General features: G+C 36.2%; 8 protein-coding genes across 16 annotated transcripts in view; 6 read left to right on the top strand and 2 right to left on the bottom strand.

Annotated features, from left to right (window-relative positions):
* Positions 1–74, top strand: part of LOC116289300 (uncharacterized) — a 15,701-nt gene extending 15,627 nt beyond the window's left edge. The window contains 1 exon segment of the mRNA XM_031696193.2: positions 1–74. This exon segment is cut by the window's left edge and continues 8,710 nt beyond it. The gene's annotated coding sequence lies outside the window, so the exon portion shown is untranslated.
* A 15,014-nt stretch (positions 75–15,088) lies between these two features.
* On the top strand, positions 15,089–33,253 carry LOC116306681 (uncharacterized). 3 transcript variants are annotated; one of them, XM_031716765.2, is made up of 2 exons: positions 15,089–15,164; positions 30,251–33,253. In XM_031716765.2, the coding sequence occupies exon 2, from the start codon at positions 30,342–30,344 to the stop codon at positions 31,521–31,523; it is 1,182 nt and encodes a 393-aa protein (XP_031572625.2). In that variant the 5' UTR covers positions 15,089–15,164; positions 30,251–30,341; the 3' UTR covers positions 31,524–33,253. The 3 variants fall into 3 exon arrangements, with proteins under 3 accessions (XP_031572625.2, XP_031572626.2, XP_031572623.2); XM_031716766.2 differs by lacking the exon at positions 15,089–15,164 and adding an exon at positions 17,637–17,772; XM_031716763.2 differs by lacking the exon at positions 15,089–15,164 and adding an exon at positions 22,715–22,833.
* A 497-nt stretch (positions 33,254–33,750) lies between these two features.
* On the top strand, positions 33,751–37,947 carry LOC116306680 (acid-sensing ion channel 1-like). The gene is made up of 7 exons (XM_089026355.1): positions 33,751–34,677; positions 34,891–35,171; positions 35,571–35,715; positions 36,025–36,093; positions 36,600–36,765; positions 37,140–37,240; positions 37,584–37,947. The coding sequence occupies exons 1-7, from the start codon at positions 34,233–34,235 to the stop codon at positions 37,709–37,711; spliced, it is 1,335 nt and encodes a 444-aa protein (XP_088882481.1). The 5' UTR covers positions 33,751–34,232; the 3' UTR covers positions 37,712–37,947.
* Positions 37,948–38,193: 246 nt separating this feature from the next.
* On the bottom strand, positions 38,194–40,454 carry LOC116306682 (fibroblast growth factor 9-like). Its single transcript, XM_031716767.2, has 3 exons — positions 40,240–40,454; positions 39,524–39,627; positions 38,194–39,088 (listed from the first exon to the last, which is right to left on the bottom strand). Exons 1-3 carry the CDS (start codon positions 40,385–40,387, stop codon positions 38,795–38,797), a joined length of 546 nt encoding a protein of 181 aa, XP_031572627.2. The 5' UTR covers positions 40,388–40,454; the 3' UTR covers positions 38,194–38,794.
* Positions 40,455–48,734: 8,280 nt separating this feature from the next.
* LOC116306679 (uncharacterized) lies at positions 48,735–51,731 on the bottom strand. Of its 2 annotated transcripts, none has more exons than XM_031716757.2 (2): positions 51,541–51,731; positions 48,735–50,498 (listed from the first exon to the last, which is right to left on the bottom strand). In XM_031716757.2, exon 2 carries the CDS (start codon positions 49,819–49,821, stop codon positions 49,093–49,095), a length of 729 nt encoding a protein of 242 aa, XP_031572617.1. In that variant the 5' UTR covers positions 49,822–50,498; positions 51,541–51,731; the 3' UTR covers positions 48,735–49,092. The 2 variants fall into 2 exon arrangements, with proteins under 2 accessions (XP_031572617.1, XP_031572618.1); XM_031716758.2 differs by lacking the exon at positions 51,541–51,731 and adding an exon at positions 51,062–51,175.
* Positions 51,732–56,027: 4,296 nt separating this feature from the next.
* On the top strand, positions 56,028–60,766 carry LOC116306683 (serine/arginine-rich splicing factor 3). 5 transcript variants are annotated; one of them, XM_031716770.2, is made up of 5 exons: positions 56,028–56,130; positions 57,641–57,968; positions 59,361–59,402; positions 59,719–59,789; positions 60,233–60,766. In XM_031716770.2, the coding sequence occupies exons 2-4, from the start codon at positions 57,643–57,645 to the stop codon at positions 59,756–59,758; spliced, it is 408 nt and encodes a 135-aa protein (XP_031572630.1). In that variant the 5' UTR covers positions 56,028–56,130; positions 57,641–57,642; the 3' UTR covers positions 59,759–59,789; positions 60,233–60,766. The 5 variants fall into 5 exon arrangements, with proteins under 5 accessions (XP_031572630.1, XP_031572629.1, XP_088882983.1 ...); XM_031716769.2 differs by having other exon boundaries at positions 59,710–59,789; XM_089026859.1 differs by lacking the exon at positions 56,028–56,130 and having other exon boundaries at positions 57,647–57,968.
* A 1,181-nt stretch (positions 60,767–61,947) lies between these two features.
* LOC116306684 (serine/arginine-rich splicing factor 3) lies at positions 61,948–68,052 on the top strand. Of its 2 annotated transcripts, XR_016119201.1 has the most exons (6): positions 61,948–62,041; positions 63,298–63,658; positions 64,427–65,176; positions 65,894–65,938; positions 66,492–66,553; positions 67,116–68,052. XR_016119201.1 is itself a non-coding variant. In XM_031716771.2 (5 exons), exons 2-4 carry the CDS (start codon positions 63,303–63,305, stop codon positions 66,544–66,546), a joined length of 456 nt encoding a protein of 151 aa, XP_031572631.1. In that variant the 5' UTR covers positions 61,948–62,041; positions 63,298–63,302; the 3' UTR covers positions 66,547–66,553; positions 67,116–68,052. The 2 variants fall into 2 exon arrangements, 1 of the variants encoding a protein (XP_031572631.1); XM_031716771.2 differs by lacking the exon at positions 64,427–65,176.
* A 485-nt stretch (positions 68,053–68,537) lies between these two features.
* Positions 68,538–70,462, top strand: part of LOC116306686 (serine/threonine-protein kinase 36) — a 39,293-nt gene continuing 37,368 nt past the window's right edge. The window contains exons 1-5 of the mRNA XM_089026856.1: positions 68,538–68,864; positions 69,124–69,264; positions 69,585–69,662; positions 70,105–70,235; positions 70,325–70,373. Of these exons, the coding sequence (XP_088882982.1) occupies positions 68,781–68,864; positions 69,124–69,264; positions 69,585–69,662; positions 70,105–70,235; positions 70,325–70,373 (483 nt within the window). The 5' untranslated portion in view covers positions 68,538–68,780. The remainder of the gene's footprint in view (positions 68,865–69,123; positions 69,265–69,584; positions 69,663–70,104; positions 70,236–70,324; positions 70,374–70,462) is intronic.

Genomic DNA, 70,462 nt, shown 5'->3' with positions numbered 1-70,462 from the left:
AGATAATCGCATGTTTTTACCTAACAAATGCATGATAAACATTTTAGAGCAAATAATAAACGTTCTGTAGCAAATCAGGAGAATTACGAGCTCACATTCTGAATTATTCGGCACACAGATCTAAGTAATTATCACAAATCTTTATATCACAACACAGATATTCACAAGGCAATCAGATTTTTTCATAACATAAATAGCTGTTAGATTATATTGAAACTTCAAATTTAAGATCTTTATATCATGGGCAGTATGTAGCAAATACAAATCATGGAATGAAAGTAAGGAATTCATATGAAAACCTCTTCGCAAGCATTGCTTCTTCTTCTAGTTCGACTTCATCTTCTCTCTTATACACAATAACTTCTTCGTTGGTAGCAACTGGATCTAACTCTTCAGGATTGACAAAAGAGAGCGTCTAAAGGACTTTTCACCATTTGAAAAGGTATCAAAGCACAGGTAGCCCAAGCTTGGTTTCTGTGGTGTCCTGCTATAGGGAAATGTATGGGGATTCATCAAAAATTTCAATAAAATCATCAAAACGTGAAATAAAGCCTCGGAATTTTACCCGATCATTGAGAAATAGCACTTCTTTCTCTCTGCGTGGTTATTTTTTGAATTTAGCCCGTTTTAAGGATTTTTTCCCCACCAGTAAGAAATAAGAGAAGGTTGGAAACTCGAGTCCCAAAAGCGAACCATCACGAGTCTTTGAAACCTCGTATGTCTTCGAATTTTCTTTCCAGCGCCAAATTTTAGTTATGACCTTTCTCTCACATCCCTATAGAACCGAGAAAGTCGCATTACAGATTAGCCTTCGCGTCTTTAAGCCATGAAATTTGCCTGTATTCACATACTACCTCGCTTGTTCTGACCCGTACTTGGAGATCACTGTACACCAGTTCAACGGATTTCTTTCGGCAACCGACCCGAGGTAACGCCGGAAGTCTTCGTATCGTAAATGCGGATTGGATTTGGATAAAGTCTTTCTTCGAAATTATGGTGAGTGTATTTTTTAACGGTCTAAGATACAAAAGTATTTAACTTATAATTTAAAAATTATGGTGTATTTTTTAACGGCCTAAGATACAAAAGTATTTAACTTATAATTTCGAAGAAAGACTATATCCAAATCCAATCCGCATTTACGATACGAAGACTTCCGGCGTGACCTCGGGTCGGTACGTTGCCGAAAGAAATCCGTTGAACTGGTGTACAGTGAGCTCCAAGTACGGGTCAGAACAAGCGAGGTAGTATGTGAATACAGGCAAATTTCATGGCTTAAAGACGCGAAGGCTAATCTGTAATGCGACTTTCTCGGTTCTATAGGGATGTGAGAGAAAGGTCATAACTAAAATTTGGCGCTGGAAAGAAAATTCGAAGACATACGAGGTTTCAAAGACTCGTGATGGTTCGCTTTTGGGACTCGAGTTTCCAACCTTCTCTTATTTCTTACTGGTGGGGAAAAAATCCTTAAAACGGGCTAAATTCAAAAAATAACCACGCAGAGAGAAAGAAGTGCTATTTCTCAATGATCGGGTAAAATTCCGAGGCTTTATTTCACGTTTTGATGATTTTATTGAAATTTTTGATGAATCCCCATACATTTCCTTATAACAGGACACCACAGAAACCAAGCTTGGGCTACCTGTGATCAAAGCTTTAAAAAAAGTTTACTGAGTTCATTCTTTTCACGATAACGCGTTAAACATCAAATAAACTTCAGGTAATCGAACAAGAAATGTATGGTGAAAGCGACACTAAAACTTGAATGGGTTGCATGTATGACGTCACAGAGAGAAACCGCTGTACATAATGACTCTTTGGCCGTGAGACATGCAAACAAATTAATGGCGGACGAAAATCAACCATAAAATTTCGGCACTTTTCTTTCGAATATCATAAGACATTTCAGTGAGTGATTATTAATGTATCAAAGATTATTTCAGCAAAGTTTCGGCTCAAATGAAAGAGTTTTAATTTTGGAGCGATTTTTGTCCAAGTAGCTCTTTAAACATAGTTTTGGAAGTCAATGCATTTCCTGTAAGACCAAAACTCTTGATGACCTGTACACGCAAAAATAACTTGGAATAAACTGATATTCAGTATTGTACAGATAAAAGCAGGAAAAGTATAAATTCAATTTATACTTTTCAATTTGGGATAGTTTTTTGATTGGTTACCCCTCAAAGTCGTAAGGCATTATGGGGATGTGAAAGTAGAGAATGATCAAAATCATCCAACACTTGCTACTACGTTGAATAATCTAGCCAGTGATGAACTTTTTCAGCTTGAGTTAGATAATATTAGTAGGTACCGGATTAGTGTTGGTCAAAAATATATTCAATTTCTTAAAGCGAAGTGGTATCAGATCTTGCTACTGAGTGATCTTTTATCAGATATGCTTCATCCTATCCTAAGAATAACACGTTTGATTTGAAGATACTCGAAAATGAATAAAATATAGTATTGGTTTCAATTAAAACTGCTTTTCGTCTTAATCTTATTTGACAAACATCGAATTTTGAATTGTACAGGTAGCTAGTAAGTATATTTCAATTGGGCAGCGGTGTTGGTGTCATTTGTTGTCGTTTGTTGCATCTCGATCACTTAGTATTTATATCCAGGCTTATAGTTCAACGAGGAAAAAAATCCGAGTTGCTTTTCCAAGACTTTTGCTTAAGAAAACTGTCTAAAATTGTCCAATAGAAGCCCTCTTTCAGTACCTTGGCTATGGATTTCCCTTTACTTCATTCACTTAGTAGTTTGTTAGGCTAAATATTGGCCCTTGCCTGCAGCGACTAAAATTTTCAAAAGTTGTTTCCAAATTAATCATAGCTATTTTCTATGAAGCTGTAGAGTTGTCTAGCCTGCGTCACATCCGAAATTTTCTTCGTAAATACGAAAAAAATTCCGGATGTGACGCAGGCTAGAGTTGTCTAGAAACATAGAAAAATGACATGACAAACGACCGTTCAAGACTCGACCTGTCATTTGTTCGTCATTTTTCTGCCTGTCAAAATCAATCATGGATGTGAATCAAACTGTTTCCAAAATGTTTTCGTCCCATTGGTGGATGTGTTGGCTCGTTTTCTTTACTATAGAGGCTTTGCATCATCACGTGATGGCAGCCATGACAGGAGGCACAATAATAAAGTCATACATTTGTGTAAATCAGTTTATACCATATTCAGTTGTTTCTGCCACGTCATGGCTGCCATCACGTGATGGTGCAAAGCCTCTATATCAATAAGGACAACTTCAACTAGTAGTCGGATATGATTTGTTTGTGATATAACTTCTGTCGTCTGAACCATTTGAAACCGGCCAACTGTTCGATCGTTGAATTGACATAAGATCTTAATCTACCCGCCAAACATACAGTTTTATATTCTCTTTGATCATTTCTCATACTTTTTCTCGACCTTCAAACAAATGAAAATGATGGATTCATCTCTAATCTGCGGTCATTTAGAAGCTATTATAACTCGCATCGTCGCTATACGGAATAATGTCTACAAACTAGATTGACTTGTTCCATACTTGTCAAATGCTTTAGTCCTTTTTTTGTCACAAGAACTGTAATATTCAGCGAATTTTTTTATCTCGAACAATAGTTACGAATACCCACTCTTGCCTGGGGACAGCAGTAAGTAATTCATATATATTGATATTTTATTTGTAGTTAAAATTATGGAATCCCGTACTGTATGTATATCGCAGATGGCGGTTTCCCAGTCGTGTTTTCAATTGGAACTAAATATCATTAACTTGACTGTCTTTTTAACTTTAAAAACTCCGTTAAAATACAATCTTCGGATGAGTGGTACTTGCCACCAAGCATTTACTGTAAACATCACGCTTAAGATGTCACGCAACACAAACGTTTTACAAATCAAAGCAAACGTGCCTTACGAAATGCTTAAAAGACGCTGTACAGACGCTCCCCAAAAGAGTCACGCAACATAAATGACGATAAGGGCGTACCCGAGCATTCTAAGAAATAAGTCACGCCCTAACCAAATAAAAGTTACATCACGCGACAATGAACAGAATATCTCCCAAACAGGATCACGCATCTGTGCAAACGTCCCGAAAAGAAGTCACGCATTAACATTTGCAGGGGCAAGAATGGAGCATCGAGGTCACGCGACTACATCAACATTTGCATGTTCCAAGACTGAAGTGGCCAATTATTTTCCTCAATGAAAAGGGCGTTCCTCCTTTCTCTCTCACTGCTAAGTATACAGAAGAGAGAGAAGATGGAATGAGTCAGCGAGAAGTCGATAGGAATTTTTAAAATTCCTTAAAAGCCGGCTATGAATCTTAGGCCCAGAAGAATCTCTCACCGGCTTAGTCATACTTTGCTCTGTTTCGCTATTTGCGTTTGTTTTATATCTGCCTTCAATTTTAACATCTTAATGAAGTATTTTTTTAAATAGCTGAACTATATTACATGATCATGATAAAGGAAGACAAAATGACCCGAAAGCCAAAGAGCGGTACGTACGTACTCACTAGCGCCACAGGTATACCAAGACAAGTGCTCGATTATCATTACTCATTAAGCAGATGTTTCACCTTCGTTATCTGTAGGTAATACGCAATTATGGGTTTATATAAATCCTCGCTAAGCTGTGAGCCAACCACTTGATGTAATATTCCTTAATCCGTACCCAGCAGAATGTCTTTTTTAATCTGTGGTTACATTTATGGAAAACAATTCCCTTAGGAAATGATAATCCTGAATTTATTTAATCAGTTTTCAGAACCTTAATCTGTGTAAAGTAATATCTTTTACTCAAAATATATCAATAGTTAAGAATGGTTTCTGTTGTGTTTTAATGTTTTTATATGTATAACTTGTTGTTAAAGATAGCGGAAAAAGCAAGCTTAGAAAGGCGAATGGAGAAGTATGAACTAACCAAAAAACTGCAAACCTTAATAAATGTTATATTCTTTTCAAGAGCACACAACTGATCAGATACAACTGATCATGAATGACAACAGGAAAGAAAAGGGATATAAAAAGACAGTAATTTCAGAGTATTCTCTCAAGCAGAGTTTCAAAGAAAAAACTAGAACCGTGAATATTGTTCATCACTTTTTTTCATTTTTCATTACAGTTGGAAGTCAAAAACGTAGAGATGTGACAATATGTATGTTGAAATACCTACGCGATGCAGAAAAAATGTTAGATGTCATTGGTTTGTGTCATGAATACTAAAACCACCCATTATGAATTCTGCACAAGGTATTTGAATTGAACGTCAGAGAGTGTTTTTATCACATAGCATCATCTTTTCTCGGTCTGCAAAGCTCAAAGGGGGCAAAAACACGTACGAATTTTGGCTTAATGACGACAGATAAACATTCTTGTTGAATAATAATTCATCTCTAGTTTTTTATCTTTTCAAGTCATAGTGGATGATTCTCATTTGAAATGGTTTGTCGACTATGGTGTCTTCTATTTGACTAATGTGTTCTATTCTATTGATTCGTCCCAGTACTGTTGTTGGCAAGCGTATGATTCCTAGTCGTCTTGCCGATAGCACACAGCACTATAAAGCGATTGAATTTTAAGGCAGTTATTCCGCTTATCTTTTGGAGAAAAATAGAAAATTTCTGCGTAAGTGAAGGCCTTTTTTCCAGCATTATTTTGCCGCTCGTAGAAAATAACGGACAAAAGGCCCAACCTTGTGAGTAATCGAGTCTATATTTTTGGTGCCATTTAGAAAACATTTGGCAAAGGATAGCACTGGACAGGGACGATCTTAAAGCTGCTGTAATTTATATACTGTTTGTATCTATGAGAACGAAAGGGCAATCTGTTTTAAATGCTTACAACTTCAAAACACGAGTCATTGTCTTGAGGATCATTTCTCATTTCTTTGTTGTCCGATAACGTTCGAAATGATACAACAATATTTATGTAATTCTATCGAATATTCTTGATTCAAAGGAATGAAAAAGGAAAACAAACAGAAAGGTCTCTCCAACGAAGAGGCCCTCGTCCGATTGATCTCTAACTCTTCACTGAATTTAGACTGCGTTTCCCCTTGTATATAATTACTTTCTTTAACGACAATGAGTTCACCCATGAGACAGAAATAACTCAACATTTTTGCATGAAAATAAATTTTAATTTTCAAAAGAAAAAATGTTGAAATTGAGAGATTGTTTTGTCCTTCAACATGATGGCCGTGAGAAATGGCCAAGTCCAACTCTATCAATTATCTTGCTATTTACGTTTGTTAATAGTTAAAAGTAGGGATTCACTGCCAATTTATCTCGGTATAAAAGTTTCAAAGTTGATCCACCGTCACTGGATGAATATTTGCAAAATTCTCCTGAAGATTCTGAACACTACAGAATATGTATATATTTTGTTTCCTCGAGGGACGGATCTTTTAAATTTTGGCTACAAATTTTCTCGCTTAGACAAGATTTTTCTTTGTTTTCAGTTTTGCGATCATTTTTTCAGTGTTCGACTGAGATATTTTTCACTCAGATATTGTAAGCACTTCTGTTTTGCTTCAGAATCTCAAAAATGTCCCATTGTTTTCCTCATCCAAGATTATAGGCCTTATCAAGCTGTTATCGATAAAAATATAATACTCAAGAGAAGATAATGTGGTCTGAAATTGAAAAAATTGATAAGTGAATGATTGGTTAAGTACATATGCTGAATAGTTTATCTTATTTTTATAGTTAAACATTTATAATTCGTATATATTATATAAAGGAATCTTTTATTTTGATCAAAAAAGGACTCATATTTCAATTCTTGTTAGAGTGCACGCACTAAACCCGTGAAACAAATACTAACTTTTAGTACTAAATGGTGATAAATAAACAATAGAAAACAAAGGAGTCTGTAGGAAATAGTACTAATTAGTACTAATTAATGTTCATGGATTTAGTGCGTGCACTCTATCTGTTGAATCATCATTCAGTATTTGGCTTTTTCTCTGTTAGACCTTCAAAAGCGACTTACAAAACCTTACCATGGCCTTCGTTTCATGATCCGAATTGGAATTTAGAACTTTGATTTTTGCGGAGGGAGGAAAACCGGAGAACCTGGAGAAATACCCTATAAAGCAATGCAGAGGAGAACTCACATATTGTGATGAGTCGAACCTACAACCGAACCTACGACTACATTGCAAAACTAGTACAGACTCGGCATATCTATTTATTTTGTCGCTTTCGAACCCTGAACTATTTCACCAGCTGATACTTTATTCTTATTCAAGGAATTCAGTCATGCACAGGTGGTTTGTGCACTCACCGCTGTGGTCGCTCGTGGCTAGAGCTCGCCATCACATATTTACTTCGAGTTAAATGGTTTTTATGGTTTCTCTGTGTTCTCCAATTTAATTTTTTTCTCTCTCCACAACAAACAACACTTTCAAATTCCAATTCTATCATGGAATGAGGGCTACAGGTTTGTTAATCACATGCTGTGAGCAGAAATCATTCTCCAGTTCAAGCGAATTCACACGCAACCTTAAAATGCTAAACAACTTTATATTACGCGTCTTTTGATTATTTGAAATAATTTCCTCCGTCAAGAAATGACGTCTGCATATTCAACATCATTTCTTTCAAGGTGATTCCGACTAGGCACGAAATGCGTTGTTGACTATGTCGATTAGAAAGAAATTTCCTTGACAGTTGTCAAATAAACGGTAATTCACTTCCTTTAAGAAATTACATTTAAAAGAAATATTGGCAATATTTCCTCAGATATGCCAGCCATGAATTTTAACGAACTCTTGCTCAATCGGCGAGGAACCCTCCCCCTTCCCCCCTCCCCCCCTGCCGAACACACACGCACACCTAGGGGAGGTTGACTTTAGAGTCTTAACAAGATATGTTGGAGCCAATAATGAGGTTCAAATTATGTAAGTGCGTTTGAAGTTGGCCAAAGAATGCTCTTCTGGTAGAAAAAGAAAACATTATATTATCTTGCCTGCGGCGGTGAACAGATTACATTGTCCTTCATTTATCCATCACTACAAACTTAGAATTATCCCTTCGCAATGTTCGACGCGTCAATTACACGTGTAACATCCCAGTTTAGTTTTTTTTTGTTTTTGTTTTTTGTTTTTTGGTTACAGAACATTGCTATTATTTTGCTATTATTCTATCATGACTTGCCACACTCATTTCAGTACAGTACGTTCATATATATTATCTTTCTTTTTTCTTTTGAACTCTGTTTATCATGATTTTTAAGAAAATCTGGATATTATGTTTGCAAAGAATTGAAGTATTTGACATTTCAGTTCAATATTTGCAAAATAATTAATTACTTTTATTTCTCTTAACTTGTGAGTACCAAGCGAACAAAAACATATATTATAAAACTAACAAAGTATTTTGAATCGATTCGCAATAATTCCTAGTATGAAACGTATCCCAATTTCCTACCAAATAGCATTTCGCACAAAGCCTTTTAAGTTCTTTTAAAAAACCCATTGTCTTGTTTTAATCTTTTCCTGATCAGCTCGAATTTCATTTGTTTGATCTTACACTTTTTGTCCTTTCTTTGCATTTATTTGTTTCCTATTCTATGAGATAATAATCCAGTAATGCTATCAATTATTTGACGAAAAGTCCATTGATATTGATCTACCTTTTATAGACTGTCGTTGTCATTTTACCATAAAGTAACTCTACGACACATCTTTCTGTGAGATATGCTACAATTTATCCTAACATGACAAAAGTAAATACCCGACTTTGTCAATAGCGTCTAACATGGTAGATATCCAGTCCATCACCCCACGCGATGCGTATCAAGTTCAAAACCAACTAAACTCATCGTAATTGCATTTTATACTGTTTTTCCCCTCCGCCTCTTGATCAGCGCTTCAAAATAGCAATAACAAATACATTTAGCAGCACTATCTTTGAAGATTTCAAGACTGACGAATATGAAAAACTGACGCCTGCGTTTATCGTGCAATGGTCAGTAAAATGAAGCGTTTCCCAGTTTAATTAAAGTGTCAGGTTTTTAATTTTAAAATGTTGTTTTTTCCCCCAAGCTTTACATTTATATATCAGTGATTCTCTAATCTGAAAGCACGGCGCTCAGTAAAAATTCATTAGAATATTTAATATATATATATATTAAATTATGGAATAAAAATTCCGTGTAGCAATGCATGGATTTAAAGAGAATCGTATCCAGCGTGATATACTCTCAATATACATGCGATCAAAGACTTGCAGATACTAGAATCAACCGTGGTTAATTCTCAGTCAATCCTTTTAGAGAAATGACCATTCTTTAAGCCTCTGAAAAGTCAATAAATCCTTTCTTAATGTGTGTAAAGTCTTGCCTTGGCTCACCACGGTGAATTTCTCCAGCTCGTCACAGACAGCCGTTCTTCTATGGCTGTGAGATACCGGCTCAGCCAGATCCAAATGGGCGACACTCCGTAAGCTACTTGCTCTGGACGGCACGGTGTCTTCGTAGCGATAGTTTTCGCCTCTGTTTCCACCTGCTTTGGCTTGTTTGCTTTCCTGTGCCTTAATGGCGGATTTAATATCTCCAATGTCGATCGTACTCTGGCGAGTGAGTTTCTTGTGTCGAAGCGTGGTGCCCGGCAAATGTGGTAGGAGGTTTTTTCCCGCGTTTTTTAGCGACTCGCTAAGTTTCTGTTTCTTTTCCTCTTTTTCATGGCGCTTGACCAGCTCTTCTTTAATAGGCTCACAGTCCAACAAAGAATCCTTCTCGTAATGAATATCATTGCTATGATCTTGAATATTGTTGTCCAAACAAGGATGCTCTTTCGTTTTATACGACTTGTTTTTCCGCGCGGCGGTTCCAAAAAAGTGTAACCTTGATTTGTTTGTTTTTCTAACCGTAGGCGATTTCTCGGTCATCTTCGTGAATTCTGCAGATGAAACGTTTTAGCAGTTGTTTGATTTCCCTGGGGTTGAAGCGCAGCACTATAGACGACGTAATATCTCTCTTGAGCTAAATTAATATCGACGCCAACAACTGTATAATATAACAGCACGTTTCGCTTCTCGTTACTTGTTATTGATCTGCCTTGTTCATTGTTTACAGCACACGTAGCTCAACTCACCATTATCCTTTATTATGTTTATGATGGTTTGAATCTTGTATAATTAAATGATCACCTTCTTGTCTCGGAGGTTCTGGGTCGCAACTAAGTAAACATGCTGAAATCCACGCGCCAGTTTGGTGATGGGCACTACTCGTGTGTATAGTTGATGAGACCGATATTACAATCCCGCTATTAGCGTAGAACTAGTTCTCCAGATCTCCTTATTAATATATTTACAATATCATGCTTATTTATAGTCGATGGACAAAACTGAGGTATGTTTCTTAGTCGATATATCATCTCATTTGAGGGATCTCACTTATGCTTCCGTCAAGATTCAACATGATTGGCTGGTTAGGAAACAAAGCATGTGTTTTTCCCATGCCATATCGTGAAGCTAGTATTTAGACTTTGCATTTGTTGGAGATAATCTGCCACTAATATCATAATAACAAGACAAGATTAGTACTCTCTCTTCCTCAAGGTTGCTCTAAGATGGATTACTCTTCTACCGAGTTCCAAGCAGTACTTGGCTCATGCATTAGCAATCGATCTGAACTAACACGAACTGTCGTAAACACGCTCGATCTCCGTCGCATGATCTTATCCATCTTCGGGAACCCAGACGAAAAATTAATCTGTCGCTCGTTTCTCGCTAGAAAGGTGGTCCTTACCAGTATCAATCACGTTGTCTTGGAAACAAGCATCGCATTTTGAATTCAGTGTTGTGACTTTGTTTGTACTGGGCATCTCAGTTTTTCTCGATGATACGTGATTCGACCCGTGAGATCAAGAAACACCATTTCCTCTGTCATGATATGATGATAATGCAGTCATAATTTTATGAGGCACGTTTTGGTAAATACGAATGCTTTTTTACACCTGTCATTAGTCGGCATCTTGTCCTTTTGCTCCGCTTTTAATAGCTAAAAATGTTTTCTTTTATTCCTTTTCTTATTAAAAAAATTTTTTCTTAATTTTCCTTTCTCCTTTTGCTTTTTTAAAGTTTCTAAAGTCCACCTAAAATACAGGATAAACTAGATTTTCCCTGGGAATAAATAGAATACAGATAACTTGAAAAATATAAATGTAATTATTCTGGTCCAGCTGCGATAGAGCATATTAAACAATATGAAACAATGACCGTATAATTTACGAGATTTTTATCATTTTTTCATTTCCTTTTTTTAGCTAAATTGTGTTGTTATTGTGTTTTTTGCAGCTCTTTGCTTATTTCACATAGACATAAGAGGATTAAAGAAATTATATATTTGTTTAAAGTAATATAATTATAAAAATAATACATAGAATTTACTTTAGAATCCTGGCTGCACAGTTTCAAATACATGATTTAATATATACACAATGAATGAGAGTTTCCATATACAAAAAGGCAAAAGTGATTACAAAATGCAAGGCCGTACGAGATTAATAATTTAACAAAGACTTTTTCATTTTTATTTAACTTTATTATTTAAACATAATTAATTACCTATTAACCCCAAAAGCAAAAAAATCATTTAGGGGGTCTATATATCTATTTACATACGAAAATAAATTACATAAAGATTTTATACTCATATCCAAATAACCCGAATTCGTATTTTGTTGCTATTTCATTTGACAACAAGCTCTTGCAATTAGGTGTATACACTTATTTCAATAAAGTTAGTCGCCAAAAACCTAGAAAGATGAGATCACTGAGCATCATGGGAAACTCTTCATATCAAAAAAGCATATATATACAAAGCTTTTTTAATACAAACTGCAGCTCGATGATGCTCAGAAGAGGTTAGACTGTAACCGGTAAAAGATTCGCAAGTCCATGAACAGTTACCAAGCGATTGAACGTGTAAAATGAATCTACCCATAATCCTTGTCGGCCTCAGCTTTATAGCTTTTCAGGTGACTAACTTTATTGAAATAAGTGTATGTAAAGAAAAGTGAAACTTATTCAGGCATAAACGTTTTAATTTGTAGTTAGGTGTGTATAAATAGATAATCAACACGTAAGAAATATTTGTGTGCATATATATTTTTTCCGGTCCGGTATCTGATTGGCTGTTTGAGCTGGCGGTATTTTGTAAGTATCTGCCCGCGCTCGCGGTACGGTATTCTTTGCCGCTAAACAACAAAACAAAACGATTACAAAAACAAGTAAAAAAATACGGGATAAAAATAAATAAGTTATTTGCGTACCGGCCAGGAGGTCCGGATAGGGAAAAACTGTGCGGATCGACTATAGTCTATAGTCTATACTTTAATTAAGTTAATAGACTATAGTCGGTCCGGATAGAGAAAAACAGTGCCCTCGGTCCGTATATTCAAGACCTTGGGCACAGTTTTTCCCTATCTGGACCTCCTGGCCGGTAAATAACATGTATGAATTGCAGCCGGGTAACCTGGCAACAAAATACTCAATCCTGATTGGTCACTCTTTGACGAAGACGTCAAAGCCATTCAAACACTTGATTTTCTACTACCTTTTGACCTAAATGTATATGTATGTATACCAGAGAAGAGCAATTAGCTTAAGAGCTCTTCACTGTTCAACTCTAAAATAAAAATAGAGAAAAACATGGATGTAAGAAATCGTAAATAGCTTTTTATTTCTTTGAACCTATAGAAAAGTATAGAAGAAGAGAAATTGTTTTACTTCTGAAATAATAAATAAGTAATGAACAAAAATAGCTAGAGTTTTGTGCTAAACGCACTATAATTTAGACATTTCGACGAATGCATGCGTAGATTGTTTTAGCCTTATGACGCTATATCCGCCATGTTTTTTTAAAACTTCTCTTGGCTTTGGCCCCAATAGGGCGGTCACGTCTTTTAACAATACTTCATTAATATAAAGATGTTTGCTCATTCTGTGTATAGTCTCTTAATTTTTATTCAATTATAGTTGTTCAGAAAGTATAAATAAAATAAAAGGTCGCCATTCAAGAGTCAAACAATTGTGCCTTTAAGATAACAACTGATGCAGCAACTTTAGAGTTTTACGTTAATCGCCGCCATCTTGACGAGTGCTTCTTAGCCACTTGTCATGTGGCTCCAACTTGATCTTCACTTAAAATCACAAAGTCGAATTAAATTTTTTTTATTTTGGGTTACTTTTGAGCATTCTTGACTCCTGTTTGATTGTTACTCTCCTATAAGTAATATAATCCCGTATACGCTAACGAAATTGTATCACACACAGTAAATGCGTATCAGGAAATTCTCTTCAATTCAAGTCCATATTCTCGACATGGCAGGATATGCAAGGGTAAAGAGGGTACATGAGTGTGTCCTCGTAAAGCGGAATATCAATAAAGTATAGATAGATAATGTGGTTAACTGAAACATACATGACGTACTAGAAACATTACTTGGTATTATACCAACGTCTTTCCGGTTCCTTTTTGTCGCGTCAAGGCTGAGTCAAGTTGATTTGGCCCTCGTCTTTCACCAACCAAAGCGTTCATAAGCATGTGTCATTTTGAAGGGCTGATTGTCCATAATCCACTAGCATAGGGAGGGGGCACGAGGGTCACGGGCACGCCCCCTCCCCCCGCAAAGGTTTTCTTTCGGCACCAAAATTCTACGGGATTCCTGTGCATTTGGCGGGAAATTAAAACATTGCCCCTTACATATTATCCCTACGTCCGTGCCATAATCTTCTTGTGGATGTCACTTCAGTTTGCTGATAAGAGCTTTAACTCCGCTTGGTTTCGACTTTTTCGGTATTTTCTCTCTAGCTATGGCTATTATTCTCTTATTATTCATTCTCTTATCTCTATAGCTATTGCTATAATTTCTTGTTTTATGTGACTACTGTGAGGACTACCGCATGTCTAACCAATGGGGACAGCATTTCCCAGTTCCCGCGCACAAATAGATACTCAAACCCCCACTTTTCTTTAGAGCAATCATGACTATAAATGTGGGCACCGCCTAACAGGGGAGCTCCTTTTGTTATAGACAAGGTGACCCCACCCCAATATTCCCCATAATGAAAACCACTGAAGGAACCCAATCAAGATCGCACTACATCCTTTTCTTCGTGCCTTCATGCCATACCCCGAGACATCCGCTTGGTCGTCGTATGGACTTCGGACATGACGGTAATTAAGTCCCTCTGTCCTTGGGTGTACGGATTACGCAGGTTAGTGTTCTAGCCGAAGCATCAGGGGAGAGACTAGCCGGCCCCCAGACCATATCTACAGCTAATCCCTAAGTGGGAAAAAATTCTTTGTTGTCATGTCTATTGTTATGCTAATTTCCTGAAATCATGGTCCAGTGGAAAAAACTTGGGCTTACTAGACACAGAGTCAAACACGATTGAGGGGAATTAGTACTTGGATGGGTGATCTAAAATTTATAGTTACCCAAATTTGTTTCAGTACGTACATTCTGGTTTTTTTTTCTTTTTTTCTTTTTAAGACTAAATTGAATAAATATAGACCTTAGTGTAAAACGTTTTGTATCCTATTTATTTTATATCTTTTCTTTCTTTCTGTTTTTTTTTAAGCAATCCGATATTGCGTCTTCTTGACATTTCCATGTTGAACTTAACAGGAAACCAAAAGTGTACTTGTATGTCCTGATTTTATTTATTTTCCCGCTCATTTTTCTCCCATCTTTTGTTCCTTCCTTCTTTTATTTTTCTTCCTTATCAGTTAACTTTTTTCTTTCTGTTCTTCTCAATTTCCCTCTCCCTATTTGCTTTTACCTTCCTTGCTTTTAGTAAATCTTATATTATTTTCTCGAATTACCCTTTCCTTTCTTCTTTAATTTCTCTCCCAATTACATTTTTATTTCTCCTAGGTCTGTTTATTTCTCTCTTTTATTTCCCAACTGAGAAGAATAAGGAGACCCAAGAGGCGCCACAAGAGATTCTTATAGTGTTGTTAGGGTGGGTTTCCTGTGGTTTTAGGCTTCCTCTGTTAGAGGCCAGGCTTCCAAGCTATATTCAAGATGGTGGATAATTTTAAGCGTCTCTTCCGCTAATTTCTGGAAGTTTGGATTAATATTTTAGAAATTTTAAAGCTTTCAATGGCGGAAAAATCACCAAAAGCAAATCTATGTTCACTTCGAATTAAGGTAAGCTTACGAATATGGATATAAAGTAAAGTACAGCAATATTTACCACGGAATGGCTCAATATGTTCTCCTACCCTGCTAGACCTTCTTTTAATTTCCCCCGAGCGAGCACAGAATTCCCCGTGAATAGGTTTAAGGATTTTCTCTCTACTTTCTGAATGGTTCGTTAGGCAAGGGTATATTTTTAAGGCCATGGCTGGCACAGTTTTTCCCTAGGTACCCTGATCCGATAAAAACTTTTTCATTCCAGTGATCAGGTTAAAAAGTTTATGAATGTGACTATGGCCCCAAATTTTAATTAATTATGGGCCATTGCTGAGTGCAATGGGCAATGGCCAATTTATTATGGGCCAGAATTATAAAAAAATTTTAAAGCACCGTGAAGCACTTCAATAATTATGACTCCCCATTTCTGAAATAATCATATAATTGAATTATATGTTCTTTATTTTTATCATAAAAAATAATATAATCATTATTTATACGAAACACAACATCCTTACATGCGATCAGTGATAAACAGGTAAGTAACTGAGTAACCAGTAGTAAACGAGCTTATCTTTCCATTCTTTATACACTCTGTGCAAAACAATATTTATCGTCATACTTCAGCCATGGCCAAATATTTAAAAACATCTTTCTTGAAATTTTCGACTCTTGGATTTCGAATCGTCAGTGTTCAATGTAGGACCTTTGTCTTGTGTATTAGGCTCATTCACTGCTGAATTAATGTCTTCAACAGACCCTGATGAACTTTTGTCTCCAAACAATGAAAACATTGTCCTCTGATCAGCAGTCTATTCTTTTTTTCGGTGGCATTGTTTATATGAAACTTGACATACACTCGAGATGAAGTGCTGAGTGGCCATGCGTGAAGTCGTGTTGAAATGCATTAGAGCTATCGCCAAACACTATTAGCTGAATTATTACCAATCGCAGGCTTTGTTTTATCTAATCGGACCTAGTCCCACTCGTACAAGATGGCGACTTTTGAATTTTTTCGTACTTTTTTCTATCGATAAAATAACTACACGCGCCAAGGTATATAGAATTTTTACTTAGGTAAACATACAAGTGCATAGCCGATGGGCCAAATGGCGCAGTAAAACTAGATTAATTGCGCCATTTTGTGTGAAAATGTGACTATGGCGCATGGCGCATGGCATGGGCGTTTCCCGACCCCTGTCATTCTATTTACTCTATATCTTGTTTGCATTTTTCTTAGCAATCCGATATCCGATTCCCAACGAATTCCCATCCAATCCCCAGAGAGAACGAAATTGGGAACGTGGCACTGATTCCCAATGTTAGTTTGTTGGGAATTTTGTTTTTCTATTGGGTATTAGAAGGAAATTCCCAACAATAAATCCCAGCGTTGGAGTTCGAATTGGTTGCTTCCGGTCAGTATAGGGTTTTCCAGAGCCTATGATATGGCTTACGAGTATGAACATTTTGATTCCCATGGGTGAAATTTACTGGACTGCAAACAAACTTTCTACAACCTGTTTCGCGAGATCGTAATAAAACTGCATTTCGTTACACACTGGATACACATGTTTTCATTCAGTTCTTTACAAGTAGCTAAAAAGAATCACCAATTTAATATAAAAACAAAAATTTGGCAGCCCAGTACAGACACGTGACCGTTAACTGCAAAGGGTCTATTGGCTCTGACACACAACACTATATTATGGATTTTTCTTTCTTTAATTTTTTTCTTTTGATTCAATGCTTTCCGTTCCTTTTCGCCTCTTTTTCTCTTAGTTATATTTATCTCGGTTGATATTGAACCCAAAATAAATTTTAAAATTATTCAAAACGGAAAACCAAACTGAACTTTCAGTTGATCTAGTAATCTTTGTTAACATTTTATTTTTCTCTCGGTGTTAAATTGAAATTCTAATTTCTTCGGTTCTTTCATCGCAGCAAGAGGCAAGTAGTTTGAGTAAAAAGACTCTATTTGGATACTTATACACCAGGGAGAATTCTTACTAATGATTGATATTCGATTCCGTTTTGAAGTGGTTAGGACCACAGATAGGAGCTTAATGAACTTGTGATAGCCAATCGAAGGTAAGAGTTAATGCTCCATATCAGCTTGCAGTCATCATTTAGTGTTTTGCTATCTGTGATATCATTAGCTACATCTCCTTAAGGGTTAATCTTTATAATACATAAGGAAAATGTATTTCTACCTCTGGTTTGAAACACTTTAGTAAGACACTTTCATAAAAAAGGCTTCAGAAGATCGCCGAAAAGTTGTCCAGTTTCTCATTGACTCTGCTTTACGTTCAGCACTTCTGAATCACCTCACGTCTTTCCTTCCCAGCCAGCGTGAAAAATATTCACTTTTCAGAAGAAAATTTATCCAAGAAACAAGTAAGAATTGATTATTACCGGTTGTATATTTTATGATACTGTATTATATACAAATATGCATGTAACTCGAGGAAGAGCTTAGAAGAGCTTATATTTATGTCGAACTTCAACTGAAGCACACGGGACTGTTCTCAAGTACTGAACATTGAAGAGGTCGGTACAAATGGCTGTTATCTCTTCAGGGAAACCTTTTCCCCAAAAGATAAGGGCGCAGTGCAAGTAAGTCTTGGTAAGTAAGACTTCATTATCGCTGTGCATTTATGATGTTATCATTTATATGTCAAATATAAATAAGTATCAAATATATATGTATCAGAGCTTCCATTTCTAATTTCATGAAATCACACACGACAAATCTCAAGTAGTTAAAAATCCAAGAGGCTGTTACTCCAAGAGGCTGTTATCGTTTTAGGAAAATCTTTTACCCAAGAAAGGCTCTCGAGCAATAAGACGTATGTAATGAGCTTAGTGTAGGCTGTTTAAGATATACTTCTTACAATACGTCTACAACCGAGTTAAAGAATTTAGCGTAAGAGAGCGTGGTCAAGGATTTCATTCATTTATTCTAAAAATACATCCATTACATTCCTTCTAAGGAGATTCTTGACCGGCAATTAGACTTTCACTTACAGCGAAAAAAAATTTTCACAATCTTTATAAGGGGGTAAATTCAGTCTGTATACTATAGCGTATTTAGTTCGTGACATTGAAAATTAAGTTTTAACCAATCGAAAATTAAATATTAATATTAAATCTAGGAATATTCAGCGATCCATTTTTTGGCTTATTATATAGACACTCCCCATTAAGAGAGTTCGACTGCGTCCGCATACTCCGCTATATCGATTCCATTCAAAACTAGACCGTTCGACACAATTATAAGGAGACTGAAACAACTGTCGGAGTGCTAGAATAGAGTCTATCACACGGAATGGTATCATGGTTTAGTGGTATTTCTAGCTTTGACTTTGATACAAAATCGTATGAGAGAAAAGCAATGTACATATTCCTATTTGTTATTTTGTTACCGTTTTCTATTTTTATATGTAAAAGTTCCTGCGAATAAGTGTGTATATATTTAGAAAGAAATGCAATCTACGGGTGAAAGTAGAGTTGACTTTGAATTCCCGGCAAGCAGGTGCCATACCGCAACCCTTAAATAAAGCGTTTTCTCACGAATGCGTGCGTATCCAACTTGTCGGGCCGCAAAACTGAAAAGCGCAAACTCAGTAAAATTAAGAAGACAGCTTTATATTTAAAGAGGAGAATAATCCATTTTATGAATTCTTATCGTAAAAAAATTCACAGCAATGCATGATAATACTCGTGTTCTGGTATCGTGGCCCGTCAAGTTTCTTAAATTTGGATGCGCACGCAACCTTGAGAAAACGGTCTATAGCTTCTGCTTCCAACCAATAAACGTCCACAAAAACGCACTGTTTAAAGAGCTACGTTTCATCCGAAAACTAGTCTTCTCTTGCTAGACAAACGTGCGGTTTTTCTAGAAATTCCAGAAAGGGATCGGATCTCTTCAACTAAAAACTAAATTGCGCACATCCTCGTCTTTAAGGTGACTACCTACTTTTGGGAAAAAAATTAAACTTTTTTTAAAACTATATTCTTTTAAAGTGAAATTTAATGCTGGTTCCAAATATAAAAAGAAAAATGGGGTTTCCCGAGCTTGTTTTCGAGATAATCGGCATTTAATGGATGCCTGCTCGCGAGCTTTCGGAGCAAAAATTGGGCCATCGGAAGAGATCAGAAAAAAATTAAGATTTATAAGATAATTGTTATTTGCAGACTCTATGATTGCACGAATCACGGCTAGTCAATCATTCTACAATATTAAGTGGATAGTTTTCGACAAAAAGACAAAGATATACATTGATTCGTCACATTTTGTCGTTTCGGTGCTCTTAAAAAATCTCATCAAGTCGAACAAAAATCCCTACAAAAATCAATTTTTTCACGTGTTAGTAAAATTAACTTTTTCTAAAATGTTGATATAACCTAGATTTTTAGGAGTTTTTTCGAATGAGCTATTAAAAAATAGAGAGTCCCGTGCCGAAGATTTGAGTGTTTTGCCCTGGTTCTTCAATAAAATCTTGTAGATTTTTCAGCGGTTTAATTTTGAGCGCGCGCACATCGTGGACTCAAATTGAACGTTCAAAAGTAGGCAGCCACCTTAATGTATAGAAATGGTGTGTTTTTGGTATTTTCTAGCTTAGCCGTTTTTGTGTGATTGGCTGTGGACAACACTTCTCTCTTGTTTCTCTCAGTAGGCTATTTTATATTTACAACCATATGCATAAACTTTGACCCTTTCGTACATATTATATACAAGTATATCAAAAGCGCCTTAGGCCTAGGGCAAACGTCGAACTTTCCATGCACCGAACTTAATTACATCAAAGAATGCCGCCTCATTATCACCTGATATCCATTGTTTTTAATGAGTTCGGTGCATGGAAAGTTCGACGTTTGCCCTAGGCCTAAGAAATTATGGGTGTTTTCTCGAGTTGTCCATAAGTGACTGGTTCACAGCAGCAATGTAGGAAAAACAAAACATGACTATTTGTTGTGTCTCTGTAACGCTGTTTCGTGAGGTGGAGTTGCCTCACTCATCAGGAGTTTAATACGCTGAATGTATTTTACAACAATCACTATGATATACACCTATTTCAAAAAATGTTGTCGGTTGGATATCTGGGCCCGGTTGTACGAAGCCTGGATAGCGCTATCCGGCGGATAAATCCTTATCCAGTGGATAAGTCGATGCTGTTATCCAATAAATTTTTCCACTGGATAAGATTTATCCGTTAGATAGCGCTATCCAGGCTTCGTACAACCGGCCCTGAAATCAGAAATCTGAGATCGATTGGAATTGTGGGGGACTGAGTGTTTTCACGTTAAATATTTAATATACATTTACCAAGATAGTTTGCCAGCGCAGGTCATTGCTCAAAGTTAGTATATCAAGATATTAACTTTTTGCGAACTACTAATTGAAACCACAAACAATTTACAGCTCACAACCCACAATTCCTTTCGGTCTCAGATTTCAGATCTCCGACCGACAACCTATTTTGAAATAGGTGTATATACACGTGGAGCATATCGGAGACGTAACGATCCGGAAGCGATATTGCTGTATTTACATGATAATTATTTTATATTGTTATGTACTTTTTAACGCCAGCCTAAGTCATAAGACTAGCATTAATATAACTGTACTGTCATAGCAGCATTGGATACATAATTTTAGCTTTTGCTCTATATTACGGTTCAGTACAAGTTTTTCTAGGTTGTTAAGAGTCGTGACTTTATAATTTCACTCGGTTCCTTTTAATTTTTGGCAAGAGGAAACAAATATATCTTAAAAGTGATCACCCACCATTAGTCCATACTAGTACATTAGGCCCTTTGTAATACCGTTCGATGCCGGCGTCATGATCAAGTCACGTGATTTCATTATTGACCCATAAATAGTACTGAGTGCATTTCTATTTTTAACATCACATACGAAGACTGGAAGAAGAATGACCTAACTACTGGCACCTTGGATTTGCAGGACCCCTTGCCAGAGCAAATAAAAGCTAGATATGAAAAACTGCTGGGGGAATTATGCATCATAAATATACAATGTATACAACATATCTTCCGATCGCGATTTCAAAATAAAATGGACCGTATTCAAGATTATCCGCGGGTGGAAGAAAAATTGTCAGATAACGTTTAATTTTTTGATGTTCATGGCGGCATTTTTGATAGATTGGACCGGGAAAGGTTTCGTAACGTAACGTAAATGCTTTGTAATCGTAGAGAATTTATATTTAATACATCGCCTCCTCTCTTCTCTTCCTGTTTTGACAGAATTTGCACATTCTTGAATATTTCAGATAAACTCAGCATTTTACGTGTTCTCAATCTCGAATTTTGTTTTCTTTCTACGAAGCTAGTCATCTGTTTTGAACACTTTAATGAGAAAACTGTGATCTTTATATTCATGGTATCCGATAGTATATTACGCATGACCATAGCAGAGTAGCCAAATTAAAGCAAAAAATCGGCATGGTTATTATAAAAAAAGTATCGGTAATTCAAATATCAATTTAGTGAAACTGGTAGTCGTCGATGCCGATGGCATATTTTAAATTTATTTTCACTTCAAAGCTTATCAACTTAAATTAAGTTAGAAAATACTAAAAATCATTCACAGAAATTAGTTTTCTAAAATTGGTTAATGTTGACTTTATTGAAGCAGAAAATTTCCGTTCGAAAAGGAACTGCTTTAAAAATCTCTAAAGCTGAAAAAAAGGTGTGTACGTGCCACGTCTGATCAGTTAATTGAAAATAAAAAAAATATTATTTCACGATATATAAACAAATGTTCGTGCTTCAGGTGTTTGAATTAGCTTTCTTTATTTAGAAAATACACTTCATTACAAAATGTTTTTTTTTTCCAATTTGATTATTATGTCAGTCGTCAATTAACATAAAACAAGACTATAAGTCGTTTGCAATATCTTTTTTGGCTAATAGTCGTCAAATTTATATTTATTAGATTATTATGATATTATAAATTTATTTTTCTTGCCGTTTGGTTCAGTGTTTGCTACTGTTTCACAGAATCGCTTCAATTTGTTCCATTTCAGTCTTGCACACTGGTGTCTGCGTCGCTATGGAAACCTATGATAAATCAAGGAATGATTGATAAATATCCCTCTGACAACCTTAAGGGCATAATCTAGGCTTTTAAGCATTACACTTGTAAAAAAAAGTATTAACTTTGCTGTGGTTTTGAGTTTGTCAACCTCTTCTGTTAGTTCATTGATAATTTTGTTATTCAGTATATTTGAAAATAATGAATTATCCAAGATATAGTTTTGATTTTCAAGGATTTTTTTTTTACTCTCGATTAAATTTCTTTTTTCTCCCTGTTTTTATTGCGTAACCTTCTTTTTCTTTCCTCTCCTCTCCTCTCCTCTCCTCTCCTCTCCTCTCCCGTTCCTACTGTCCTCCCCCCAGCACATTCCACTCTAAAAGATATTCATTAGAATCAAACAGCACGAACAATGACCTCAATCCCTGGAGTGCGGCTCCTTGCTTTAATTATCAATCAGCCCGCATCCTTAGGGCATTCTACGTCATACCTCTCGCCCAACTGGTATCTGACATATTACTCATCTTTAACAGTTTGTTCAAAGCAATTACTGTGTGTACAATGCCCCCGCAAGCAACAAGTCAACGACAAGAAGGGTTGGGAATCCATTCTATTACACAATTTGAGGTTCGTAAACGTTGACCATTACGAAACGGATTTAACTTAACTACTTTCAGTTGTAGTGTTTGTAGTTCACTAGCATTAGTTTGATCCAACTAACTTTATTCTTAAAATTTCAATCCAAAGTTTTCGTTTTTCACGTATTAACACATGAAAGATCTTACGTCTTCAATGTCAGTAGTCATCACGCAAATAAAATGCGTGCTCCTGTGTATAGACAGTTTCTTTTTTCTGGTTTCATGACAACATTAAACATTTTAAAATGTTTTTATTTCGTTCCGGCTCTGGTTGATAAAAACTCCTTTTCCTGATCGCAATTCTTCGTCAAAAGAAGTACAACTATAGTTTAGTCTCGGAGAGTATTCTTATGTGTATAGTTTGCTATTATTATACTACGGAATACATTTTCCTCGACCGCTTGAAATATTAATAAAACTTGTCTGCTTTACCTTTGTTTTTCTACAATAATTCGTTTCAACTCTTGGTTAGATTTCTGTCACACAACAAAAAAATACTGGCTTAAAATTTCTTGTTTATAAACTAAGAGTACGAGAATCGAAAAAAACCCCCACTCTTTTGAGTAACAACAAGGAGCAAAGCCCTGAGTGAAGGTCAATACCTTGGCGCTTTATTTAAAGGTGAATGAGATAAATTTAATTAATTTTATTTTACTTGCTTTTTACGAAATTTAAAACATTTTCTTTTGTTTATTTTTTGTTTGTTTATTTAAAGAAAGGGTCTTCAAGTTGTTCTTATATGCACGGAGACACTCACGCACATTTGAACGAAGAAAATTTGGAATAATCTCACTTGTGTTCCTGTTCGCTCCAATGTAAACTGCTTTCTAACAGAGCTCTCCATTCGGTTGTCAAGTGTTATTACAGTAAGCACTTCATTTGAGAGGCAAATTTCAGATTCAAGTCGTGTTTATTTTAAATCATTTCAATGTTTTCCCCAAACACGATCTTGTTTTTGAACCCGAAACCGGTCGTTTAATGATCTTACCTCAATGTTCCTGACAGCTGCACCGAGCTTGTTTTGAATCTCACGCAAAAGGCTGAATCAATACAAAATACAAAATTGGGGACACGATAATTAAATAACCATTGATAGCAGCATATTATAGCAATATTACGCAAGCTAAAAATGTTTTTTCCCGCTTCCGTCAAGCAAAAAAAAAAAAAAAATTAAAAAAAGAAGAAAAAAAAATCTTTGCCTGTCACATTTTTGACTTAAAAATCAAATTCCGACGGGCAACGCTCACGGGAAGGTAGGGTTGGGGGAATAGCTATATCCCTTCTTGAAAATTCTTGTTTTGAAGTCTACTCGTTTTATTTTAATTCTTGTTCGCATTTGCAGAATTTGTTTTAGTCTGTTGAAGTGTCATTAGCATTATATTTTAATACAGCAGTTTTTGGATTCTCATACCACAATTCGTTTAAAAATTTAAAAGTTCCCCACCCAGTACTGAAACCAAAAGCCGAGAAAATTTCGCGCCATATCCGCATCTCTGGGCCTTGAACCTGCGCAATAGTCTAGTCTTCAGGCTACTCATCGTCAGCTCTCCCCAATTCAAAATGGCGGCTTAAGAGCAAACACACGTAACCTGACAAAACGCTCTTCCAAAATAGACGAATCGTATTTATTTCTTTACAAAACTGTATATGAGTCGTTTTTCATTGTTTCTGTTGCATTCAAAAATTCAACATCGTGTACGTTTTGACAATAGACCGCCCGATTCACCGAAATCGAGGATTTGGCCAGGTTACTCGTCCGAGAAGCAAAAGCGTGGGGAAAGACTGGGGAAAAGGCTAGCTACCCTACTGCAATAGGCAACTTATCTAGGTCATCTATTTTAAGATCTATACGTGTTTCGAGATATTAATGATCCACTACACTGAGATATACACGGATCGAAAACCAAAATAGAAATGACAATTGATTTAGTTTCTTACATTTCGTTTTCCTGCCTTTTCTTGTTCTTTCTCTAGTATAATCCCCTAACTGCATATATATATATATATTACCGTTTCGTTAATAAATAATATAAATGATATAAAAAACATGAAGGATCATAAAAGGATCTCAAAACATTAGAGAGTTTTAGATTTACGTTCACGGCAAACGTGAAACGCCAGTTGACCAGTAAAAAATTCTTTTAAATTACTGAAAAAGAATCGCAAAAACCATGGTCCAAGTAGTAGAAAAACAAAAGAGTATTTGCGCTTGGTGAGAAGGTTTGTAAAAGGTAAAGTAAAATACAGGAAAACGATGAAAACGTGGTCACGTTTGCCGTTTGCAGGGAGGAAGAAAAGTCAATCTTAAACTCTCTATTAACATATAGCACCTCTAGCTGATCTGAAATAGTGACGTAGAAATGACGTCACCTTAAAACTCAGGTGTGAAGCCTGTGAAAATTGAATAGTGAAAAATAAAAACATGCTCACCATTGCAATAAAATGCACAACTCATGAGTTTTTGTCTCGCTGATATCAAGCGCGTATTAACGACGTTATCTTTTTTTCATTTGGTGGCCTGGAAATCAGTGATTTCATGAGGAAAAGTGACACCTCAGTTCTTGCAAATTTTCTTGATTCTGATTGGCTGACATTTTCTCTGAGTTTTTTCATCTTTTCACGGTGTAAAATTTACCCTTTTATCATTACTGATTCATTAGAAACACCGACGCAACTCACACTAGTTTTTAGCTAGTTATCTCTTCTTAACAGCATAGCTAATAAGCTTAACTCCTTTTAAGACTAGACAAAACAGCACCAATAAAAACGCGAATCTTAATTTTTCTTACATTTTAATATCATTTGCCAGTGAACTTGTTTTCAGCTGTAAACATATTATTTTCAGGTTAGTATTTTATGTCAGGGATAAAGACATAAAAAGAGCCATAAATGACATTATAATGTTTTTAAATTTTATCTTTCATGATCACCTTTTCTTGCTCCAGTCAGTTTTTTATTGGCTGACTTGACAGCCATCTTTGAATTAAAAATCACTATTTTCGAAATCCTGTATAAAAAAACGCATGGACCTTTATCACATGAGAATAAAAACCTTTGTTTCCCCAGCATAAATTAATTCTCAAGCGCTTGAATTTGAGGCTACGCGTGGTGGAATCTATTGCTCAATCCAACATGGCTGCCGCGTGAATAAGGCCCATTGAAACTAAGGCCTCAACCAGTGTAGTTTTGATAAGTGCTTTGTCCTTACATGGTACAAACGTTAGAAACGTTCTACAATAAGAATTGTTCAATAGAGTTAAATATTCTTCATTATTCTAAAAGAAAAGAGCTGATCGTCTGCACTTTTGTAGCTAATTTTGGAGTATATTTTAAACTAAGTGAGCCTACGATGTTACCAAAGACCACTCCCTCGATTTGGTTTTCGTACCTTTTGTTTGCTTATTCTTCCTTCTTTGCTTAGATCTGGCAACATGCAACAAACAAAAAATTGAAAAATTAAAATAAAAGTAAAGAGTGAAAGAAAGAATAAAATATTAAAAGAGGAAAGAAAATTATAAAACGAAAATGCGAGTTTTTAAAGCTTGTTTTGTCCAGGGCAGGTGCCAGGAGTTACAATGTAAAGTACAAGCTTGTCACGTGATAGATACTGAGGAAGTGAGAAGCACGGATGTGTAAGGAAGAGAACCTGAAGTAGTTTCCAGGTTCTACAAACCCTATATTTTAGAACATGCTCATCTTTTGAAACGCTTAATGACTTTCTCACTCAGCCAAAATATTAATCTCCGCAAAACGCTTACTCTAAAAAATTATCTTTATTTTGTGTTGCACAGTACATCGCATGACTAATATTAGCATCAAATACTTAGTAATAAAAAGAGTTAACAGCAGTTGCGCAACTCAAGGGTTTTCTATTTAGTCTCAATTTTGTGTAGAATATTTACGTGTTCCAGTGAAGGTCCGTGGAAGTTCAGAGTTTATATCGTTGAAATTGTGCATTTTTGACTTTACCGTTGGTATTCGTGAACATTCTGACTCTGAAATGAGGGTTAACCTGAGTAAACGAATCTGTAATCAAGCAACACAGCGGTATTGTACGAATGTGAAAAAATCATCAAAGTCCTTTTTTGCAAAAGAAAGCATCCAAATAACTAGAGAAAAACGTTCGTTATCCAATATGGCGGCTGTTTTAGCATACTTAGTTCTGTCACGTGTTGATCACGTGCATGTATAACAGCACTAATGTCTTTAGTTTGAGCCAACAGGGAACTAAAGCCGGAATATAAACAGGCAAACAAAGCAGAGCAAACTATACGTTACGACGTATTAGTGACGTGATGTTTGACCACGTGACTGCTGAGGCGCGCTCGCAAGCAAATGGCCACAGGAAGCTCAAAGGACAATCTTTGTTTAACACAGAAAACTAGCGTAAAATGTTAGAATAATCGATAGTAACATCTTGCCGAAGAATCCTAACCTCGATTACAGAAGATTCTCATAGCTTCCGGAAAATCATTAAGATTTCCCTCGGGTATTTTCAAAAACGAATTTGACGCGCTTTCTCTCCAAGATCTTTAACGGCTAAGAATCGATCATTACCTGATTATGTGGTTATTCGACCGAGTGATGTCTTGTGGTACCAGTGAAAAAAGAGAGAGCCAGTGCTTGTCTGATTGTCTGTAGATGGTCAACCTTAACCGATCCTAACCGTAAAGCCAGTACTATCGAGTAGACTTCTTTACCTTGAGCGTAATGATTCCTATTTCAGACCATTTGTCATTCTCTTGAGAATATAGATTCTTCTCACTCTTGATAATGACCCATGGTCGGAAATAGCAAAGCTTGCTTCGCTCGTGCTCTACAGCTCCCAGCGTGTTTATATCACAGTACTGACTACAGAGACATATTCCTTAATTATTCAAGAAAATACTATATCTATACTCATTGGAAATGTCATTATAACCACAAGAAAGGTTTGGAAGTGGTTTGAAAGTACTCTCAAACAAACTGAATAATATATAACTGAAGTATGGCCGCCATCTTGGTTGATAACTAAGAAGTGAAATTAAAAAAACAAATCTTTTTTTTTCTTCAAAACACCCTACGAGTATGGAAACCATATAAATTAACTTTGGAACAAAATAGGAGTCAGTCATAAGAGAACGAATTAACAAAAGAAATGCGCGCTCTGAAATGTAACAATAGCGAACCCACGAAAAAAATCATTTGTTCATTTCAACCAATCATGATGACTGTGACGTCACAGGAGAACCGATTCGGATGTTTGTCATATGTTTTAGTATCAGTCAAGATGGCTATTCCGTGATGCAGTGTTATTTCCACTTTAGCACGTTAGCTATAATGGTGTCAGAAGTGGAATCTAAAACACAGACGCCATTTGAGTAAAAAAGGCGGTGTTTCAGACAAATGGTAACAAGACCTGAACAGAAGCCTTATCGATTGATATTGGGCGATGAGTCAATTTCTTATCGGCTTATTGAGTAGTATAGTATGGTATATATATCATCGTTAACCATTTAACCTTCAAATCCTATCTAGTCTGGCATATAACTTGGTAACGCAAATAAATTCAATTCGTAGAGCAATCAAAATCATTGAAGTATTCTAAATTGTATAACTCTATATAATTTATTTTATAACTTATTTTTTTCGCAATGTTTTTTTTTCCCAACAATTAATTTATAGTTTTGGATGCGTTTTTGATGAATGATGTTTCTTTCCATTAGTCATTAGAGAGTATAATTCTCCCTTATCAGCAAACCATTGACCATTAAAAAATTCTTCAGAATTAGTGAAAAGGTCACAAAAATTTCGAAGTAGCAGATATTGATGGTTTTCACGGCGGCCATGTTGGAGGAACTTAACAAAAGAATTGTCAATCAATATGAACAAAAGAATATTTGTCTTTGGTGAGAAGGTTTGCCAAAGGTAAAGTGAAGTACAGGAAAACGATAAAAACGTGGTCATGAATCGTAATCTGTCTATTTTGACTTGAACCTTCATCTAGAGTTGCCAAAACGTCTCCCCCTCATGATTGTTTAAAAGATCCAAAAGCTAGAGAAAAAATCGTAAGCAAATGATGAAAAAACTAAAAAAGGAGTTGAGAGAGTGGCTCAAAACCGTGGAATCTTTGTTAATCGATCATTAACACTATTAGAGAGAACGCTTTAAAAAGCTAATTTTTGGTTCCCGTAATCAAGAACCAGATTTAAGATTCGTATAGCTTCAGGCTACAGGTGGAAAATTTTCGAGGTTTTTTCCAGCTACACCAGGTGAAAGGGATTTCAAAGCGGAAAAATTCCGCTCACACTGAAAACGGCGCAAATCTGAATGTTGAATTAACGAGGTATTCTTGTACCTTGAAAAACAACCAATACTGATCCAGAGTAATTTTAACCTAGGAAGGCTTAGTAGCATAGTTATCTTTACAGAAACCCAAATGGTTTAAATTTTGAATTAAGCTGAAAGTAAAGTTTTTGAAATGCTTATTTTTGAACTCTTTATGAGGCCAAATCTTCTAATTACCCTACCAAATAATTGAAGTTTCAAAAATATTTTAACTCTGCCAAATTTAGACCAAATAAAGTAATATTAAATGCGAGGCTTAGTGCTCAAATATTAGTGCACTCATATGTTAAAGTCACAATAGAATAGCTTAATTTGTCTTGTTATTATCCTACAAACATTAATCTATTTGCCAATCTGTGCTTAAGATAGTAGTTTTTCCTTAGGCAATTCTGATCATGCAGGATAAGTTAGAATTGCAATGAGAATGTACAAAGATTCAAAGACATTAAATCTGCGTCTACACAGTCTTCAACTTCATTGACTTTCAGTCAAAACCAGGATATTTTTAAACTGATGTTAGAATCGCTGACCGTCATAAAGTCGTGTACTTAAATGACATACTCCGAGGAATGTAAAAACAAACTTCGTACGTTTAAAATATTATTTTGTAAAATATTTACACAATTACTGGAAGATTTCCTCGCTTAGGAAAGTAAAGTAGCCGTAGGGAATTTTATAAAATAATCGTCAAGAAATCTACTCTCAGTTTTGCAGGAAAGTTGGCGCTTATTGAAATGTTTGCATTTCGGAGACTAATTATATCTTATATTGATTCCACAAAAATATGAAAATATATCTGATACAAAGCACGCGATTGAAATACTTAATGGATAGACGTGGATAGAGCTGCAGTTTTCCTTAAAGACTTGTTGTAGATCGGGTCGTTTAGGGATTTATAAATGACTTCTTTGATTGAGGGATTTAGGCCATTTTTTCGGTGTTTTCCAGCCGCAATCCTATTACAAACAGACAAAGATCGAACTACTTAGGCTTTGTGGAACTATAATAATATAATTTATCTGAGGTCTTAGTATTCTTTGAGAATAATCCGTTGTTTTTTCTTCTTATTTCTTTTGCAGTAAGTACGTCAACTTCCAAAGTTTTGAGTGTTTGAGTGAAACTATAGATCAAAAATAAGTTATATCGGAAAGCGAATCTGGGTTCTCTGAAATGGGAGATGGATGGGAAATTGAAAAGTCGTCATCTGACAAAGTTCAGAGTGCCTCCTCAAACACAAGAAGCCATAGTATATCTGAGATGAGAAACAGTGAAGGACCTCCACACGAGTTATCGAAATTGGAGTTTGATTTCAAATCTACAAGGCGGTTTTCAGAGCGCATTGATATTGCGCATTTTGATTCGATTTTACTGAGAGATAACAAAACTTCATCTTCACTTCAAGATCTGAAGCAAGACAGAGCGCAAAACCCTGAGAAAGAAATACTTATTTTATCTTGCGGATTTGTTGGGAATAATTCATTGAATGAGAAGATTTATAGCTCAGAAATTACTGTTGAAGAAGAAGATGAAGCTTTGAAAATTAATAGTAATATGAATATGGAAAGAAAGATGATGTTGGGAAATATCTCTTCACCGCAGAAGTACCAATGCTCTTCATTTAAAGACAACGGAAAGACCAAAGAAAACAATGGCTCACAGCGAACGGTTTTTAAAGAGAAGAACGCAAAAGATTTCAGTATTTTATCGTTTGAAGGGAAAATCGACAGCCATGACGCTGTTATGTCTTCACGAGAGGATAAGGTGAGTTCGATAGCCGTGTGTCGCGAAGAACGCGCGTCAAAAGAAACAAACCCGGCTGAAATCATGCACAATAAACCGCCAAGGTTGCAAGAGAAAGACACTTCTAAAAGGAGAATATCATTCAGGGCCTTAGTTCGAATGAAAGGCTTGGGAAGAAGAATGAGGAAGAAACATCAAACAGCCAAAAGACGTGAGAAGTACTCTATAAACCACAAAAACGAGAGTGGAAACATAAAAGAGTTCAAGTCGGATTCGAGCGCCAAACATCTCCTCGAGTCGAGCACGAGTACTTCAGAAGAACAAACATTGCCGCGGACTCAACTGAATATCGCTCCGCGCAAGGAACAACAAATGAAAAGTCTGCAAAGACCCGAGAGCCTGAATCATCACAAAGATACCATCTTTCAAAACTCCGACGAGTTTTCTCATTCGCCAAGTGAGAATAATTGTAGCTCGGTATATCTAGAACGGAGGAGAGGAGCTGTGTGCGAAGAACTAGAAAAGACATTGATTTGTGGGGAACAATCTTTGGCGGACCTGCGAGCCATTTTGGTCGTACAACAAAAACTATCAGGGTTTGGTCTGCTTTAGAGTCCAGAACATAAGTATATATAATAAAAGTAACTGCAGTAAAAGCGCGCGAAAAGTCATGCCATTTTACATGTCTTAGTTTTGGAGGGCGATCTTTACTGACGTCATTAGCACTAAATTGATTAACATGATTCGCGCTTTCAGCCACTAAACAAACTCGCTTTGTTAAACACTCCGCAGAAAGCACACTTTAATGTATCAGAAGGAGATCAGGAGAGGATGCTAGCTACCTCCAATTTTGCACGGACTTAAAAAAAGTATACATTTTCAGAAAATGTATATAATACTCTCCGGCTCCCGCGTAAAGTGATCTCTGAGGTCACGAAAGTGACCTTGTATTTTCAATCACTCAAAAAATGAAGGTCAAAGTTTTTTTCCAGGAACACAGCTATTGAAAGTTACTCCTATATAAAAGTGGAGAGCTGATGGTATTTTATGTTAAAACAACTACCTGGAGAACTTGGCAAATGAATGAATAAATCCGCTTACCACAGGGTTGTATTCAATAGTTATGGCTGGCTATATTATGCCATGCCAATCCTGGACGAATAAAGCATTCCCAAGGCTTTTTAATGGTTTACCTGTGGCAAATATACGTTTAATTTTTCTGATTTCTCCTCGACAAAATGAAAAAATTGCCCAACAATACCCAACGGTCGGAACATTTCGCTGTTCTGAACCTATTCATAGTTGTCCAGCTTTCAGCCTATGTAAAGGACAGGCAATCCAGTTTACAATCATCAGAGAGCGTGACTAACAAATTGGTTCATGTCGAAATGTAGAAGTTTTGTAGCATGTTTAACATCGTTTATATGTAAATAGAAAACAGCATTGGACCTAAGGTTGAACCTTGGGGAATACCACATGAAATAGGCAGGAGATAATAATTATATAATAAGCCCAGGCCTCACAACAGGGATTTTATCATCGTAAACAAACTTGCAAGTTCATTATTTACTTCAGAATTCAAAACATTATTTGTGCATGAAGTGGCTATAATTTTCATCTTTGGTGGACAACTATCTTTTTTCATGGCCTTCTTTTTAACTGCATGCCCGCGCACTGTAGAGCTAACTAAAATAAAGTTCATATCAATTGGTAGAAGATTTGTTAAAAGAAATGAAATACTTGCAGCAATAAGTCAAAGTATAGAAGAAAAGATAAAAGAAAATCAATTTGCTGAACAGCTGTAGTTTTCTAGGTAACATGATGTGTGTATTGATAATAATTAAACTTCGGTCAATAAATTGTATTATACTTTTATTATATCCTTGGCACGGGTATAGGAAAAGGGGGTAGTGATTGTGTTTTATTCTGTATACTATGTTTTTGTTTTTTATTTTGCTTGATTATAACTTTTAAAACAATTATATGTTTTTACTAATATACAGATGGATGCTTTCGAATTCTTGATGCAAAGAAGAGTTTCTTTGCTACTGAATGTACTTTGCCTATTGGTGTTGATTATATAATAAATATGACACCAGTCACCATAAAAAAGGCTATCGGCGCTAACAGCAGTTATTATTTATATATTCCTATATCAATGTTCATTATTACATGAGCTACAGGAAGAATATGTTTATTTTCCTTTTCCCATTTTTTCCCTCTTTCTTTTACATTACCCTTCCACTTTTTCTTGTCGTTTTTTACTTCCGTTCCTTTTATTCTTCCTTTTCTCTTATCCGGCCAGTTACCTTACCTTTTTTTCTCTCTATTTTATTTCCTCTCAGTTGCGTGATCAAAATTTTATTCTTTTTTCCCACTATCTTATTTTCTTTAATTGTTAACTCATCTTAGAAATGCATATATTTATCGATTCTCTTGTGTAGGTGCAGCGTATTTTTAATCAAAAATGCAATTCCCAACGCAAGAAAATCATAAATTATTCAAAATTCAAAGACAAACCAAAAACAAAAAACCAAAAAAATAACATTTGCTGCTAAAACCAGTTTTTCAATTGACTTTCCAAAGTCTTAGAAAATTACAAATTTAATATTAAGAAGAATTTAAGTTAAAAATAATCAAAATATCATCACTACTCCAGCTTCGAATTCTCTTTGCTCAGCCTTAGTCTCGGTTGTACGCTATGATATTCAGCTATTCAACCAAAACCCGTGACATTTTAATCAACTTGTATTGTTCCGTAGTACATACATTCCTTACTATACAATGGACTTTAATGAAAGAAAAGAATTTGTACACAATCGAGGCTAGAACTGAGCGAAGGCGAACTCGAAATGGGAGAATTGCCTTAAATTAAATTTCATTTTTTGGGGAACTTAATGATTCTTTAGTCATGATTTAACGACCCGAAATCAAAACCCACACATTTAATTCTCACTCGTATATGTGAAAATCTATAGCAAGATCTATTATTTTGGTTCATACATGAACCGATTGCACGGTCTATTTCATGATGTACATATCGCACTCACATGTGCTAACACAATGAAACAGCTTGACGCGAAGAGTACAAAGTTGCCTTACTCGTCACCATGGGGATTTCTGTCTTTGTTTTTTTCTGAAATAAAACAACACAAGCTCTGAATTTCATTTTCTTTTAACTTCGCATAAGCTGTCACAGAAAGTTCATCCGTAGCTTTTAAATGTTTTGAACAGTGGTCCACAGCATACATTTCCAGATTCATCCGAATCCAAATACCAGAAAAAAAGCCGCTGATATTTCGCGCCAAATATCCCCTCAATATGGTGGAAGAAATAAAGATTGATGCAGAAAATTTTCCATCTTACACGACAGTTCATGGTATAAAGTTTGCTGTGCGAGGAAACCATCCAGTCCGTCGAGTTTTGTGGACTTTAACAATCTTGTTAACTGTAGCAGCTTTATTGAGACAGTTTTATGTTAGCATAGAAAAAGTCTCCAAGAAAGATTCTACAATCACTACGACAGTACGACAGGATAATGTGATCAAATTTCCTGCAGTATCTTTCTGCAACATGAACATGATGAAAAAGAGTAAAATCATTAGTACTGATTCACAAGTTTACTTGGATAAGATGGATTTTTTTCGAACGCCAGATGCAAATCAAAGTTTTACTACTTCGATTTTCGATATACAAGAAGCAGTCCGTCAAAATGGGCACGAGTTGAAGGATATGATTATAAATTGTTTTTGGGGATCTGAAAAATGTACTGAAAAAAACTTCACAGTGTTTTATTCCTTCCACGTAAGTATCATGATAAGTATTTTAGTCAGATGGGACCCTTTTGTCTACTTTGATCTCTCGTCTCCTCTCGTCTCCTCTCGTCTCCTCTCGTCTCCTCTCTTCTCCTCTCTCTCTCTTCCCCTCTCTTCTCCTCTCGTCTCCTATTAGCCAAGATAAACTAAAATGAGATGAATAGCTATTCATATTAACTACATATCGTTACAGAGAGGACTTTGCTACACATTCAACTCTGGAAAACCAGGTCACCCTTTGCAATACGCCCAAGGGCCTGGTCTAGAAAATGGCTTAATTCTTACACTGGATGCTGAAGTTGATGAGTATTACGGGATGTTCAGCTATAGAGGAGCTGGTTTTCAGGTTCTCGTCCATGATCAGGACGACTACCCAGGCATAGAAATGAACGGTTTTGAATTATCTGCTGGATTCAAGCTTTCTTACTCCATGAAGAAAGAAAAGGTATGGCTGTTGAAGTCCAAGACTACACATCTTGCATGAGTCGACAGTCGGTGAAAACACGGAACCACCTGCTTATCTTGGTATTTAAAATGCCTATGGTTTCGGGAAAAAGACTATCAAAATCAGCTATAAAAAAGTGCAGAAGTTCTATTTTATTAACAAATTTCTAAGTTTTGAGGTTTCTAATATTTATGCTTTCACCCATGGGGTTTTAAATGCGAAATTTTCCCCACGGCCATATGTTGCCTTGGGCAATTTAGAGCATTGCTCACGCGTAGTTCAGCCCTATTTTATGAGTCATAAAAATTGTGTAAATATTTATAGCAACTTTAAATAAGCATTCATTGATGAACTACCAGATGGATTGCTAAACTTTTTCTTTTTTACTGGTTTTATTAGTTTATTGGTTTACCGCTTCCAAAATGTCACGAGAAGAGCCAATCGTCTGACAACGTTTATTCTCAGAGTAGTTGCTTAACGAAATGTAAAATGGTGAAACTTAAGAAAGCATGTGAATGTAGAATATTTTCAGCGCCAGAAATTGGTGAGTATACAATCGTTCTGGCGGGATATTCTTCGTTTGCACGTTACGTCATCGCGGCCATGTTGGTGCCATTTAACAAAAGGTTTTTCATTAGCATCCACTGTTAACGGTACCACAATGGCCGCCATATTTTTGTCTATTAACTCTTTTGGGAATGCTTGCAACCCATTAATAGCAGACTTAATTCAGTCAACATCCATGTATCCATCTACCCACCTGTCCATCCATGCGTCCAACCATCTATCCGTCCATCAACTTAACCATCCATGCATCTAACCTTCCAGTTATCCAATTTATTTTCTATTGCAGAAGAACTTTCAGGATTGCCACCGTGCAACTTTGCGAACGATAAAGACCAAGCGTGTGTGCTTAAATTTTGTAAGTTCCTTTTGTGTACATTGATGTATACACCTATTTCAATAAGACGTTGTCATCTTCCAAATGTAATAGGCAATAGGCGAAAAGCAATAGGAGATAGGTCATTCCAAGATCCAAGAATAGCTGGAATGACTTCTTATTCTAGTCAAGAACATGGACCTTAGTGTTGAGGCTGATTCAATGTCGTTTGTAGTCGACGAGAACCATTTCCGTCTTGGAATGAACTATCGCCTATCGTCTTTGGCGATGACAATGTTTTTAGAAATACATAGGTATATTTATGAGTTAGAAACGTACTTTTCTGCCTACATTGACTTCGTAATTAGATTAATTTATTTTAGGTGCATATTTATGAGTGACAAGCGTACCTTCGCGGTACGACACGCTTTTATTAACACTGTAATGGCTTCCTATTTTGTTGGCATTGATTACCGAGCTAAAGTTGCCGCATGATATCGTTTTTTCACACAAAAACCGTTCTAATCACACTTTCGTTTGGTCTGAAGTCCAAGCATCTAGGAACCTTGAATGCAAGTGTCCTTTACCATGCACCAGAGAAATGTACAGAGGACATTCCATGGTGTCGACGTATCCTTCTCCCCACTTCTGGACCACCTATGAAGAGAATAAAAAAAAGGGCCAGTTAAACAAGATGATGGCCAAATTTGATGGGTAAGTATGTCAATGTTTGCAAATATACCCACTTAATAGAACTTATTAGTACTTTGGAGTACTGTTTTTGACCATCGTTTCAATCTTTAAATTGAAAGAGTAATGTGTCAAGGTTCAGTGCGAAAGGAGGAATCCAAACTGTAGATCTCGGAGAAAGACCGGCTTTCAAACACTGAAGCAACTATATTACTTACACATACATAATGGCAAGGCTAAGGATTTAACCCACGGCCACATGACTAATAATTAATGGGCAACCCTTGCCTACTTGTGGCGGAAAGCACGTAATCACGTGACCCTAGAGTGCCAGGCTGGCTGTCATGTGATTCGTGCGTTTGTACTCAATCTCAGTTTCCACTTTGTATCTTTTAAAGCCTGAATAAAGATTCGCTGACTCAACTTGAGATCTTCTACTCAAGTCCTGAAGAAAAAATAATGGAAGAGATTCTTGTTTATGATTATGACGACCTGATCTGTGAGTTATAGGTTTTTTTTTTAAATTTTTGTGTCTGTCTGTCTGTCTGTCTGTCTGTCCCCTTCATCGATAATGATCAGTTATCGGTTACAAGTTTGGACTGTGTTATTTGGTGTATTGAATAGAAGGCAATAAGAAGGGAAATCAAACACCGTGTCAACGTCCGAAATGTCAGCACAGTTGCATTCAAATTGTATTCACTTTTATTCCTTTTGATTCATTTGACTGTCAGTCGGTCGTCTCAACCTGTCTCTGTCTGACGTCTCTGTCTGTCATTCTGTCTGTCATTCTGTTGGTTGGTTGCTGTTGTTTTAGTTCATTGTTGATAATCATTTTATTTCAGCTGATTTCGGTGGTTTTCTCGGATTGTTTCTTGGATGCAGCTGTCTGACATTATGTGAATTTATTGATTTTTTTATCACCTGGTGCCGAAGAAGACTCCACAAAGATCGCATCACCGTGATTGGTTGAATATGCCATTCAGTATTTGCTTTCTCACCGGGCCCGCGTTCCTCCTTATCAGCGCCAAACTGGAACCATTTCGAGGTTGAGAACGAAATAGACGCCATCTTAGAAATCTGTCTTCTAAAACAGCCCCACAATGCACTGGTATACGAACTAGATCCAGTTTTGTCCTTAACCTCCGAATGACATTATATTCTGTGGTTTTCATACATTTGTAGGTGTATTAATATATATCTACCAAAACCTCCTAACTTCTTGGACCCCCCCCCCCCCCGTCTGCGCCGCCCTGTAATAAGGCGATGTTACATATCTAAAAGTTTGAAAGAAGTAGATTTTATGCAACTGAAACTTGTGTGATGGAGACAGTTCGAATTCACTGGAGATGCGCGCCACGATAATCAAAACAAAAAAATTATTGATGTTCTATATATTCTTTTATTTTTTATTTTATTTTTTTTCAAACAGTTTGATTAATTCAGATTATTAGGTATATATATTATTCCAAAGATATCAATAATGCACATTAATATAAAATATTTATTAATTTCGATTTTGAATATTTTCAACTTGGCCGGCTCAGTCTATTCGTTAAGCCTGGTTTTCAGTCGTGTTGTTTTTTCCTTACTTTTACGTGTTTTTCAAAACCTGCCTTTGTGTTCTTCCTTGTTTTTCCATTTGTACTTTATGTTTCCTAAGGCCCCGTCCACACGTATCCGGAAATTTTTGCATCCGCAAATTTTTTTTTCGGATGCGAAAATGTTCGCGTCCACACGCAGCGTATTGGAATCGTTTTCGAATCGTTTTCACTGTCCACACGTATCCGTATTCGGAGCGTATTCGAAAATTTCCACTCTGGAGACCGTTTTCGAAAATTTCCGGATACGGATACAAAAATTTCCGGACACGTGTGGACGCAACCCGTATCCGCAAAAAAATATTTGCGGATACAAAAATTTCCGGATACGTGAGGACGGGGTCTAAAAAGCATTCATCTGCCTTTATCTGCTTTATGGCAATGTCTTTTAACAGAAACATGGCTTTAAGTAAAAAAGTATAAAAATCAACAGTCTTGAACTGAATTCAATTTATTTACGTACTCTCCTCATGTCGAGTAGAATTGAGAGTTTCAAATGATTTTTCAATTCCAAACTTTTGAAGAATTTTCCTTACGGAACTCAGTGTCTTAGGTTCTTCTATCGTAAGAAATTGAAAAGACTTATGTCTTGGTAGAACCTTTCTTGCATTCTTCATTTGGCCGTTTCGTTTTACAGCAAGATACAAGCGTTTGCTGCTCTTCTTGTCTTTATAAATGTAAGAATGATAAGAGTTGTATAAATTATTCCTTCGATGTTCTTTCAGTAAGGTTTCGTTTGTTGCTAAATCCTAAGACGTAAGAGGAAGAAACGAAAGTTTATTAAGTAATTGGGAATGATTAAAAAATGAAAAGATCATGCGTGAAAACTTTACCCACGATGCTTTGTATAACTCAGTAATAATTTTCTTATTTTTCAAGAAATATAGAGAAACAATCCTGCAAATTATGACCGCTAGCTTTGTTTCTTTTTACAGGTTTATATCAGGCAACCTGGGCTTGTATCATTTAGTTCAAGGCAAATAATTTCAGTGAATGCTTTTAAATCCCATGAACTATATGACCATGAATAGCTGAATAGGTGTTTAAACCTGCATAAATGATTCTCTCAGATCATGCATCAAAAACAACGCTATGCATCAAATGAGAAATGTACTTTCGGGATTGTTTAAATTATACCGTCACTATTCACGACACATTTTGGGTTACTATGGTATAGGACATACCGTTGAAAATACTTTTCCAGTCTTGGCTATCCCTATATATTTCTGTGTCGCTATGTTCTTCATTCGGATTACACTCCTTCCAAAAGATTGAAGTTCAAAGTGTCCTGGTGGGATGAAAAAAAAGTAAAATTTTTACTTTGACAATCAGAAATATTTCTCGAGGGACGAACTTTCAGAAGCGAAGGTGCGGGATCATTATTCATGGGGAAAATTTAAGCCAAGAAAAGAAGGAAGGAAGGAAGGAAGGAAGGAAGGAAGGAAGGAATGAACCGCCACCCGGTAAGCTCAGTTGGTAAGAGTGTCGGTCTGTTGTGCGGGAGGTCGTGGTTCAAGCCTCGGCCGAACCAACACTCAGGGTCTTAAAATAACTGAGGAGAAGGTGCTGCCTTTGTAATTACATCTGCAAATGATTAGACCTTTACGTGGCTCGGATGATCACGTTAATGGCGGTCCCGTCCCTAATTAACTAGAGACGTTAAAAGAGGACCACGAGTTTATCAGTTGAATTACTATCAAGTGTTATCCTCTATAAACAAAGTTAATTTATTTATTTTATTTTTAATGAAGGAAGGAAGGAGGAAGGAAGGAATGAATGAAAGAAAGAAGGAATGAAGGAAGGAACGAAGGAAGGAAGGAAGGAAGGAAAGGAGGAAAGAAGGAAAGAAGGAAAGAAGGAAAGACAGAGACAGACAGATGCTAATTCATAATAAATTTACCATATTTGTTTGCTATTGTGCTATTGGCTGTACCCTTCACGTGACCACCAGGAAGAACAACCAATCGAAACCCCGTACGACAGTAAATCTGAAACTTCTTTCTAAACGAAGGTTGAAGTTTCATGTTTGTTGGAACCAAGCCTTGCATGCTGGTAGCGTTGAGACTGGGCTTGGGTTTATTATTCCCGCCAAAAGTGGTCAAGATCAATATGCTTGCAAGCAGCTAAAAATAGAAAGATAGAACAATGTTAAAGACAGGTTAAGAACAAGAGCCATTACTCAAACCAAACAAAAAGAATTGTCAAGATTTTTCTTGAATAATAGTATTCTCGATAATTTCGCCCAATTCACTTGTTCTAAATGTAAACCAGAATATCTTAAGATGAGAGTATGTGGACCGCGTGGCACTAATGAAATAGTAGAAGATAATATAGGTAAGTTGTAGTGCTTGGGAACGAGGTTATTCCGGGCGAAAGCCCTTAAATTCCAAAGATGATATCTTTGCATCATAATTACCGCGACCTAACATCTATTTCACCCCGGCCTGCTCTCAGTCTGACCTCTAGCTCAGCTGGTAGAGCATCGGTAGTACAATTCCGAAGGTCGTGGGTTCGAATCCCAGCGAGGTCGGAAATTAATTTTTCCGAATTTAATTCCAAGGGCTTTCGCCCGGAATAACCTCGTTCCCAAGCACTACAACTTACCTATATTATCTTCCAGAATATCTTAGTTTAACTCAAATTGGAAGAACTTCCCTGGAGGCCCCAAAGTCTAAAATTACTATATTAAGGTAATTGTAGCAACTTTATTTATAATATTTTACTTAAGTTTAATCTATAAATTATTTTTAGCGATATTGGTCCGGTTGAACTTTAATGCTTACTAAAGCGAGGAGTGATTTACGATATTTCAAGTGCAATTAGTTGTTATTTCCGGAATTGAATTATTTTGTAATTGCTTGTTGAAAATGTTACCAAAAATGACAAATAACTATTGCAAAGATGAAAAAATAATTCATTAATTAATAAGCTAGAAACCAGCTAAAAATATAGTGGTAAGCTCAGCTTACCAAAAGGTTTTCAGTCTTTAGTTTTCAGTTATTATTCTGTCAATTCGGTGGTTTTCTTAAAAAAATAATTGATTGATGGTTCTATTCAAAGCACAATGAATATTTATTACCTTATTAGTAATTGGTAGGTAAGAACTTAGCTCCTCTTTTGAATAAGAGAAGCTCATGAGTGAAAAAACAACCCTCTTCATTTCATTACTATAATGCTATATAGTATTACTTGTGAGACGAAAAGACGAGCGAGCGAGCGAACGACATCACTGAAGTGTTCTAATATCAAAACGTGTTTCATTGTCGTGCGTTTAGTCCAAATGAAACGAATATAATTGCAAATGGCTTTAAAAAGTTAATTACAAAAAGCCATTTATGAAAACAAGAATAATTTTGAAGTAGGGCGTTCGGCCTTCAAAACTTGCAAAGACGTAACAGTTATCGCTAGAAATTCTGCTAGGAAAACTCTTATTCACGTTACTTGAGTGAAGTAAAACGACTACCAACATAACGTCTTGAAATAACATGCACTATGCACTGCTATATATACAAAAACGAAAACTTCAGTGCTAAAAAAAATTACCTGAAGATGGCTTTAATTGAAAGATTCTAAGTCAAAAGGCAAAGACATTAAATTATTTTTAGTGAAAAAAAAAAAAATTTGTAAAAGAAGCCTAGACTTGAGTATAATAAATGGTTGTCACGTGGTATTCTATTTAAGGAACGTCATGAGGTGCTGTAAGGTCAAAACAAAGTTCACGGCTTCTTTGTTATATTTTGACTTGTGTAAATTTAGATGATTTTACACTTCCGTAATCGAAGAAGGAGAATTTGCGGAGTTAGATAAAACTAATATCTATAAAACGACCATACATTTACGAAAAATAATAAAGGCTGTTTATAATCAAGAATTCTTCAAAAACTGAAAAGTGTACACAAGAAAGCCAGTAAAATTTAATGATACTCACAGGTGCCGAGGCCATGGTTCTAATAAATGTTTTCGTATTTCTTCTAAGGAAAAGAGAACGATAAAGCTTTTCTCCCAAACAATTAATGTCAAGTTCAGCTGGATTGCTTTCGTTTTATTCTTTTCCTATTTGAGCCCATTTTATTTCATCAAGACACGTTTGCGTATCATTTAAACTATTTGCGTGGGATAAAGAGCTCGTCTTTCTAGATTGGTCCGGATGCGATACAGTTTAAAAGTAATCAAAGTTTCTTTTTTCCGTTAATGGCAAATGTAACTCATGCAACGTGGTTTTATTTATCTAGGATTATATAACACAGTTGAATTTAAAATTGTTTGCACATATAACTGGAAACGAATAGAGACAATTTGGTTCAAGTTTCGACAAGACACTCAAGAATTCTCATACCCCCCCCCCCCCCCCCCCCCAAAAAAACAGTCTCAAACTTCCTGCAAACAATAAGTTGCTAATATATTTTTCAGCACAGACCATAATTTGTGCAATCAAATGTTGTTATAATAATAATCTTTATTGAGAAAACTTTTTCATAATTATGATTTTCAAAAAGGACCTGTCGTGTATTCGGCAAATGGAAACGTTGCAATTTCAAAAACGCGTCCTACGTATGTCATTCCTTCTAGATAAGAAAGGCGTTTTGCTCGTTTGGATGATTTTTTTTCATCGTTTTGCTCTTCAACAATACTCAATCCATTTAAGGATTCGCTCTGTACGTTCTGATGCAATATCGCTAAGTGATAAATTTAGCAATTTATTTTTGGCGACATGGCTCGTTGGTACAAGAAAAATCCAAGAAGCTTTGCAATTATTACGTGATACGTGGAAATCAAATGCTCCAAATAGTCTAAATTGCTACTTAGTTGCGGTGAAGTGGTTAGGATAGGCGTAACTGTTATAACGTTCCTTCCTGCTGTCATAAACCCAAGTGGTTTCCATGCAGGCCATTTGATGTTGCTGGCGTAGCAACTTCTGTCTTTCCCGCGGATTAATTATTCGCGTGGGATCCCGAAGTATACTTCACCAGCATCGTCTCAATGACTAATGTTTGCGTAGGGCTTTCCTATTTTAACGAACAGCATTCCCCTTGAGCATTATCGCTTTCTTAACTTCACAAGGGATGAAACAATAAATATGGGTCAAAAATTGCACCTTTCGTTGGAGCAACTACAGAACACTCCACAAATGATATGAAGTCCCTGGTACTCTTTGTAGAATGAGCTATACAACAATATAAGTTATCGTTATCATTTAAGTGCATATGATTTGTGATAATATGATATATGATAATTTGATCATATCTTGCAACATAAATTACTGCAACCCCCTCCCCCTCAATTATCTAATGGCCCATCCCATAGACACACTCACGGCGCCCCTCTAAAACCATCTACTGATTGTCATGTCGTCTAAAAAGGTCGAGTCGAGGACTGGGACGAGTAACGCAACGGGACATGAAATCGCTATAAGAGATTCAAGTTTGTTGTGAAGTGTGATCGTCCGGGTCAGTGTAGTCTTGAGAAAGACTGTTGTTGGTCGTGACTGATTTTTTTACGACAACCTGAGGGGAAGTCATCTTCAGAGACCAGAGAGAAAACGAGAGAGAGTCGATGGTACTTATACCTCTGGTTCAAGCTTGCCGCTTAAACTATCATCAGTAGAACCAGCGAAGAGATTCATAATCTACAATCTAGTATTTGTAACAATAACAAATAAGCTAACCACACCGTTAGGTCAAAGATTGTTTTGTCAAGAATTTCGACTAACTTTACTCTGACGTTTATCAAACATTTTATAAACCAGTGTTTATTAAACCTACAATAGTGGTTTTGCACCATCACCTGTTGGTGCCCATAATACAGCTTGGACTGCCTGTGGTAAGATGGCAGACTGACAATAAAATCCTTTGCTCTCGGGAATAGAATTCTTTCTCGTGTAAAACGATTGTATTATTCCTGCCATCTAACATGGCTGCCGTCACGTGATGGTGCAAAGCCTCTATGTATACGTGGATATTTGGAGGCCAATACGTTTTTTTTTTTTTTCAGTTTTCCTGTGCGCTGTTGCTGTTTCGTCACCCTCCCATGACCATGATTTTTAGCGTTAAAACAATGATTGTTCTCCGTCAGAATGAAATGAAAGAGAGCTTAAGATTCTCGTTTACGACAAACGTGAAACGTCAGTTGACAATTAAAACGTTTTTTAAAAATTAGTGAAAAAGAATCGAAAAATATCCAAGTAACAGATAAACAAAAGAATACTTGTCTTTGTCGAGAAGGTTTGCAACAGGTAAAGTGAGATGTAGAGAAACGATGAAAACGTGGTCACGTTTGCCGTTTGCGGGAATGAAAAACGGGAATCTTAGGCTCAGGTCAAAAGTCGAACTTCACATGAGTCGAACCTAATTGAAACAATGGATAACAAGACAGTCTTCTTTGATGTGATAAGTTTCGGCTCATGTGAAGTTCGACGTTTGACCTGAGCCTTAATCTGCCTTATATAGGCCGATTAAAACTAGACTAGGCATGGTTTGATATGATTATTAATATAATGTATTTATAATAATAAATATAGTTACATTAAATAAAAATTTCAATTTATTTTCATTGCAAATCCTTTTATTTCAGAGGCTATGCCTGTTTCATTATCTCTAAAAAAAAATTTTTTTTTAATTAAAAAAAAAAAAAAAAAAAAAAGAGTGTGTCGTTACGGGAGCTTAGCATTCCTGGGTGTGTAAGCCTACGACTTTCGGTCAAGTCCTAGTCATCCCAAACTGGAAGGAAAAGGAAAGACTAGCTAGGTGTTGTCCTGCTTGTATTACATGAAGAAGATCTTGGAAATTCTGTATCCGATGACGAGCTGTTTCCTTGATTCGTACAGGAACTCCTCGCCGTAACCAGAATGGATTTCCTTTTCTAAGCATTCACAGATTGCTTAACGACGATGGACTTTTTCAAAGCTTCCTCTTCTAGAAATCAAATATAATGAACTTTCTTGCTCTTCTTTCTCGCCAGCTTTTGTCTCTTTTCTCAATCTTTTCGCCAAGGACCAATACGACATTTTAGACTGTCGGCTCTGGTCAGCGGTAATTTTGTACTTCTTGGATCGTTTTCTGTATTGTTTTTTCTCCTTGCAGTCTGAAGTAGAAAGGTCAGCATCCACATCAATTTTATCCATCTCTTACTCAATAAAAGTCGTACAGATTTTTTTTGAAGTAGTATTAGTACCTTTGTTGTCGGTACTTGTTCAGTGTGTTAACATGATAGTAAACTACTCGTAGTTTTATAACCTTACCGTACGTACAACAAACTTACATTATCTTTTATTTTATTCTTATTGGAATGTTTTGACGACTGTTTCTTCTAGTCTATCTTAAGTGTTTTTGGGAAGAGCGCAGATTTGGGTGCGAAAAACCACAGCTAAGACTCGGCCGACAAGATACAGAACTAACGTCATCTTTAGAACCAATCATTGCGCGCCTGTGTGTGCATTCAATCACGAACGCTTTATCATGGCACGAATCATCTTTTTTTCCCCTTTAAGTCGGAAATCAGCCACAACTTCTCAATAGCAATAGTGGTAGCAGAAACAAGACTTTTCAAACGTATAATGTTGACTTTAAAACATGATAGGCATAACATTTATGGAGAAAATCACGCAAACATTACTTCAACAAGACATTTTTTAAAAACTTTAAAGAACCCAGTTTATTTATTCATACGTGCTCGAACTCATTTTTGTTTTCGTCTTTTCCTTCGTTTGTGTTTTCAATGTTTAAGAGTACTTCCATCCAAACAGTTATAGCCTGAGAAAGTAGACGTCCTCTTCCCCGCTCCGAATGCGTCTCTCCCCGGGGTATCTTGTATGTGATTTCAACACAGATAATAAAAAAAAGTAAGATAATTTGGGGTGTAAACAGGACCATGCGAAGCGAAGATACCAAAAAAAAATTATACATTTTTAAATTAAGGGTTATTTTGGTTGGACTTGGTACTACCAATCGCTGTAGGCTCCAAAAACATCTATTCTCCCACTCTGTGATGAACACAGTGAAATGCTGCACTCGACCAAGACATGCCAAGAAACATAAGGCTGAACTCTGGAAAACCATATCCGTGACTAGCGTCAAATCCTATTATATTTTCAAGAATATACCCCTCATTTTTAGCATTTTTTTTACAATTAATAAAAAAAAATTTCATTTAATTCTGACATAACAAAAATCTCTTTTCTTCCTGCTTCAACCCCTTTAGTGGCCGATAATAGTATATGCGGAAAAAATATTATTTTTGGCAAAGAAAACAAAAAACCGCCCTTGAAACTTTATCTTCGTGTTATGGAACCATAAGAACCTAAAAAACAAAACCCTTGAAGCTGATATTCCCAGAAACTGTCGCAGTATAAATAGACCGTTTTACCAAGGTTGCCGTGCGCATCCAACTTGACGGGCCACATAACTGAAAAACGCAAATTCAGTAAAATTGAGAAGCCAGTTTTATATTTAATGAGGAGAATAATCGATTTGATAAATTTTCATTGAAAAATCTAATAGATATGTATGATAATTCTCATTATAAAGCTCCTGTTCTGGTATCGTGGCCGGTCAAGTTCATTAAATTTGGATGCGCATGCAACCTTGAGAAAACGGCCCGTTAGCCATAAATCTCCAACACTAGCGTGCACTTAACATATATCCTTGAAAACCTTTGTAAGAAATTGCACACATTTGCACAAATTAGACCTCAGTAGACCGCAGACCTACAAAACTTTGCACTAATTCGTACACCCCCCCCCCCCCCTAGTTTATTAGCCATGAATCTCGATCTTTTGTTGATTTGAAGGAAATATGAATGCAATATTTATATTTCTAGTCGAGCCTTGACATTACTAGACCTCCCAAGGGGTTGGTTTAGGGTTCAGGGATCTAACTGATAGTGTTTAATGTCTGGGAACAAAAAAGCCTACTCGTAGACTATCACGTGGCCGATGCAGAAATGATTTGTCTCTGAACATGAGTATATAGTCCGAAAGAAAAATCGTTTCTTGCATCGTGCATCGTGCATTTGATTAATGCTTGTGCCGGGGTCTTACACTCGATCCGAGAGTTTCTCTCCGGGTTCTTTAGTTTTCCACCAGCTTCCTCCAAAACCCAACACTAACGTCCAATTCAATCTGTGATTTAACTACTCTGGACCCGGTTGCATAAAGCTCTCTTAAGATAAGAGCATCCGTAATTATTGTTCCAAAACAATAGACCATTGTACTAAGACAATACTTACGAGTGTTTTTAAGCTTTTTTATCTTAAGAGAGCTTTATGCAACTGGGCCCTGGACTCCAAATGTTTTATCTCGCTTGCTGTGGTTGTAACGAGCGAGTGCCGAAGGAAAGCGAAAGGAACCTCGTTTTTTCTCTGTGCGAAATCTCTTCGGAGCGAGAATAAATAGCCTTAAGACTCCAGCAAATGAGCTAGCGGGTTCTGACTTGGATTAGTGCCGAGGTTTTTTCAGGTTTGATGACATAAAAGTTTGAGTTGTCAGTTAAAACTGATGCATTATAGGCTTGAAATGTGCTTTAACGGCGAGTTGTGAATGTTAAAGAAAACTGTAGGTACGTCTGATTCTCCTTTATTTATATAAACTGAAACCTCATTTGTGACATCACTATAGTCTCTGTAGTGAGTATATTTCATGACATAACATATGAGGTCATTTAGAAGATGACGTCACTTAATATATGACGTTCATCAGGCAGGAATTATTTCGTTATGCACCAAGCTTTAGCACACATGCTTCGCAAGCTTGTCTTCCCTAAATCCGCTAATCCCCACCCCCCATGCGTTCAATAATGACAGGTCCCTAATCAGCTGATCCCTTCAAAGTTTAATTATTCCCCTCTGTAAAGCTGAAAAAGTGACATAAAAAAGAATAGAAGACTACAGAAAGAGAAAACGTTTAGTCGTAAAAGCGCAAAAAGTAGTTGATATCAAACACAAAGTTGCGCGATTACAAGTCATAAAACGGTTGTAAAAATAAATTACAAATGACCTTATATCAACAAGATCGAAGTATATTAAATATATGAAAACACGCGCAATAGCGGAAGTAAACATAATTTCATACGACTAAGGCCCACTTAACGGAGCGTTGCTAGTAGTAACCCCTCTTTAAAACTGCGTGCGTTCTACTCAAGCGTTATTCCGGTTACCTCTACTAGAGCATTTCTCAGCCACTAAACGATTTTAAGAAATTAAAGTGAAGATTTGATAATTCTTGCCAACGATCCGATCACTTAGTACTATAGAACTTTCTTCGCGTGCCATGATGTAGACTCTTAATATTTACTGCTGCGCACCATGGTTGCACCGTCTTAATCCGCTTAGATTGTCTCTTGTCTCATTGACTGTTGAATATCGCTGTTTATAGAGAATAGAGTCATCAACATCGTATGCGGGCTCGGTTATATGAGGATTTATTTTAGTCCACTCCACTTTTTAAGAAAGCAATGAGTATCTTCCCCTGAAAGCAATCATAACAGTCTAAAATATCCTGCTATTATACTTGATACAATATTCTCCATTTGAGGCCACAACAACATTATATACTCAACTTAAAATGTCTGGAGTCAAGAAGTCTGTCGTGTTTGATATGAGTTGAGCGTTGACAAGATGCCATCGTTTACTATATACACTATCGCTACTTGAAGATTCATCTCTTTAAGCCCCTTTTAAGCGTGTGTTAACATTCCCATGCACTTTTGCATTGTTTTTAGCCTCAGGCATTTGTTTTAGTTTTGCTAATCGTGTTATGTTTTCATAGCATTCCAAGTTCATCTAGCGTCAAATAGACTGTCAAGTCTTTGCGCAGTTCATGAAGAGACGTTCCATCATTAACTACAGCCTTCTCCAGCTCTTCACATACCCCTAGCCGCCTGGGCACTCCCTTTCCCGACTCGTATAGCTCTGGGGCATTCGGACGAATACTCTCTTTCCACTTCCCTACTGCGGTAGCCAGAGCAGTATTCGAGATCATGTACTGCCCTTCACTAATTTTTCTGCTCGGTGATTCAACAATTGATTCCTCATCCCACATGATCCTTTTATCACTCGAAGTTGATTCCTGCCTTTTAACGTTACTTTCACTTTCCTGATCTCTGTCTTCCTCTGGTTTTGTAATCGTGATTTCCTTAACGCTGCTCGCTCCGTCGAAAGAAAATTCCTGGTCATTCAAAGGAGAGAATGAATCCTCACTTGCGTCAATAGTTTTTGTACTGTCAGTTCTCTTTCGGCCATTTTTATTTCGCTTCGCAACGAGAGTCAAAAGCCGCAGTACTTTCCATCGTTTACCTGCTTTTGCTTTCTTCTCCTCGGCGTTTTTCCCCGCAGTTCTCATTTCTTTACTGCTTTGCGGTAGCGCACTGTTGCTTCTTTGCATACTCAGCCTGTTAGGGTTCAAGGAGTTGAGGTTTCCTTCAGCGACCAGACCAAATTCAACCTTCGTGTTTTCCGTCTCTGGAAGAGACTGGGATTTAAGTCGCATCATGACTAACCAATTAGAAGCAAAAACAAAATGCGTAGTCAGTCCCAGTAATATTGCCACAAAAGTTTTCTTTTTCACAAGCCGAGTGCGCGCGACTTCGTCTTATTTATTTTTACACTTAAACCTTTTTTGTCTTCTTCGTGCATGGAAATATGGGCACTCAACACCAGTGCACGCTTTACTAAACAAACCAATGGTTATTTCCGTTCTACTAAGTCGTCTTTGAATGTGATCAAAGCCTAAAGTGTTGATTAAAGCGATGGAGTCGATATGAAGCTTTTATAATGCTTTTGTACTGTAATATTTCCAAAGATAAAATCGTCTATACACTACACACGATTTTGACTTGAAGGTTTCTTCTGATATCAATCAAGGCGTCTTAAGTTCGATCTAACTTAGTCTTTGTTTGACTCTCCAGTGTTTAGCTCTTACAGATATTATGATGATCCTTGGTTCACTGAGGGAGTTAGGAACAACGTATCTTCTTCTAGACAATGCGTTTTGGGGGCCAATTCTCCTTTTCTTTCGTGGAACTTTCTTTCTTAAATCTCAAAAGACCAAAGAGTTCTATGCCACTCAAAACTTTTCAGAGCTTTCCTCCATCAAGTGAAAACGGAATAGAACGACTCGCTCTCCGAGCACATCAGTAACTCTTTATACAACGGTTGTTAAGTTCTCTGCTGAAAAAATAAAATACAATGATAAACACTGCATTAGGACAAATACTGACGTTAGACTATGTCAATTTGTTTGTGACTCATTAGACTCATATTCATCAAAACGTTTCAATAAGGACATGATAGTACTTAGGGAAAATTATTTTCGTTGATAAATAGGTCTTATAGAAAATCATTTTCGTTGGTGATATATAATGAAATGTTGTCATGATTTTTATTCCTACTTGCGATCTTTATTTCTTTCCTTTACTCCGAGATTTAAAAAATCACATTTACCGCAAGCCCTTTTCATTCTTTACCGACCGTAGCTTGTGCTAGCCTGCTTTCGTTCACATGTAATTAACAAACCCAACGAGTGAAAATTACTCCACTAGCTTGCAATTTTTCAATTTCCCTTATTTTTGTAGTTTAATTACAGTACGATTTAATTAATTTTCTGATACACTCGAATCGAATGACAAATGAATCTAACTTTAACGCAGAAAAGGTGAGAAAAACCTACCAGGAAACTAGGACGGACTCAATTCAGTGAAAGATTTTACGTTGAAATATGAATTATTCTCTACCTTATTCTATAGACTTTCGTTAATTGTACCCATTCGCGTGTCATCAAGAGTGTTTTCAATGTTTTCGTATGAAGCGGATCGTTGCCATCCAAAATGTCCAAAACCACCTTCATACTTTTTCTAATTCCTCAAGTAAATGAGGATAAAAGTATTAGAGGACTAGAATTACAGTCATGACAACGATTAATCATCGTAATATAGTACTATATTGCTTTTAACGTTAATGACTTAACTCTCTCGTTTTCTCGATTGGCCACCTTTCCTTTTTCTCACTAAAGAAATAGAGGACAAATTGGCGGGGTAATTTTGTTCTGAACGACCCTGCACTGAATTTTAAATTTAAACTATGCACACAAGAAAAAATTCGTCCAATATACTCTCAAAAATAGTCTAAAACGGTTATAGTTGGAAACAACTGACTTAACCATTTATGAAATTAGAAAAAGTGACGGGTGAATAGAATGGAAGTGATGACTTACCATCGCTCTGGATTGTCGCCGTGTTCTACGTCGTTCAAATATGCGATTCTAGTACATTAGTTCTAGGTTAGATACCTCCTTCGTCAACACTGACGTTCTCTCTTGACTTGTGAGCAGTTATTTTATGTTATCTACTAGTTAGATAGAATATTTAGATCAGTAGAGAGTTAAGGTACTTTGTGGTGTCTATACTGATGGACACATTAGGTACGTGTCGTGAGTTTGGTAGCATAAGTTCTTTCGTGAGCAATATTAATGATATTGACGCAGTAAGACTATTACTTGATAACAAACATCTTTTAGTACTTCGACGAAAAGGATGGGAAAAAGTTTAAGAAATGAGAAGGGCAAAAAAGAGGGAAAAAATTTAACTGAAAAATGAATTTGAAAGGATGAAAGAAGAAGGGAGAAAAAGACAAAGGAAAGGAAAGGAAAGGAACACTATGACTGAAGATGCAAAAGAGAAAAGGATGAATTAATGAATTTACTTAAATCCAGCAAGGATTTGAACACTTCAACTTATAAAATCCACAAGAAAAGTAAATAAATAAATAAAACACATAAACAAAGTAACGTAAGAAAGAAAACGAGACCAACTACTTCAATCACGTACACAAACAAACAAACAAACAAACTGAGTGAAAACTGCAAAAGAGCTGCTAATTGTAGTCGCCAGCTATAGGGAAAAAGAACCGAACACTTAGCGATGTTTAGACCTGCTTGACTGCATTTTTATTAGAGAATAATTCTTTTCCCCATGCGTGAGTGTTATTTGCATCGAAATGTTCGCATTTAGAACTCGTAAGAGGATTTTCAAGGTTTTTAGGTAGATTGGTTTGAGCTAAATATCATTTATGTTAAGCCTTTGGTTTTAATCTGAGCCATCAAGAGCATTATATATATACACTGTTGTATATTAATGCTGAAAAAATCCTGCTTTTTATAGTATTGGTCGTTAAAAATGATATATTGATCTATTGTTAGTTTGACGAAAATATAGACTCGAAAGAAAGACTTTTACTCTGATAGGAACTTCCGCCATCGGCAAGTTAAACACGAAGAATAATAAACACGGCATACTATATATACTCAAGAGAATATGAATAATATTCTCTTGATATACTAGAACCAATTTCTATTTCGTTTCTGTTGTTTTTGTTGGAAATTATTTTGAAAAGTACCAGAAATGCAAACCATGATGTCTTTGTTCAGTTCTTTCCAACTCGCCAATTACCTTGAAAAAAAAGCGGGAAAAAAAGAAAAGGAAAAAAAAGTGGGGGGGGGGGGGGGGGGGGGGGGCAAAATTGAAGTCTTGACAAAAATACCGCCAACTCAGTTTAGACTAATCAATCTCTCGCATTTTGCTGTCCAGTCTGGTTTATATTCATTAAACTAAAAGAAAACATTTACCTTGGCTGTAATATATCATATGGTTATTCAACGTCGAATGGCTGGAAGTCTATAAAAACACCATATACATATAGCATATCTATACTATACTGACAATCATCTTACTCTTATCAAAGATTGACTATCGCTAATCCCTTCATGTCCGTGAACTCTCACACGTCCTTGCCAAAGGTGGGTCTTGGGAGGGGGTGGGGTGGTCAATTGGGTGACACCGCCCTCCCCCCTCCCCCTTTTTGGAGTTTGAAAACATTCAGGGAAGGTGGATTTGGAGCAATTTTTTTTAGGTTGGTCTTTACATGGGACTCTTGTCCTATTGGCCATGCCCTCGATTAGATTTAATTATCTAGTTGTAAATTTAATAAATAAATTAAATAAAATAAGTATCCCTTCAGTTAGAAATTCATAACCTCCCTATTACAGTCAACAAGGGAAAGCTTTCATCAAAATAAAAAGGCTTGACCAACCAAAAAAGCCCCAGCCCCAGGTAAAAGCTAAAAAGGACGACATGAGAAGCTTTTCTGTAGGACGGAGTCACGCCCTTGAAACAATCTGGATCCCCCACTGCTGGCCCTAGCTGTTAGGATAATCATCCATAAAATCAATACTCTATCTGATTTTATAAGAACAACAAAATAACGCATATTAGTAGACTATTGACTAATCCAAAAGAAACGAACAAATTAATCCTCTAACGTCAGTACTTCAGGCAGTGATTCTGAATTAAATTCGTTCAGGGATTAAGTTGAAATCAGATTTTATTTTCCTGTTTTGAATTCTTTTTTCTCTGTGTTGTCGACAAGGCGCTTATCACGATACTGTGGGCTATATATATATCGGTACTCTGAGCTCCACGCGGTAGATAACATCAATCATTATCTACTTAAAAGTTGGGTTCTTTCAGTTCCGTTCGGCTTGTAAATCACTACTTCGTTTCCTGTTGGTCTTGTCTTGATATTGATCTTGATCTTGATACCATGCCAGGCGCGCCGTACTAATTATAACTATGCTTTATTCATTTACGAAAACTTCTCCTTCGAATTTGCACAGTTTTCTTGCTGTCCATGTAACCGGCTTCGTTGAACTACAGCCGGCCTTGGAATCGGCTTTTTGAAATGACCTCCCTGATCAAGATGGACGCTCTAACTGATTATGCTTCTAAAGAAATCTCTCTACGTTTTACAGCTATAAACGGAAGTTTATGGTTGTTCTAGCTTTCTTATTTCTCATCATATGAATCAATTTGCTAAAAATAATCCTATAACGAATTTCTAAAATTGAAGTCAGCTGATTTTTCAACAAACTCGTCCCTATAGGACGAGGTTGATTTTTCAAGTGAGCAAGTGAGCAAGCATGCGCACTCGACGTCCGCTAAAATCTCTAGCTTAGCGCGAATCGTGTTTGGTCAATAAAGTAAGAGAGAAGACATTTTCGATTCAAGTCTCTAAAATTATCTAGAAAGAAAGAGTATTAAGAAATTCCATGATCAATATCGCGGCTGTCAAGCGATTTTCTTGCTTCATAGTTACAGTAATAGGTACTAGTACAAGCGAAAGATGTATCAGAACTTGAATTATGACAGTGATATTGGCAGCTGGGCGGATGTCATGCAAAAATGGCGTAAACACTTTTGAATGTTTTTAGTTATTTTAGTTACCGGTCTCCATAACTATGTATGATAAGTTATAAAATAACTGTTATAAAACACGGGTTCTGATATTGGTCGCATGGGAGCGCGTGCTTTATGCAGAGAGCGCGCGCGTGCTTTATGTACACAGCACGAGCGCGTACTTTCGGTTAAGTCATTCATGTAATTTGTATTTTATGAAAGAAATAAAAAATTTGTTTTTTGTGCTGTGTGGAGTCATAAAGCACTTGAATTCGCAGAACACCCGAGAAGTGTCGAGGCATTTCGCTACGCGTCGTGCTTCTCCTAACACTTCTCACGTGTTCTGCCAACCCCCGCGTGCTTTATAACTGCACAAAGCATGCGCACGCGTTTTCTATTTCTTCAATTTAAAATACTACATCATCTTCATCACATCATTAAACCATATCATCCACAATATCTTCCGATTATCAGTCATCATCAACCATCATTATCATAGCGAGTTTTCCGCAATATCATAACGATTTTTTAAATCTTGCTTTGATCGACCGACTACCCTGCTCAAATGTATTGACTGCGGGGAACCTATTATTCTAGCAGTGCTCACATGAATGGCACGGCTCCAATCTAGGTCAGGAAAGCTTAAGAGTGAAAAGTCTTGCAGTTCAAGTTTTTTCTTTTGGCTCATAGAAATACTCAGTCATTGGATAGTGAACGTCAGCCGATAAAGTATCGCCTCAGATTTTTTTAAAGTTGTCAAATACCCTTCCTTTTCATAACATCTTTAAGTTGAGTCTAGTTAGATATTCAACCAAAACGTAACAATTTAAAAGAAGAAGAAAACTGAAAAAGAAGAGGAAGAAGAAAAAATAAAAATAAAAAAATAAATTAAATCTGCGAAGTAACTGCCGTCGATATCGATCCGAACTAGTTCGTCCACTGAGAAATAATTGTTTTCACGCGTTTTTATCTACACTAAGATTATAATGATTAGGAATCTATACCATAATTATTGTAACTGATCTGTGCACGTGTCTATACTCACCACTCATTCAGACCAGCATGCTGTTGAACTAGTTTGTTCTGTTCTGGCCCACTTTTCTTTCCTACAACTGTTCCCCGTGATTTGCCAAGAATAATTGACTTATCGCCGGTATTTTGACGTATTTACGTTCTTGTAACAAATCCTAAATAATGACTTTGCTGAAAAATTACAATCACGTGGGCTTTTTCTGGTGAACCGATTGGTGGACTTGGTGGCATAAACATGTTTCCTACCGTAATACATCTCTTATAAGATGTATATTGCAGCTTTTTGTCTTAAGCTTGACTAGTAAGGCTAAAAACCATAGGGGAAAAAATTGAATGAAATAATTAAGTAAAATATTAATGAAAGGCATGTTTGTTTGAATTTCATTCCAAGAATCCAGAGTCCAAAGCTTCCAGTAGAACTTTCCACAGAGCCAGGGCTAGCAATGCATTGTGGTATAGCAGTTCGAGGTGAAAGAATCGTGCTGGTCGACATTTTGTTTTTGGTTCTCGAATTGAAACCTCTTCTTTTACAGTCGAAAAAGGTAAGCAAAAGAATTCAGGCGACAGAAAAATAATTATTAATAGTTACTTTTTGAATTGTTCGAGCAAAACCAGTGAAAGCTGTATTTTTCTGCGTATTTTTAGCCTTTAGAGTTTCTTGTTTCGAAAGCTGATAAGAAGACGCTTCGTCTAATCTTCGCTCACACATTCAAGTTTGCTTGATTTATAAATCTTTCTCACTTTAATGCACGTTATTCAGTTATATTAGGTAGTTTATATTGTGAGGGTTATTTAGTAATCAATATTTTAGATAGAAAAATCTAACTTTCCACAAAGAGGGGAATAATTTTTTCTCAGTTAAAAAAAACAAAGTCAAACGCAGCAACGTGAAGCTCAAGCTTCAAAACCTCAAAAAAAAATAGCCAAAAGCATCACTACGAGGTGGTAAGCTTTGCCCTAATAAATTTCATGTGATTTTTTCTAATTCTATTAGAATTTAAAGGTTTTTTTGCGTTCAATTTTGAAGCCACGCTTTGTGTTTGCGTTAGCATGTTTAGTGAAGATTCGACATAGGCTTATAATTTTTACAGCTTGAACCTTTTCCCTTGTAATTTGCTTACGTTAAAAACCTGAAAATTTTGTATAAGTATAAGAATAGACTTGATAACTTATAAGAAATAATTTTACGAGTGAAAAAGGTCAGTGGTGAGGAAAATACAGCTTCATGAGTAAAATTTATATCTGGCTGTGATACATGACTAGCAGTGTAATAAATTGCTTATTTGTATGAGAATATATATGAAATATATATTCGTACTGCGGTTGTAATGTATCAAATAGACTCCTTTCGAATTCCAAATTACCGCTGTGTTTCTTGATTACAGACTCATTTGCACAGGGTTAGCCTCGAGTTTGTGCAGAATATTCACGTGTTCCAGTCAAGGTCCGTCGAGTTTCAAAATGTTTGTATTGTTGAAGTTGTGCATTCTTTTCTTTACTTTTCTGTTGGTATTTGTGAATATTTAAACACTGATACGAGGCTAACCCTGTACAAGTGAGTCTGTGATCAAGGAACACAGCAGTAATTTGGAATTCGAAACTGGTCTTTTGAGCTGATCCTAACTGCATATGAGTCACTCAGTGGTTAGAGCATGGCACCAGAATCACCAGGGCACAGGTTCAAATCCCGTTCAAGACTCTCAATTCTTTCAATTTGCAGCTGCATAAGTTGCTTCATATACTGTGAGGATTAGCTCAATTTGATAAATTGTTTATTGTATGACACACACACACACACAAAACTGAGAAAGAGTGCATGAAAAACAACCATTTTTATTGTAAACAAGCAAACTTGAAAGTCAATAACCCAAACCACAAAGTAAAATGAGAACATTTTCTCATGCTGACATCAGCAAAGAAACCTGTTCAAACCCAGTTCACAGGCCATGTATTTTTGCTTTGTAATTGCACTAAAAAATGGTCGTAATACACAGGAAATTGAGTGTGTAGTATAATAATAATGAAATTGCAAAAACATGTTTCTTTTTTAAGGCATGTCTGCAAAAGTGTATGTGGGCAACTTGGGAAGCAGTGGTGACAGAGAAAAGATTTGGAAAGCCTTTTCAGCTTATGGCAGTCTTCGTGATGTGTGGGTTGCAAGAAACCCTCCAGGTTTTGCATTTGTAGAATTTGAAGATCCCCGTGATGCAGAAGATGCTGTGTACAAAATGGATGGAAGAAGGCTGTGTGATAAATATGTCAGAGTTGAGATATCACATCGCCAAAGTCGGGGCTCTGGAGGTGGAAGAAGTGGCTATAGAGGTGGGGGACGTAGAGATGATGGTTACAGAGGACGCTACTCTCCCCCACCTAGAAGAAGGTAAATAAATATTTAAAAACATTCTCGTCATGTAAAGACATTTTATTACTGGTATTTTGCAAGATACAGTACTCATGACGATGGCAGATAATCTGTATGCAAATGCAAACTGTGGTAGCAATCTCTGGTACACATATTGATAGTGCTATTCTTGGTACTAGGGTATTAATTTTTCTATTTATATTTGGAGTAAGGGGTGAAGAGTATCCCACAATTTCTTCGTTTGTTATAGTCAGGTGTATGGAAATACTAATGTAACGTTATACCATTTCTAGGTTGCCATCTAGGAACCTCCCCAAAACTACAATGAATTCATTCCCTATAATACTGGGACCTCCTATCTGAGGCACTTCCCCATATTATTCTTCAACACAACTCAGCTAGTCTGGCTAATGCACCAGCTTTTTAAGACAAAGAGCCTACAGACGATTACTATATTACCCACATCACCTACTTCAATTTTCGTCAACTACCGGCTCTAGTCTCCAAATTCACAAGCTGCATGTCTGGTATTCATGTTCCCTAAGGCCGACAGGATATTCTCATACTCTGTCAAAGCTTGAGATGCCAAGCACATCCCTCAACACATCTGGTTTTCAGCAGCTTTTACTGGAGATGCCAGCTTGAAAGAAATCAGCATAACATGCACATGTTGGTTGCTACTGATTGAAGGAAGTTTTCTCTCATGCAATTCAGCTTACCTCAACAATCAAATCCCAACCAACCAATGGCAATAACATGTGCATCTTATCTTCATTTATGGCATGCAAAAATTCCAGCAGCACCTATTCAGAGTTAGCCTGCAATTTTGTTGATTCACGGTCATCTTTCAAGAGCCACCGCATCCAATGACTCAAATCAACTCTATACTTCTACTCCCCTACAAAATCACATCACTGTCATCATCTGTTTCATCTCTTCAGCTTTATTTCACTAAAAGAGGTAGTGTTTAGTGATTTTTGTCATGTTTTGTTAGTAAAAGTATAAAAGGTCTGGTTTTCCTTTGTCAAGTACACATCTGAACTGCTATGTGACTGTGTAAAAATAGACTCAGTACTACATCATTTTTGTACCTCAAATAAAGCTATAATAACAATTTATAATTATGGTAAATTGTTATGATTTATAGATAAATAATTAAATTGCAGGGGAGATCCAGAATTTTTTTAAGGGCGACTAGATACTGAGAGAATGTTACACAAGTTTAGTGGATATACTGTAGTACGTTACTGAATAAATGTGTAAAAGAGCTGCAAAAAATATGTCGGTATCTTGACCCCCCTGGATCTACTCTAGTCCTTTTCATTCTTTGATTATACATCAGTTTGATTTATAGCTAAATTCTTGTTTGCATATTGTCATAACTTAAAATAAATATTTTTTAATCCTCAGGTCAAGGTCACCACCTCGTGGCGGACGAGACCGCTCCCCAGTGTAAGTATAGGATTCCCTCTTTCACTCAATTTTCACACTTTTTAAAGTATGGCTGGTTCAGGCAGTTTCAGCTTGTGCATCATGTTTCTTATTTCAGAACACAAGTCATTTTCTCAAAAATCATTTCTTTATCTACTGATTTAACACTTGAGAAGATACACTAATATTGATGAAGCTCAACCTAAGAATCTTTTTCTCAGGGGAACGACACATGGTTTAAAATATAGCAAAACATTAATTTATTTTTATACAAGCTACAAACGTCTATTGCATTATCAGAACTCCTAACATTGTATTTTTTATTAAGGCACTACAGCAGAAGAAGCAGATCACGCAGCCCTCCAGCAAGGCAGTAAAACACAGTTACACATGATAGTGCACTTAAATGTAAGCAAAATGATCATTCAAAACTTTATAGCACAGCTTAGTAGTTTCTATACATTCCAAAAATTCCAAAGACTTTCGGAGTGATTTACAGCTGGCATTTTTAATGTCAGGAGAACTTTTTACTGCAAGTGCATGCTGCCAGCTTGAATTTGTTTTATTTAGGTGCCAGTCAAAAATTTAAAAGATAGGGAATGATTATTTTTTATTTTTTATGACTATCAACGACTAACATGTTTCTTGTGTATTTGATGTCTCCTGTGTATTCATATGTAGACTGATTCACTTGAGTGATATCGACTAAATATGCACTAAATTGCGACTATTAGTTAATAACTATTTTGTTTTTATTTCATGGATTAAGTACCATCACTCTATATGGTTAGCACTCTAACTTAATTTAATTTTGATTGTTTTGTTTATTGTTTTTTTTTTTTTTTTTGCAGGTATCAAGTAACCTCATAACCACTTTGAAATGGCCATAGATTTCATTATAGCAAGGCCACTTTGCTACAAGTTATCCTGATTTTGTTGTAACTAATACTTATAGTCATATAATCATCTTAATTCTTTAAACCTGATTAATGCTTGCAACACAAACATAAGCATGTGTCATCAGCATCATTAACAGACTCGGTGCAGCTCTTATCTAACAGGTGCAAGGAAAGGCAACACAGACTTAATTAGTGCAGCCCTTCTCTAACAGATCACTGGGTCTTCATATGTAATTCTTGTGCTGCAAGTGCGTACCAAGGCATTGTTGTGAATATCAAATAGTTGTCAAGTGTACTTGTAAATAGTCATTGTAACTGATGTACAGGTTTATCATGTATACCCTGTAAGCCATTTCCCCATTGATTTTTATTCTTATAACATCTTTTTATTAAGTTTTTCCATTTACCAACTTCAGTTTGTTGTCATCTTGTAGTCAGTTGTTTTATACAAAATAAAGTTAACTGTACATTAACCAAATGGTTTTATCTTATGTCTAGTCATTGTAATGCATAGTTCCAGAATGACAATACCTTCTTCTCATAGTGGTTTTCGTTTACACCCTTCCCTTCCAATTTCTTTCAAAGCCAAAGAAGTTCTTATCATTCTTATCAAATTATCAAGCTCTTTAGTCTCCTACGTTGTCGCTATTAGTGTTGTCACAATGCCCACTCCCCTAAGTACAGAAGCTACTAAGGGGAGTGTGCCTAGGGAGATGACACAGCTGCATAGGAGACTAGGGAAGTATAAATATTTTGTGGGACTGCAAATGTTAGTAAAGATATCTTTCTATTTAGTTTTCTTTCCTTGAGACTGGGACAAGAGGGTCCAAAATATAAAAAAGAAGCTGCAGATGGTGACGTGTTTGATAGTATAATGGAACCAAGGTAGACATAGTGGTGCATTTTAGAGCACTTGCCTCTGGCCTTTGGCTTTATGGGTTCAATAGACCTCCTCAGCTTGGACCTGCTAGGCATAATGTTTTCCCATTTCAGACCACTGTCATTCCCAAGAATATCATTTCTTTGTTTAACGGTTCTTGGTTGCTTTTGAGAAGACATGGATACAAATCAAACTAAGATTCTTAGTATCAAAGTAATGACACATGATCTGAAATGGAAAAACATGCCCAAGCCGAGGAGGTTTATCCCTGGAATTGCTATCGCATGAGTAGGGTTTGCTAGGTCTCCCTTGATTGAGTTTTACTCTAGTTTTCCTCCATTGCAACACCTAACATGCTTAATTACAATGTTTTATCTGGGTGAGTTAGCTGTGCCTTGAGCCTGGGCCTTGAGTTTGATTATTTCAGAGTTTGTTTTAGGGTATTAGTAATAGAACCCTTCCCTGCTAGCAGAGTCTCTCTTCTCTTTCTCTCCCTCTTTCTAGCAGGGAATAGAACCCTTGCAGTATGTTGGAATGGTGACTATTTTCTGTCCAAATGTATTTGGATAAATTGGATAACTGAAATCTTATCAGCCGGTACATGTAGTGTCATCATGTCTATACCTGCGTCATTAGCAAACCTACTGTAAAATTATATTATCTTAACTTTTGTTATGATTCCACCTCCTTCCCTTGCACCACACCAGATGGGAAAACGAAATTGAGGTCACACTAAAAAAGGCGTTTGGGCTAGCTGTGGTTTACTTCCCATGATACAACACTGTTCGCGCGCTTGATGCTGTTCTTGATGCATTATTAACGTTCAGCAAACACAAAGCGAATTATAACTGTTCTTTCAAACTTTTTAAACAAATCCAAAGGTAAGTTCGCTTCATTTTAATTGTCATTATCTTTTAATGAATTTTTTTCATGAACTTTTTAAACTCAAAAGCTTTTCACGTTTCCCCCCTAATCTTGGAAGGAAAGCAAGTTATCTCGAGTCTCATCGATCAACCACAATGGCAGCATGAAGTTTTCGAAAGCTTACAAATTAGGTTTAATATTTTATCTTGTTTATGCTAACAGGTTATGATTCGAGGCCTTTGATGGTTTCTTTTAAACGGGTTGAAAAGGTTTTAACATATTTAGTTTAAATTCTTGCTAGGTTACCTTTATTTCAATAAAGTTTAAAAAGCCTTCTTCAATTCGGATCGATCGGATATAAGCTTAAGCTTCCCAAGCTGAATGAGTTTAATGAGACGGTTTAATATCATGGTCTATTATGTTGACAATTTAACTGCCGCGATTTCCCAGCGCTTCGTTCCTTCACAAAGCAAACAAACTGATTTTGATGGTTTGATCTTTTTTTTACAACAGTACTGTCTTGTCACATTGAGGCTGATAACCGGCTGATAGGTCGAATTATCGAAATTTCAAAAAAGAAATTTTAATGACGGTTTGTAAACAAAAAATTGGCAGAGGGGTTATATTTTAAATCCTTCAAATTTTATGTCGACTGCAAACAAGGCTCCCTCTTCGGGTACTGGAAACAGTTAATTAACAGTCAAAATGGGGCTAAAGGAAATTTAGGCAAAGTTAAAGTCAAGGCACGCTGGCCAGTGGTCTTTGGTTGCTGCAGGGGAGCCTTCAGGGGCTTCATAGTTACCTCTGCTGTGAGCAGTAGTGCGACCTGACACGGTTTTCAGGCACCTCCCTCCAATTCATCAGTGCCAATGAGTTTAATTTAATAGAAACAACAAAAGTTCCCAAGTTAGACTAGAACAAAGCTAACAAAGACTGCAATAGGCTTGACTTACATGCAGAAGGACTTAGGAACAACCTCTGGGCTCATCAAAGGGAATGACTACAGTAACTCACAGATGAATAGCCAACTTTTGATATTCTGGTCAATGAGTAGTCAAGCACGAAACATTTTAATTTTAGGCTCTAGGGAAAAAAAGTGTAATTTGTGATAATTATTATAACTTTTCTTTCCCTGGAGTCTTGACTCTGATTGTTTTATGTTTGATCACTCAACCAGAATGTCTAAGTTGGCTTTTGGAAATAATTAGCATGTTAGTCATTGATAAAATGTATTTTACCTTTTAATAATGATTACGATTACTTTTTACACTAGGAGACATGCCGAGGGAGGAATCAGCAAGGGTTTACATTGGAAATCTTGGAAGTAATGGAGTCAAGTCAGAGCTGGAAAGGGAATTTGCAAAGTTTGGCAGCATTAAGGATGTCTGGGTGGCACGAAATCCTCCGGGTTTTGCATTTGTTGAATTTCATGATCACCGTGATGCTGAAGATGCTGTGAGAGAACTGGACGGCAGACGCATATGTGGTGTTCCTGTACGTGTTGAGATATCTACCCATAAAGGTCGTTCTTCACGAATGCCCCCACCATCGTATCGTGGAAGACCCAGATATAGCCCAGACAGATATGGAGGAAGAAGTTATAATGATGACTATGGTGATAGATACTCAAGAAGGTAGGTACTTCCTTGATATATACATATAAAATTTTTAATAGGTGACTTATACTGAAATACTGAAATAATCAATTGAATAAAAAATACCTTTAACATTTTTATTTTTTGCGAAATTTCGTCAACATACTTGCTTTAATCAGTTATCTCCTATATACAAACATTTCATTGAACTAAATTAATCCTTTTTCCTAAGGGCAATGCATCACTGCCAGGATTATTTTTATCTAGATTTCTAATTTCTCTATATTATTGTGTTCTTTCATGCTTGCAATAACCTTGATAGCCATTTCTATGTATATATTACTGTTACATCTGTTACATACCTCATTATTTCTATGTATATATTACTATTACATACCTCGTTATTAATTAATAGCTTGTTTTTCAGTTAGAAGCGTTTACTTGTAAGTAACTTATAATTGTAGTCCTAGAGCCTGTCTTCTTTTTGGTCTTCTTCAATGATTTAAGGGAATTCTAGTTATTTACTAACACTGAAGGAAAAATTACTGCAATTTTTCAATATTCTGCAAACTCTGACATTTAAACGGCTATGTAGTCTTGAAATTTCAGCGTGCAACCTGCAACCACCGTGTTTCCAGAATATCAAAAACTGCAGGAAATTACTTGGTGTGGAAGATTCTTGAATTTACCCAAAACTTTTATTTTTTTATCTTGACCAAGGGAAGAGTAGGCACATTGTATGTGTAAATATGAGAAAACTTTATTTTTGAATTATTCGACTGATATTAAGCATTATACAATTTTTAGGACTAGGTGTGGTTAAAGTCACCAACTACTCCCTTTTAATGGGCTCACCCACCACCCCTTCGTTAACCTCCTGATTGTGATCCTGGGCAGATGCAATCTACTAACACAATACCTGTCCATCGAAAAATGCATGCGGTAAAAATGGCCAAAACAACTATAGGAATACAATGTATCATTTCAAGCATCTTGGAGAAAGAGCCATGCTTTCGAATATAATTTGATATATTTGAGCAAAAACAGTTGAAAATCAAGTTGTCAATCAAGTTGTCAGATTTAAGATGAATTCACTGATTTGGCAATAGATGTAGAATGAGAGCTTTTTAACACTGTTCAAAATACTTTTAAAATGATGTTCATTCTTGTTATTACAAAATGATCATGATCATCGACCGCTGCATCACTGCATAGACATTTGAGTTACCACTCCACCATCATCATAGATGCGTGTCTTAGCTACAAAAGCATGAAGAATGGTTTCAATCTTTGTGCAACCAAGATATTGACGAGCATCATTCATCCTTTCAGTTTGGCCCAACTACTTCTAACTTACACTGATCATCCTAGTTTTGCCCTTCGATTGACTAACCAACAAGAAAGGTTTCTTCGAGCCACCTTTGATCAACTGCAAACATCGACCCCTGCTCACAATTTTACCAAGCTCCTGATGAGGGACAGTTTTCATTCTACCCAGTTTATGACCTTGTGAACAATATACTATTTTTATAGTCTTTGTATGATATCACAATGATGGTAATTATTTTAGACTGTTATAAAGAATGTTTAAGATGATGCTATATTATAATATATTATTGTTCGAAAATTCACAAACAGTGCTGGAAGGCATATTGCCATATGCCATTTGTGAAAGAGATTTCCATAGTAACTGTATCAGTAGATCTTTTCCGAGATGTCTGAGCGCTTTCAAAAATATCGCATACTCAGATTAGAGAATGAAGCATGTGCTATGGAAAACACATTACAAAACTTTAAGATTATGTTAATGAAAGAATAATAATAAGGTTTCTTTTAGTTCACAAGCAGGATTATAACTTTTTGAAAAAAATATAGCTGGACTTCAAGCAAATCTTTTCTTAAAGGGTTTTAGAAATTGCCTATACTGTAACTCTATGGTTTCCAAAGATTTCTCAAGGACACTGCCCAAAAATGCCTCATTTTTATGTCTGTACCTGAGATATTTATGAAAGTGCTCATGAAAATCGTCTTGGAAATCATCTATCGGAAATACAAAAGGCCCGTGTTATTCACATTATAGAATTGTTTAAGACTTTTTATTATTAAGACTGTGCTGTCATTTTCATTATTTTTAATGTTTCAGCCAGTTTACTGTTAGCATGAACTGTAAAAAATGTTATCACAATTAGCTTATATTAACATTTTTCAAGTTTGTGTTTTAATGTAGAAACTGTAAATGTATTGACTATTGAACATTATTTTGTTAAATTTTAGGTCACCTCCACGCAGACGATATGATAGGTCTCCTGAGACGGACAGGTATATAGTGGCATAGTTTTGTAGCATTATCATAAATTTATAATCCAAGAAGAGGTACATTCATTTATTTATAAAAGTTACATTCATTGTCGGGAAGCACAGGTGGCGTAGCCGTGAGAGTGCTCACCTCTCTTCAATGCCACCCAGGATCCAGTCCCTTCGGATTCCAGTCCCTCCGGGTTTGGTGTTGTATGCGAATAGAGTTGTTTGTTGGTTCTCTCCTGTGCTTCGAGGGTTTTTCTCCCTCCTCAAAAATCTACTCCTAAATTCCAATTCGATAACAGAACGAGGACCACAAGTTTGTTAGCCTATGGCTCTTAAGTGCTACGGTTGTAAAAAAGGAGGTTTTAAAAAACAGACAGTTTATTCAGCTTTTGACTAGAATATGGAAGGTCGTGGGTTTAATTCCCATCTGGAATTTAGAAATTTTCTGAGTTTTTTAGAGTTTTCTGTCTCCACACACATTTCCTTCATACTTAAAAATGTACATTGTGACAAAAATCTATTCAAAATTGGCTAATCAATTATGTATTTATGTGTAATTTTATTCTAGATATCAAAGGCGATATTCAAGAAGTAGATCACGCAGTCCCCCATCTAGATATTGAGTGAAAGGTATATCAACTATGCTGCTAGGCTTACAGGCTGTTAACGTTTAAAAAAAAATTGTGTGGTACTCTGGTACTCCATAATTCTGAAAAAATAAAATAAATAAATGAAACTGCTTACTCATGTAGTATCAATAATATTGATATAATTGATATTGAAACTATACTTTCTTTTTTATTTGTACTAAATATCTTCTCTAGTCCAGAACTGGACCCACTTTTATTTTTGTTTCCAAATCAATGTGATGCATTGAAATTTTGTACTATACTAGGATGGCATGGGTAAAAGGATGAACACAATATTTCGAAAAGTGGGTCCAGTTCTGGACTATAACTTCATGTGACATTTTTGTTCCGTTTAGCTTGAGCAATTTGTAGAACAGGCAAGGGTCAGACTCTGGGCTTCCTATACTTGGTTTCATTCACATGGTTTCAGCTCAGTGAAAATGTTGAATACTTAGCTCAACTACTTCTCGGTAAACATTAGCTGATATTCCCTTATCCTTCGCCAAATAATTGTTAATTAAAATCTATAATCTAATAACTTTTTATTTATTCTTTAATTTCAGTCTGACACAAGCCCAAAACTCTCTTCTCTTCCTTGCATACTCAAGATAAATATCTTTTTAATTTTTTTTACACAAAAAGAACTTACAATAAGATTCCAGCCTGGCTAACCATCTTCAGTGTAATATACTTCATGCAGCACAGCTGACACCACAATACCAAAAAACAATACCAGCTTTACGATCTATAGCACAACCTATAGTCACAATAGTGACAAAAGAGCAGCATAAATAAATATTACACTGGGGATAACCTTGACAGTGAAGTGTCATACAATCTGTGCGTTAACTTGTGAATGTACTATTTTTTAAAGCCCTACTGAAAGCTGCAAAACAAATAATTAATAAACAATATAAATGCCATTCTTATGAAATCTGGCATTGTCAAACTTGTCTAGCACAATCCATCAATACATTTATTACAGTTGGTTGGTTTTGTTTATCATGTTATAAACAGCCCTAATTAATGAGAGTATGATCTGTATTGGTTGTATAAATAAAGGCACTAATGATTTTTCTCATTACTTGTAAATCAAAATTACATCTTTTTTTTGCCAGTAAGTCTCAGAGTAAGTTAGGTTGAGGGAGCTATATGCAGAATCTGAGTCATAAAATGAAACATTTCTTGTCAACCCCTCTTTCCAAAACTATTATTTCTTTTATGCTTTCAACCTCAGAAATACAATGACCCATCTTATTTTATAGCTCCCTCAAGTATTGTTTGAAAAAATGCTGCCCTTCCCAACCAATATAAATTATGAATGGTCCATAATGAACTTACTGTGATTTATGCTTTATGTATATGGAGTGTTGTTTACCTATTTATGAAATGACACAAAGTATTATTCTTTTCTATGTCAAACTTTATGCAAGTATTCCTTATTTAAAGTTGTCTTTATGTTGTATAATTATTAATTATTAAAACTTGACTTGTTATCGATTTTTCAGCATGTTTTTTGTTATATAAACTTATATTTTACAAACACCACTCCCCATACGGGGCTCTTCCTAGAGGTTTGCTCCATACTCACTCAACTACCACTAAAATTATATATTTTATGACATACAACACTCAACTCACGATTTTTAGAGAGAGAGGAAACTGGAGAACCAGGAGAAAACCCTCATGGCATGGGAGAGAACAACACAACAAACAAACTCAACTCGCCAGTACAAAATGACAAAGGCAATTTTTAGTTCCCAATTTACCCTTCAGGATGCATTGCAAAGAGCACAAACACTAAAAGTTTGCAACCAAAATAGTGCTAAATCATTCTAGTTCTATTGTTTTCTATTGCTTAATTGGTTATCACCATAAGGCATTCCCCCTCTACCTCGTTCCTAAGTATTTCCGAGTAACCTGAAAAGGACTAGGAACTAGTCGAATCTAGAACCTGTCACGTGATACATAAACCAAGATGGCGGCAGAATTGAGTTGGAAACTCAAGCATAACTCATATTTTTGTTTTTTGAGTACTTTCCGCTAGAAAGGATTGCTACTAAATTCAAGAAACTGCCCTAGATGTTTTAATTTTTGATTCCGTATGAGTTTTACCTTGGTACTGTTTATTTTATGGACGTAAAACGCCAGAAAAATAGTCGTTGCATGGATGCAAACTGCAGTTGCCTGTAAGCGTTGCTAACAACGTTGATAAACAAGATAAGAATATGGAAAATTACCACGTCCTTCATCTTATCGGGGAAGGATCGTTTGGAAAAGTGTACAAAGGAAGACGGAAATACTCAGGGCAGGTAAATGATAATACTGTACAAGTTATTTATATACTGTAAAATCAAAAATCGGAACCCCAATCAACTGCTCACTGACTGCCCAACTGATATTTGCTGTCATTGTACATGTGCATTTGTGGGTTTCCAATCATTTACTAAGTTGGGACGCTTTCATTTTAATATTGACCGCTGCCATTATTGTTATATTTTGTTAATGATTGTCCGGGATTGACAGTAGTTTCAGGTCAGTAGTTTTGCTTATTTTCCCGAAATTGTTTAGATTGTAGCCCTGAAGTTCATCCCCAAGGTCGGTAGGTCAGAGAAAGAACTCAAAAGTCTGCAAAGAGAAATAGATATCATGAGATCACTGGAACATCCTAATATTATTAAGCTGTTGGATTCCTTTGAAACTCCCCAAGAGGTAAAGAATATATGTGAGATGAAACTGCATTTATGAGGTCTTAGTATTTTTGAGGGAGAGGGGAGCTTAAGGAAAAGGGAGGGGGAAGGGGGTTGGGTGAATCCAGTTAGGGATATGACATGTTCAAACTTTCTAGTTCCTTTATGTATGTGATGCAAATTGTTTGCTAACCCTTCTCTTTCCCACGCCCTGATATACATAGTATGAATAGCCTAGAAGCATTAGCAGATTTAGGCACATAAACCAGGGTGGTTAGGGGCGGGGGGTATGAACATGTTTGACAGTAAATGTATTTCATGATGTGTTTTATGTATATGTAGGTTTGTGTAGTGACTGATTATGCAGAGGGAGAATTGTTTCAAGTTTTAGAAGATGATGGATGTCTACCAGAAGAACAGGTTAGTTTTTGGAGAGCAGGACAATCAAGAGTCCTGATTGGGCTACCTGTGGATGAAAACACCAACCCAACTTTGATGATTGTGACAATGGGATAGGTTACTCTTGCATAGTGGTAGTGGTATTGATGATCATTATGATGATGGTGATGATAAATCGATGATGTGATGATATCAATTGATGATAACGAAGATGATATTGATGATGATAACGAAGATGATATTGATGATGATGATATTGATAATAATGTTGAAGATGATATTGATGTTGTTGATATTATTAATTATTATTATTGATGTCATTGAAATTCATGATGATAATGATAATCATATGATGATGATGATGATATTGATGATGCTGCTGCTGCTGCTGCTCCTGATGTTGGTGATGATAGTGGTTATGATGATAATGATGATTTTTTTTTACTTTGTAATATCTTACTAGGTTCAAAAGATTGCTAGTCAGCTTGTCAAGGCTCTCTATTATCTACACTCTCACAGAATACTCCATAGAGACATGAAACCACAAAATATTCTACTTGGAAAACATGGTGTTGTAAAATTATGTGATTTTGGGTAGGTCTTCTATTTTATACCACAATAAAATAATATTGTTGTAAATTATTAATAAAATTGTTGACTTAGACATGTATTTATTTGTGCAGGTTTGCTCGTGCTATGAGTATAAATACTCTGGTGTTGACTTCTATTAAGGTAGTGTAAAATATACTTAATATCTAAAGTTATTATTATCTCAAACAATCAAAATTATGTTATGGTGTGTATGGTTGAATGCAAAATAT

This window comes from Actinia tenebrosa, unplaced genomic scaffold (assembly GCF_029948245.1).
Source record: "Actinia tenebrosa isolate PJP-AT-01 unplaced genomic scaffold, QUT_ActTen_1.0 PGA_scaffold10__47_contigs__length_13832649, whole genome shotgun sequence".
Taxonomy (NCBI): domain Eukaryota; kingdom Metazoa; phylum Cnidaria; class Anthozoa; order Actiniaria; family Actiniidae; genus Actinia; species Actinia tenebrosa.
This window is presented reverse-complemented; position numbering and strand designations above follow the sequence as displayed.

Bases quoted from the DNA above. Each gene is read 5' to 3' on its own strand.
- LOC116306681 (XM_031716765.2), top strand. From the start codon at position 30,342: ATGGGAGATGGATGGGAAATTGAAAAGTCGTCATCTGACAAAGTTCAG.
- LOC116306680 (XM_089026355.1), top strand. From the start codon at position 34,233: ATGGTGGAAGAAATAAAGATTGATGCAGAAAATTTTCCATCTTACACG. The intron at 34,678-34,890 runs GTACTGAAAAAA...TGAGATGAATAG, and splicing joins TTTTTGGGGATCTGAAAAAT to CTATTCATATTAACTACATA. The intron at 37,241-37,583 runs GTGAGTTATAGG...ATTTTATTTCAG, and splicing joins TGATTATGACGACCTGATCT to CTGATTTCGGTGGTTTTCTC.
- LOC116306682 (XM_031716767.2), bottom strand. From the start codon at position 40,387: ATGCAAGGCTTGGTTCCAACAAACATGAAACTTCAACCTTCGTTTAGA. The intron at 39,628-40,239 runs GTAAATTTATTA...TCATCCCACCAG, and splicing joins CACAATAGCAAACAAATATG to GACACTTTGAACTTCAATCT. The intron at 39,089-39,523 runs GTATGTCCTATA...CTTACGTCTTAG, and splicing joins CTGGAAAAGTATTTTCAACG to GATTTAGCAACAAACGAAAC.
- LOC116306679 (XM_031716757.2), bottom strand. From the start codon at position 49,821: ATGATGCGACTTAAATCCCAGTCTCTTCCAGAGACGGAAAACACGAAG.
- LOC116306683 (XM_031716769.2), top strand. From the start codon at position 57,643: ATGTCTGCAAAAGTGTATGTGGGCAACTTGGGAAGCAGTGGTGACAGA. The intron at 57,969-59,360 runs GTAAATAAATAT...TTTAATCCTCAG, and splicing joins TCTCCCCCACCTAGAAGAAG to GTCAAGGTCACCACCTCGTG. The intron at 59,403-59,709 runs GTAAGTATAGGA...TTTTTTATTAAG, and splicing joins GGACGAGACCGCTCCCCAGT to GCACTACAGCAGAAGAAGCA.
- LOC116306684 (XM_031716771.2), top strand. From the start codon at position 63,303: ATGCCGAGGGAGGAATCAGCAAGGGTTTACATTGGAAATCTTGGAAGT. The intron at 63,659-65,893 runs GTAGGTACTTCC...GTTAAATTTTAG, and splicing joins GGTGATAGATACTCAAGAAG to GTCACCTCCACGCAGACGAT. The intron at 65,939-66,491 runs GTATATAGTGGC...ATTTTATTCTAG, and splicing joins AGGTCTCCTGAGACGGACAG to ATATCAAAGGCGATATTCAA.